This window comes from Benincasa hispida, chromosome 11, assembly GCF_027475165.1.
Source record: "Benincasa hispida cultivar pf3 chromosome 11, pf3_genome.v1.1, whole genome shotgun sequence".
In the NCBI taxonomy this organism is placed as follows: domain Eukaryota; kingdom Viridiplantae; phylum Streptophyta; class Magnoliopsida; order Cucurbitales; family Cucurbitaceae; genus Benincasa; species Benincasa hispida.
The window spans coordinates 33509255-33581343 of NC_143488.1; the positions used below are offsets into that span (position 1 = coordinate 33509255).

The following is a 72089-nucleotide window of genomic DNA, read 5'->3' on the forward strand; positions in this document are numbered from 1 at the left end:
GATGTTACAAGTGTTGTAAAGTACTATAGATGGTCTGATTCTGATCATTCATGTGGAGACATGTGAGTGGGGGTATCCTATACAAAGGAGTTTGTATAAGACTGAACCATGAAATTTTTAGTCTCGTTATATAACATCGTTCATGATAGAGACTTCCATTTCACTAGGATGACCATAGGTAACATGACCTTAATCCTGAGTGAGTTAGGAACTCCTGCCTATGAGGATGGTCCTTTGATTTGCATGAGTGCGAGTGGCCAGATTGCCGACTCAAACCTACCACTTTGGGGATTCATCTGATTGGGGAGCTGGGAACTCAGCTACACAAGATGGAATTCACTTCTTCCCCGAAGTAAGAGTAAGTAGATAGATTGCTCCCTTAAGGGCTGATTTCAGAGCTTGAAAAATGTGACGCCACACACCTTCTCATGGCCCAAGAAGTGTCCACTCATAGTAGGACTATTATGTATTGTTCATTAGAGGAATCAATGGTACTTAAGGAGTTAGATGTAACTACAGGGGCAAAACGGTAAATTGGTCCAACTATACTTACGAGTAATCTGTGAAGGATTATCATACTATTAATTGGTTAAATCTGATGGACACAGAAATATATCTGTGGTGAGAAGAGTGCAGCTATTGGTCTTTAGTGGAGTGTCCAGCAGTTAACGAATGGTGGATCTCGTGATTAAAGAGTTGTCAGTTATTCACGTACCATTGGAGCTTAAGCTACATATCCATAAGGTCCCCTTGGTAGCTCAATGGATTCAAGTTGAGAATCGGTTTTTGGGTTAGTTTGAAGTATTCAAATTAACAAGAGTGAGTTTGATTATATATGATATAATTAAACTGATTCAATTATATGTGATATAATTGATATGATGTATGAGATACATTAATTGGAGGATTTTGATATAAATATAATTTATATTAGGTAAAGAAGAAATGACTATGGCTTAAATGTTACATATGATGTGATATTAAAACTATAGGTTATAAATATAATATGATAAGTGTAGGATTGTATCAATAGAAGCACAAGGATCATCTAAGCATTCAAATTCACTAATTTTGGCAAAATATAAAGCATGCTTTTGCAGAAAAATGGGTTTCAAGACATATCTCTTATAGAACTTCTTCAAAGCTCCTTCTCCAGCTACAATCTTCTCCATATCTTGTTGTAGACCACCTCAAGATCTTCCTCACTATTCTTTTGGTGCTTTAGATTGAGTTGTGGGACTCAAAACAAGCCTGAATCAAGGGATGAAGGAGAATAGTTCACAGCAACCTTGTTGAAGAACCATTCTTCAAACTGAATTTTCTCTCAAAATTTTGTAGATTGCATGCTCGATTTTCACTCCAATCTTCTCATTATATTGCAGATCAACATGCAAAGAGAAGAGCCGCATGAGTTGCAGGTCATGCTTGGAGAAGACAAGGCAAATGGTTGCTATTGTGTGAGCTAGTTAAGTGATGGATAATGGAAAACCCCATTTTTCCATTTATGTTTTAGTTTTCTTTTCCTTTTTCAATTTTATCCAAAAAAAATCAATTTTTGATTTTATAAAATCTATATTGATTTTAAAAAATGAAAAATGTAATTAATTTCATAAATTAATTATTAAATAAAATTTAATTAATTTAATATCAAATATTAAATTAATTTTAACACATATCCATCTTTATATATTTAAATCATATTTAAATATATAAATTCCCCTATTCCGTTTAATTCTAAAATTAAACATAATTATATCTCATATAATTACTAATTCCCTTAATTCTAATTTAAACGTTTCAAATTAACTTATCACATTATTCTAGAGCTAATCCATTATGAGCTAGTAGGGAGACCTCGTGGACCTACAGATCATGGGCTCCAACAATCCGAGATTAATTGGTTAAACTCATTAGACCAAATTAATCCTCATTTATTAACTAATGGGTCATTCCACTAAAGCCCATAGTTGCACTCCCCTCACTGTAGATATATTATGTCCACATGATTTAACCATAATCAACACGTTAACCCTTCTCAGGTTGTTCGTAATAACGGCTGGGTCAAATATCTGTTTTACCCCCGAGATTACGTATTATTTCTCAAGTCCCTACTGATCCTCTAATAAACAACTGATTTGTGATCTAATCACCAAACCAAACTCTCTCGGCCCAGTGAGTGGGTAGGGCCCCTTGTTTAAGACCTGGATTCAGTACTTAAGAGAACAACCTTTCTCCTATCCCTAAATCGGGTAAGCATGAACTTCATCTTGCAAGGCTATGTCCCCAGCTATTCATCCAATCTTATCCCAAAAATGGTAAGCCTATTGAGTAGTGCTGTTGGACTACTCTCACCGTTTGCAGATCAAAGGATAATCCCGAACAAACAGGAATTCATAGCTAGCTCAAGATTAAGATCGAGTTAACTTATGTCATCTAGGTGAAATAGTCAGTCTTAAACAGTAAACAGCGTTATAAAGTAAGAGTGACTTATTTCTTAGTCCTCCACTCCTCATGTCATAATATGTATGAATTAGGATCACATCGTATGTAACACTTTACAACTCTTTGTAACAACTACAAAGTAGGTTGCATCCAATGGTGTTACCAGAATAAGGTACCCAACCTCATTCATGTACCATAGATCATTTTGACTATTTACTCGAACCCGATTCACTCTTATGTCTCCACATAAAGTTCAAGTACTCATACAATAGTCATTGGTCTTAGTTTATTGGATTTAGAATTTCATACAATTTATGAAATCAATAACAAGTATATTGATAATAGAAAATGTTTATCATTTTACAAACTGCAAGTTTTTAGGACATAACACTTTTATATAACACTTATACAACCAAGCAATGAACCAAGCACAGATGCTTCCATACACCCTTATACTATAACACTTATAATATAAAGATGATGCATGAATATGCTTACTGCATGTATAAATATAACTCTTATATTTCATGATGCATGCGCATGCTCTCTTGTAATTTCATCATGCCAAAAAGCTATATTATAACACTTATAATATATGATGCATGAATCAAATACATGACCTAAGGTGGGTTTTAAATCTATATGTCATACACTATGGCATATAAACAACATACATCTCATGTACATTAAATAAAATTTGATGAACCGGGATAATTAGCCTCAAATCCTCAAAAAACAAAGCTAACTATTACAAAGAGCAATGAGTCTCTAGTTCAAATAGGCGAACCAGGTCTTGAACCGTCCGGGCGAAGAAATGCATTTCCTTGATCGTGTACCAAATCCTTGTGATCGCCTACACAAGAGAGTAAACTCTTTACTCAATCGTTTACCAAGCTTCCTGAGTTTAAGCGATCGTTTAGCAACGATCGTGTACCATGACTATGCGATGAAGCATGAGGTACGTGATCGTGCATCGCGCATGTGCAATGCAAGCCTTAAACGATAATCTAAACGACTATGATGCGGTGAAGCATAATCGTCTAAACGATCGTTAAGCAAGCATGAGATATCGTATACCGGATGATCGTGTAGTTAGTGACTATGCGATGAGGCAAGCTAACTACACGACCATTTAGTGCACGTAGCTTTTATTAAACAATGAGCATTAAATGCTCTATGCGATCGTTTACCTCCAGCGTCCACACGATCGAGCAACCAACGCTACACGATAGAGTAAACACTTTACCCCATCATTTAGCATTAGTTAAACGATCGTTTAGTAAATACTACACGATCGCGTAGAACTTTTCTACACGATCGTTTAGCCAAACCTCAATGATCGTTTATCTGAGGCTACACGATACGACTAACTTTTGGTCTTCTTCCTCGATAAGAACCACATCTTCATGCTTTGAAACTTCATCACGAACGACTCAACAAACTCAAACACTTGGAATTACAGACTCGATTGCTTGTTAATTATGCCCAAAAATGCAGAGGTCCTTATAAATTAACACTTTGTAATCTTAAAAGAAGCTTTAAACAGAGGCAATTAACCCGTAAATATTCATCAACACATCCACAAACACATTTAACACCTAAACACAATGTAGAAACCTTAAAAACCCACCATGACTGTAAAAGAAGTTCAAAACAGAAGTGAAATTTGGAATATCAGTGGAAACTTAGACCTGGCTCTGATACCAATTAAAGGAAATCAAATATAAGGATTTCCATGAGCAGCGAAAGAGGTCATTCCAAATTCTATTCGAGTGAACAAAATCAATTACAGTCTAAGAACAAAAACTAACAGGTCATGCAAAACTATAAATTACAGCATGCTTATATGAGTATCAAGGGATAAAGTATGCATACCTTTGAAGAAACATTCTTCACAAATCCCTCGATCAATCTTTAAGTGTCCAAGAATAGCAATGCTCGAATACAACGACTGATACAACACAAGCAACATCACGAACATAATAAATGACCTCCACGAAACCAATCGAGTCACACTCGATTCACAAAGTGAGTAGACACCACCACAATGGTTATCTTGGTATTCTCAGTGTGAGAATCCAGGAGTTGTAGGCTCTATATAATCTTGGTTTGAGAAAGAGACTGAAGGACAATGATCCTGTAGACGGTCGAGCAAGTGGGAGATAACACAACCTATCATATAGACGATGTGCTCAATCAATTAGTAAATAGCAGCCTATCGTATAGACTTAGCCACACGATCGTTTAGCTACGATTAGCTAAATGAACTATCGTATAGTGAAAGCTCCATGATCGTTTAGTCTCTATCAGCTATCGCTTAGTGAAACACTTTTACTTGATAGTTAATCCGTGAGTTCTTTCCGAAAGTGGCAACTCTAATTTTAGGAAAACAATTTTCCTTTTATCTCACAATTACCATAAAACCACCAATAACCTCCCACTCAATCAGTTATTAGAGAAAAAGAAATTAATTATCATATAATTAATATATTATAAATAAATATGATAACCAACTTACCATATTATATTTATAACCTATAATTTTAATATTTCATCTCATGAAACATACAAACTATAGTTCTTTTTCTATTTTATAGCACTTAATGTAAATCATATTTACATTAATCCTCCACTTGATGTATCTCATACATCACACCAATTATATCATATATAATTGAATTTCCTCTTGTTGATTTGAACACTTCAAACTAACCCCAAGAAATGATTCATCCATTGAGCTACCAAGGGGACCTTATGGACCTATAGCCTGAAGCTCCAACGGTACGTGAATAGCTAAACTCTTCAGTCACGGGATCCACCATCCGTTAACTGTCGGACACTCCACTAAAGACCAACAACAATACTCTTCTCACTACAGATACATTTTTGTGTCCATATCAACCAATCAATAGTGCGATAACCCTTTACAGATCGCTCGTAAGTACAACTAGGCCAATTTATCGTTTTTCCCCTGTAGTTACATCTAACTCCTTAAGTACCACTGATTCCTCTAATGAACAATAAGTCATAGTCCTACTATGACTGGATCCTCTCTTTCAAAGAAAGGATGTGGCCACTATGTTCAAGACCTAGAATCAGCCCTTAAGGGAGAAATCTATTAACTTACCCCTGCTTCAGGGAAGGAGTGAATTCCGTATTGTGTAACTGAGTTCCCATCTCTCCAATCAGACAAAACCCTAAAAAGGTAGGCTTATTGAGTTGGCAATCTGGCCACGCTCACCCACACTAATCAAAGGACCGCCCTCAAAGGCAGAAGTTTCCAAAACACTCAGGATTAAAGTCATGTCACCTATAGTCATTTAAGTGAGATGTAAGTCTCAAGTATCAACATCGTTATATAAAGAGACTAATCATCTCGTGGTCCGGTCTTATAAAAACTCTTTGTATAGGACACCCCTGCTCACATGTCTCCACATGAATAATCAGGATTAGACCATCTGTAGTAGTTCACAGCACTTATAAACCTCTACAAAGCAGGTCGTATCGTAGTGTCACTAGGATAAGGTATCCCTTCTTTATCCTTATACTACAGACCTTTTAGGTTATTACTTAAGGCATGATCCACTTGTATATCTCATATACATGCTTAAGTTTACATACAATAACCACGTATCTTTGTTTATTGGATATAAGTAAATACAAATAAAATAACTCTTATTTTATGCATAACAATGTGTACAAAGTTTACAAACTACGAGACTCTGAGAGAATTAGGACACCAATCCCAACATATCTGAAATTGGAAAAACTTCAAGTAATCCAATTTTTGTAGTAGTGAAAATTGACCACTCTCACCCATACAGATCAAAGGACCGCCTTTATAGATAAGAGCTCACAACTCACTCAGGATTCAGGTTAAGTCACATATGGTCATTCTGGTGAAATGTAAGTCTCTTCTAACAACGGTGTTATAAAGAGAGACTATACATTTCGTAGTCTGATCTTATATAAACTCTTCGTTTAAGATACACCCACTCACATATCTCCATATGAATTATCAGGATCAGATCATTCGTAGCACTTTACAACAATTGTAACAACTACAAAGCGGGTCGCATCCGTAGTGTCATCAGGATAAAGTACCCAATCTTATCCATCTACTACAAACCGTTTAAGTTATCATTTTAAAAAAAATCTACCTGTATGTCTCCATATACATGTTTAAGTTACATTAGATAACCTTTGATCTTAGTTTATTAGTTTTTGAGTTAATGCAACTAAAATGTCGAATGAAATACCTCTTATTTTATTAAATAAATAAAATATTTGTACAAATAAAATTACAAACTACAAGGCCACGAGATTTAGCTATCAACCCGAACACTTCGATCATGGAAAATCTTGTTGACTGACCACAATAATAGACTAACTTAAAGTGCAAAAAGAATTTTAAAAAAAAAATTGCTATAAATTTGATAACACACATATTTTTTCCTCCCTTCGGTTGTTTAAAATTATGACTAACATTCTCAAAGTATCTTTCTATTTTTGCATTAAATCCAAACATATTAACTTACACTCAACTACTAACTTACAATTTTATTAAAACATTTGAATCATAAGGTCCCTCGGTGGTTTTATCATTCTCTTTTCTTCTTACTATAGCCTATATATCTTGATTGAACTTGTTAGTTTTAAAGATTTAGAGAATGGAAGGAGAGTAAGATAGGTATTGAAGAAGAGAAGAAAGAGAGAGAAAATTGTTAGATAATATATAATTAAATTTACCTTCACCAATTAGCTTAAGCTTCTAGATCGATCGGTGATTTAAGATGGTATCAGAGCAAGTGGTATTCAAGTCCTTGCAATGATGTTTCCTCCCCAATTAATTATCCATTTGTTTGGCTCTTCTTCATATTTCAACAAGTGAGGGCGAGTGTTAGATGATATATAATTAGATTTACCTTCTAGTCTAAAATAATACGCATGTTTGTGTATATGTATATGTGGCTCAAATAGGTGTTCAAATGTATTTTGAAATAGAACTACTTTTAGATAGTTTGCTTTTAAGTTAGCCAATAAAATGGTACACATCCCTAGAGATTTTGGGTTACCAATCTATAGCATGTATTAAGATCCATAGTGACAATAATAAAGTTGAAATATAGAGATTCGAACTTTTGACATTTCTTTACTAATAAATATGATTTATTATCTAGTTGAATATATTTAAATTGAGTGTTTCCCTCAACTATACTCGATACTAGTTAGTTCTAGCACGATTTAGCTATGAGATCCTAGTATAATGTTAAGCATTCCATATTGTTTACTGATTCTTATCATATATTTTCAAGCCATCTTTTCTTCTTCCTAACTATATACATTATTCTCTACTTCATTATGGTTAAAATAAAGTTAAATATGGAGTTTACTAAAGCTAAAATAACACTAAAATAATAATAAGAATAAAAGAATGTTAAAGTTTTTTTTCTCTAAAAAAGGGGACAATGTTTTATTGTTTTTGATTGTGGAGATCCTTCCACAAGATTCACTTCTCCCATTTGACAGAAAATTCCCTTCTGATGAACATAACGACGTGGGAATGCAGAGACCAAAATCATTTTTAATTTTTTTTTTAAAATTACTTTTCTTCATATAAAATAAAATATATTCATATTCAGATCAATAATAGACCAAAAAAATGATTTCCTTGATTTTGTCTTTATGTGATGTTTGATTTGGACATTTGATTCATTCCCATCTCTGTCCTAAACATCAAAAGCATTCCCTTCTTTTCAGGTTTAAATAATTTTTTTACACATTAAATAAATTAAATTTTTAAATTTTTAACTTTTTCACTTTTTCTTCTTGTGATTTTTAAATTTATTTATTCTAAATTTTATTAAAATTGTTCTTTTTCTAGACGATTTCAATGTTTTTACTTCAATCTTTGTGCTTAATACAGCTCTATGATTTAAAACATTTACTAATGTTGTGTTTGTTTAATCATGTAATTTAAAATTTTTCTAATAGTTTATACATTTGTAAGTTTTTTTTTTAAATATAGAAAAATAAATCAAAATATTTATAAAATATAGTAAAATTTCAAAATCTATCAATAATAAATACCGATAGACACTAATAATTTCATAATCTATCAATGATAGACACTGATAGACACTATTGTTGAAATCTATGGGTGTTTATCAATATCTATCATTAATAAATTCTGAAATTTTACTACATTTTTATAAATATTTTCAGAAATTTGGTCATTTAAAATAGTTTTTCTTCTATTTTCTAATAGGTTGTGCATTACACTTATGTCTATTTAACTATACGAAGAGTTAATATTAAAAGGTTGTTTAGTTGGACATGTAAACATTATACTAATGAAGTGAACGAATTATAAGAATTTATCAGACCATGACTATACAAATTTTCATCCCTGTATTTTCTTCTTAAAATTTAAAAAATTATTTAATAAGTCTCTTACCTTCTAATGTTGTGTTCAATATATTCAAAACTTCTAAATTTTCTATATTTTATATCTAATATATATAGGTCCTTAAATTTTTAATTGTATGCCTATAATATGTCCTTGAACTATTCCACGACTTTAAAACTCATAACTTTAGACACAAAATTTTAAATTTAACCTTTTCAGCACATTAAATTTATTTAAAATCCAATAAGTCAATTAGTTTTTAATGTTGAAGAGAGATAATAGATACAAAATTAAAAATTTATTAACTTAGAAAGACAGATTTAAATTTCAAACTTGTTAAAATCAAAATTGAAGTTGAGATCTATCATACTTGTTTTTAATCCAAAAGACTAATGGTAGGAATGTTCTCACAGATCGATTAAAATCATTTCTGTTATTTTTTAAATCACTCAAAAAAAATATTTGTAATCATTCAAAATCTATCTTATTGATATGAAAATGAGTTTAAAAGCGTGAAAATTAAACATTATATTGATTTTTGAGTGATTTAAAATGTGTTTGGAGATGTCTTTAAACATAACATTTAAATAATTTCAAAATTACTCTTACATATCACTGAATTTATAGAGTGCATCATGTGTTATACTTTTATAACTCTTCCTCTACCTCTATTGTCTAAACATAATTTTCAATAGGATTGGATGTGTATTCTAAATCTCTTCCATTTCAATGCAAATATAAATATGGTAATATTTAGTCACTTACACCAAAAAAAGAAATTAAAATATTTCAAAAACAAGGAAAAGACGAATTTGTAATATTTTTCTATAAATATGTGAAACAATTTGGCATTCCAACGCTAGAGAACAAGAAGCCTTCTTCTTCCTTCCTTCCTTGCTTCCATCCTTTTGCATCGCAATCGCAGAAACCCCAAAAATGGAGTTGGAGGATCACGAAGAAGACGACATGGAAATAGTAGAACCACCATCAAACTACATCGACAAAATCCACCCACTTTCCCGGTTCACCAAAAACCCATCTCCGGTCCACTCGAACCGCCCTCACCTTCCCTCCAACTCCAACCCCATCCTCTACAACTACAACTACAAAGAGTGCTTAAAAAACCACGCCGTCGCAGTCGGCGGCCACGCCCTCGACGGGTGCTGCGAGTTCATGCCCGCTGGACCCCATGGCTCTCTCGACGCCCTCAAATGCGCTGCGTGTAACTGCCACCGCAACTTCCACCGCAGAGACATCACCGACGACGGAGAATCGGGGCCGCAGTACATTTCGTACTGGCGTGGTCCGAGGATGCTGGCGCTGCCTTCGTCGTCGCCGGGACGGAAGCGGGTGAGGACAAAGTTCACGGAGGAGCAGAAGGAGAAGATGGTGGAGATGGCGGAGAAAATGGAGTGGCGGATTCAGAAGAAGGATGAAGCGGCGGTGATGGAATTCTGCAATGAAATCGGCGTGAAGCGGCGGGTGTTGAAGGTTTGGATGCATAACAACAAGAACACGTTTCGTAAGGAATCCAAACATAACTAATTTCCCTAACCAACTCACTTTTCATAACCTTTTTAATTTGTATCCTCATTTTCCATGATCATCCTGCTTTAAACTTTGGTTAATCAATTAACTAAGCCTAAATTGCAAAAAAATGCAAAATCGAAAAATATCTCTACTCTACTCTGTCAAAAGTTGCATTATTATCTTTCATCTTTCGTAAGTATTTCAAAATCATCTTAATTTTAAAAATTAAGACCGGATAGTGATTCAGAGTATTTGACTTTGTTCAAATCCTTGTTTTTATTTTATCATTCAATGTCAGGTCTCGATTTTCATTTAATGCTCTAAAGTATGTATGAGATAACAATGTATAGAGTAATTTTCGCTTGCGGTTAATTAATTTATCCCTTTCTTTTTAAGTTAGTAGTATCTCTTTGAGGTTTTGTTTTTGGGTTTTGGAGAGTGTGTTAGGTTCTATGGTCCCGATCATTGTGTAACATTTGAGATGGATAAATTAATCTTATGTTTAGTACGTATTTGGGTTTCATGTTAAAAGTTTTAATTATATCTGTGGTGTATATAAGATCCTTTGTTAGTTTGTTAGTTGTTGCAGAAAACCAAATTTATAAATCTCACACTTTTATATTCTATTTTAAAATTTTGGTTAAAAAACACTTCTAGTTACTATTGTTTGATAGTAAATTTGAAAACAATAGATTTAAGGAAAACAGTGTTGAATTTCATGTTTTTAAAAGTGTTTTGTAATAAATTTAGAAATTGAAGTTTAATTTAAGTATTTTTTTAAATATGTTTGATACTATATATTTATAAAAGTAGTAATTATCCACTAATATTTACTTGAGAATAAACTATTGTTTAGTTATTTATGAAGTGTTTTTTTCAAATATAGATAAATAAACAAAAATATTTACAAATATGTAAAATTTCACTCTATATATGCGATAGACTCCGATATACTACTATTTATGTAATAAAGACATATATAGTAGTTTATTGCGGTCTTTGACAAATATACGGTGATATTTTGTTATTATTTGTTAATATTTTCAGCAGTTTTGTCATTTAAAATAATTTTTTATTTATGAATATAATTTATGTTACAAAAAATAATATAATTATTATTTTGTAATATTATATAATTATATTACATTATATAATAGTGTACTATATTTTTAAAAGATAAATTGAATTTATAACCTGACATATTGTATTTGATGTTTTTTATCTTTATTTAATATAATTCTCAAATTTAAAATTTAAAAATCTAAATCAAAATACAGTAAAAATATAAAAATGTTGTTTCTAAAATTTTCACTATTTGGGTCACAGAATCTTGAGACAATTTTCATAAATTGAACTTGGGTTATCTGTCAAACTGCATATATTTCTGAACTCAGTGAATCTAAAAATATTAAATAAAATCCAAATTTTATACCAAACAGGCCTAAGGCTTTGGTAGGCACTAGACAATCCGGAAAAGAAATTTAAAAATAAATAATTCAGTTAAAATGTAGTTATATTCCATGATTTTAGATATGTATTTGGTAGCTACTCCAAATATTGAATTCTAATTTAAACAATAGTTTTAAATTTGCTTGATGTTATATTTATAAACCATAAAATTAGGTCTAGTTACCGCACTAAATATTAGGCTAACTATGAAGTATTATTAATTAATTATGAACATGTTTTAATTTTTTTTTTTTAAAAAAATTCTATAGTTATTATTTTGTAATATTATATAATTTATAAAACATTGTGCAACATATACTTTATTTTTAACCAAATAAATTATGTTTATTGTTGGATTGACATGTCAACCCTAGAAGGATCTAATTAATTTTTTTTCTAAGTCTGCTCAATTTAAACTAATTAGATACTTTTTAATATAAATTAATAAAAAACTCTAATTAATCTTGAATACAAATTGATAAAGGTATGGAATATTAAATTTAATCAATATTAATCTATCAAGAAAAATAATTTAAAGCATGCAACTTAAATTAAATGCAAAATTAATTACAAAAAAGTTAAAAAAGAAAACAGTGTAATTTTTATAGTGGTTTGATCAAACTCGACATACATCCACTTTTGCAAACGCCTCTTGAGATTTTGAATTAAAAATCTCCTTAGACTATTTCCACAAATTAAAGTTGAATTGCTACCTTATTCATTTGTTTGGTTCAAGAGCACTTTCGATCATTTTCAGAGGTTAGGATCAAAACGTTACAATGTTTGGAAGCTTTAATAACACATAATGAATTGTAAAAAGAGTGGACATGAAAGTTTGACATGATCACAAACTTTAATCCTTATAATACAATAAAAAAAATTTCTTTAAAATAAGATGAAAATAATGAAATTTGAAAGCTTAGAGAGAGCAATAATAGTGACCTTTTGCAAATTTTGAGGATCGTAAAATTCAAAAAAGTTAAAAAAAAAATTTGGAGAAGATGAAGTATAAAAAATAGGGAAGTTTGAAAAAAATCAGATTTGAACTTGGGCTATTAAACTGTGTAAAAAAGTAAAATGATATTCGGAGACTATAAGTAAAAAATAATAATTTAAAAAATAATATATATGTAAATATATAAGTACAGTTAGTAACTTTTAAAAATTTTAGCAAAGTGACTGTTGGATCAACTGTTTTTTTTTTTTTTGAACTAAACTCTGATTAGATTTTTTTTTAATTTAAAAGAAAGTTTAAATCCACTCATTAGAAATTTAAAAATTCAGATTGAATTGTGGGATTCAAAATGAGTTGAAATTTAGGAAATTTGAAGACGTCACAAATTTTCCACTCAAGTTGAAGAACACTTTTTCAACCAACTCTAAGCAAAAAAAATTTTGCAAGTCTCATCCTTGAGCTGAGTTTTATTCTCCTTCAGCATGCCATCAAACTTCACAGGAAGTTGACACCATATACTTGCAATTGGAAGTGGATTATTGAGTGGGAATTTGAGTGTCTTATGGGGGTAAACCCACTAAGTCCAATTTTTTCAATTTCTTTAATTTTAAAATCAATTTCTTAAAATTGAAATTTAATTTTCAATTAGTTTCAATTTAATTGATTTTAAACTAAAAAAATTAATTTGAAATCAAATTTTAAAAAAAAAATTGAAAAAAATCTGTAAAATTAATTTTAACCAAAATTTAATCTCAACAATTAACTTTTGATAAAATTAATTCCAAATAATCAATTAAACCATTTAATTAATTAGATTAATTTAATATCAAATATTAAATTAATTAAACACCAATTCTATAACCATGAATCTCTATTCATGTAATTAATATTTAAATCAAATATAAATATTATCTTATTCTTCAATTTCGTTTAATTCGTCAATTAAACGTGTAATTATATTATATATAATTACTTATTCCCTCAATTTGAATTTGAATGTTTCAAATTCTCTCATCACTCTATTCTAAGGTTTAGTCCGTTTGTGAGCTAGTAACAGAACCTAATGGACCTACAGATCATGAGGCTCCCGATCTGAGATTAATTGGCTAAACTCTTTAAACCAAACTAAGCAATATTTGTTAACTATCAGATCACTCCACTAAAACCCAGTAGTTGCACCCCTCTCACGATAGATATAATTGTGTCGACTCGATATAACAATAACTAGTAAGTTAACCCTTCATAGATTGTTTGTAATAACGGTTGGGTCATACTACAAGAAATCGCACTTTTCTCGACGTCCCAAATCGTCAGGAAATGGTGAAAAATTTGTCGAGAGATCCTTTCTCGACAACAGACAGATCGTCGGGAGTTTGATCGGGAAAAATCTGTTGGGAAAGGAACTCCCGATGCATAGAAGAGCGTGTTGGGAGTTCTAGGAACTCTCGACGCACTCTTCTATGCTTCGAGCGTTCTAGGAACAACTCCCGACGCCCTGTTTCATTCGTCGGGAGTTCTAGAACTCCCGATGACTTATTTTATTCGTCGGGAGTTAGGGGAACTCCCAATGCGCTAAAAGATGCGTAGGGAGTTCCTTCATTGGTTGAATATTGGCTTTTAAATTTTTTTAATTTGTAATTTGTAACTTTTTTAAAGGGTAATTGCAATTGGTAGCATTTTTAAAAATAATAATCAAATGTATAACATCATTTAAAAAAATTGTAAATATAGACAAATCTATTAGTGATAGACTTCTATTGTTGATAGACTCCCAAGTCTATCCACGATAGACTTCTAGCATTGATAGACTCTTACCAGTGATATAGTTTATCACTGATAGACTCCTACCAATAATATGTTCTATCACTGATAGACACCTACCAATAAACTATTTAAATTTTGTCATATTTGTAATTTTTTTACATTATGTTATATCTACTAATACTTTGGGTCTAATGTCTATATTTGCAACTATCCCATTTTTAAGTTTGATCTGAATAACCTGTAAAACATCATTAACCAATTCAAACAGATTCACATAATAAATAAAACAAACAAAACGAAATTTGTACTATAACAAATAAATGAAAAGTTATAAGATCCTACAATAAAACAAAGCCGATACTAAATAAAAGAAATTTTTTTTCAAAAATACATGGAAGAAATAATATAAATACATAAAAGAAAACAACGTCTGGAACACAACATCTTGAACAATCATCCAACCTCATCTCTGAATAGCATCCTACAATAAAATAAAAACATTCAAATGTCATAATCTTTTATAAACAAGAACACTTATAACCGAACGAACACACCTCTCGAACAGCATCCACAAAGTTATTAAACATGAACTTTGATTAATTTAATAAACAATTCCAAGTTTGTTCGGAGAATTTAAAATTTAAAATAATCTCTAATAGGTAATTTGACTTGTGTATACACAACATTCGTGGAGTAAAATTTATATTAAAAAATAATAATGAGCATTTAGGAATATGATAGTATGTTTTCACTTTTCAGAAGCATATTTCTTCCATATTTCTTATCATGATTTGCATTTTTCTTAAGTATAATAGTTATTAGACGGGACTTAAATTTTTCAATTTTGAATTTCTGTGATGTACTAGTTGTAAAGGACTAAAGACTAACTAAGTTAAAAATTAAGTAATAAGTAAAAGGGGTCACTTTTCTTGCCCCTAATGTTATTGATTTGGTTTGAAAACCAAATTGCTCGTAGGGATATAGAGTTGAATTTTCCTTCGTTAAGTTAGTTGAATAAACAAGTCTTTCACGAGTACTGCCTTGAATAGTTGATTCAAGTTAATCAGGCTGAACTGCTTTATACAATTATTAGAATCAAGAAAATTTTAGGCTTCAGTAAGAGAACTCAAGAAAATCATCAACTTCTAAAACCAATTTCCTATCCATGCTCATCATTAGAGACCATGAGATAACTTTTAAAAAGAGTGATGATTAAATTTTCATAGAATTTTCAATAGAAGTTTTAGTCATATACACAAACATCATGGTAAATTTGAATATATTTTTAATTAGTTTTAGTCAAGCAAGTCACTAAATCCCTAACCTTAAGAATTAAAAGGAAAAAAAAAAAAAAACTCAATCTACCAAATTGCAAAAATTGAAACATCCACAATCCACAATTCACAATAACATCAACAATCCACCAAATTGCAGAAATTGAAATGTAATGAAAGGGGTCAATCTCAATCAGGACAACAAGGAAGGAAAAAAAAACCTTATGCTATAAACATTAGATGGGAAATGAAAGGCATGTGGGTGAACCTGTTGAAAGCTTGTGAAGGACACCAGAGCGGCGAATAGATCGAAGCGAACGACGAACGACGATCTGAACGACGAATGTAGATATGAACTGTAAGGTGATCGGAAGGACACCAGAGATCTTAACCGAATGGCAAACGACGAAGGAAATGGGAGCTTGTGAAGGCACGCGAACAGCGGACGGTACACGAATGGCAGGCGAGCGACGACGAAAACGTAAGGCAGTAACGAACGGATCGAGAAGGAACGAATGATGGCAGCCTAGGGTTTTGCAAGTTGAGGTTACTTAGGAAGAAGAAGGGCTGTCTGATCTGGGTATATACTAGATCTGATCTCCCGATGGCTATCGACGAATAACTTACCGCATCAGGAGATAGGTCCTATCTCCCGACGATCCCTTATGACGTTGGGAGAGACCTATCTCCCGACGGCAGATTTAGGCATCGGGGGAGCTTCTTTTTCTTGTAGTGTCAATAGTTGTTTACCTCCAAGATTACATCTTGTTCCTTAAGTTCCATTAATCCTCTAATGAACAAATAGTTTGTGATGTGATCACCAATCTGAGTCCCTCTCGGTCCAATGGCTCGGAGTCAGTACTTAAGGAAACAAACCCTAAAAGTGAGGAGTGAATTCCATTTTGCACCCTATGTCCCCAGCCATCTACCCAGTTTTATCCCTGAAATGGGAGTCAGTTCTTAAGAGATTTGTTTACGAAGTAGGTACATATGTTTATAATTTTTTAATTATTACGGTCTCGTTTGGTAACTATTTAATTTTTTTTTTGTTTTTTAAAATTAAGTCTATTTTATTTATATTTTTTACAATGACTTGCATCATTCTTAAGTACAATGATTGAATTCTTGGCCATTTTTTTTTTTAAAAAAAATTGAAATACTTTTGTTTAGTTCTCAAATTTTTGGCTTGATTTTTTAAACAATTGGTGAAAAGTAATAACAAATGAAGAAATCTAGAAGTGAAAGTAGTATCGATAGACTTAATTTTAAAAAAACAAAAACAAAAAACAAAATGATTATAAGCCTACGTGAGTGATTTGATGTTTTGTTTCCAAAATATCAAACGTTCCAATTCTTTAGATGTGAACACAAAAGAAAGAAAGAAAGAAATTGAGTGATTTGATATTAAAATATTTTTTGATTCTAAATGATTTTTAGATTTTAAAGTTATAAAGAAAGGACATAGCTGTTTCTATTGAAGGGAAATTTTGAATGGATGCCCTAAAAATCAAGAGTCCAATTGAAGTTTGGCCTCTTTTTAAAATTTTAATGATATAATATCTTATTGCCATAAGTGGCATGTGAATTTACCATATTGCCTATAGAAAAGATATCGATATGCCCCTCACATCTTCCACTCGTTTCTCGCTCTCGATCCACATCGGTCAAATATTTTGACCTTTTATACGTTCCTCACTCTCACTTCTCATATCCCTTCTTGGCTCGCCCTCTCATTGCTCGCCAGCATGTTTTTTGGTAACTAATGTGCATTGCAAGTCAATCAATCTGACAATTCATTCATTCCTTTCAAGTCAATTTGAGTAAATTGAGTAAATTGTTATCAAGTTTCCAAATCAAACACCAAACAAAGCAAACCAAAGAGAACCTCACAAACCTCATATCTCAATTTTGTGAAAACCCCATAAGATTTTGTATCGAGGCACAAGAAACAAGAGTTTGTAGTGATGAGCGAGGAGCGAGTGTGTATCGAGAAGCGAGAAACGAGAGTGTGTATCGAGATTTTAACAAAATTTTCAAATTTTTAATTGTCTTTTTTTGTTTACTATTTTAAAGGATGGATGAGAAGCAATTGTTCATTCGACATGGTGTGACATGGGTTGACAACAAACAGTGTTATGGTGAAGGTGTGTCGAAGGACATCCTAGTGCCAAGTACATTGAGGTACCAAGAACTGAAAGACCACATATACAAAGTAGTAAGGGTCGATTCATCATAATTCAACGTTGTAATGAGGGTTCAGTATAAGCTGAATTTGTATGGATTTGTGGTATGCCTAAACGACAACGATGACATTAGATTTCTGTAGGCTTAGTTAGATTGCAATAGACCTCAAATTTTTGTCATTGTAGAGGAACCATAAAGACAAAACGTAGATGAATTCCAGACAGAACAACAGATAGAACAACTGACGAAAAAGCAAATAGAACAACAGATAAAACAACACACTATTTGTGAGTAGACACAACAACAGACAAAACAACATACTATTTGTGAGTCAAACCTTTTCCCTTCCGTGGTCTATATGGGAAATGATGATACTAATTCATGGGCTTCAGGTATTACACAACAGTATACTAGCAGAATGAGAGTTCGTAATTCTAAAGTTAATGCACCCACAGATAGTGATCTTAATGGTAATGGTGGAGGTGATGGGGAGGAGACTATTATCGAGGATGTTGGGTGCGGTCCTTCTATAAATGATACTACGCATTCTACGAGATCCACTACTACAAATTTGACCTTTGGTGCTGGATAAAAATGTCAAAAAAATATCCACTTTGATGACCAAAAAAGTCAAGAAAGCCAACATAAAGAAAGCATCAAGAAAGTCTAACCATCAAGAAAATCAGTTTTCTTGACAGCAAAAAAACGTCACCAGAAACCCTTTCTTGATCTTTGTGGTCATCAAGAAAGGGTACTTGGATGTTTTTTGCCCATCTACATGAAAAAGGCAGCCAAGAAAAACCCTTTTGTTGATACTTTTCGGACGTCAAAGTTAGGTAATATTTGATATTTTTTGTCCCTCAACTATTTTTTAAGAACATTAAAAAAAAAAAAATTATATTTTTTTATGTCAAAACTATTTTATTGTCTGTTAAAAAAATGTTTTTTTATTGATGGTTTCTAAGCATCATCTATACACTTTTGTTGACGTTTTTTACCCATCAATTATACTAATTTGAAAAAAAATAAAAAAGTTAGGATCATCAGGACCGTCATATGCAACTTGTAATCCACCCCAGACAAGCTTTAGTTTTAACCTGAAATTTGCATTATCACAACTAGATATAATTAATAGTTTCCAACCTATATTTTATTGGGCTAACAAAGAAGTGTTTAACAAACTAAAACTTAGGCACACAAATGAACATATGCACAAATGAAGTAAGTAAAATTTCATTAACTCATAAATAAAACTCGACCACAAAGAAAATAACCTAAAATCGTAGATCAAATCTAACAAGATGTCTAAAAACAATTAACAAAAAGAAAATGAAAAGAAAAACATAATAAAAGATAACCTTACAACTAGTATAGACATTGGATTAAAAAATTAAACACTAACCATCTCTTTCTTGTGTCTAAATCATTCGGCGAGTTAACATGAAGAATAATAGTCAAAACATAACTATCCTTGGGTTGTAAAATAAACCTGGAGTGCAACATGTACAATGAATAATAGTCACAATTTGAAAATAACATACTTGTAATTAAGAAGCGCAATCCTTTTCAAATCAACAAGTATGTAAAGGGAATAGGAGAGCAAAACTTTTCATTTTTCATTTGAATAAACTTGAAATCTGAATCAGGCTCATGCAAACAACAAAGTCTTATATATTGCATCTTGAACTTGAAAAAAAAAAGTGAACTCTTTATGCATAATTAGTAAGTGAAGAAGAGATAGAATTTTCAAAATTACAAAAAGAAGGCTTACTGGACCTCTTGTGCCTTTAGCTTTGTTCGGAATAAGCTCAAAGAAGCTATGTTGCTGCACAATACAAGAAATATTCAGCATAGTCACCAATTAGCAAAGACAAAAATAATATCCCAAAAACTAATCAAACTTAGCTAACCTATCATTTCTCAAAATCTTCAAATCTCATAGCTTAAATCGAATATACGACTTGAAAGCATAACAATAAATATCAAGAATATATCAAAGAAAGTGATAGGCCTCCAATTATACTGCAATATCAAAGAAGGAAGAATAGGGGCAATATGGGAAAATTGGCAGTTGAGTCGGTTAAGGAGGTTGGAGACTACAACTAAACTACTTTCAATTCTATTGGGAGAAGTTCGGATTTAAAAGAAGAAAGAAACGGAAAGAGAGGGCATTGAAGACTGCATATCTTGAGTGAGGGAAGTGAGCTCTCGAGGGTGGGAGTTCGGGTTAGTCCGTCGTGTAGAAACAGCCGAGGAGTGCCATTCATCGCCTACTTCATCTACTAAGCGATCGTGTAGAAGAGCCTCAGCGATCGTGTAAATGCAGTAAGCGATCGTATAGTGTGTGTAAGCGATCGCGCAGTGTTAGTAAGTGATCGTGTAGAATTAAGCGTTCGGGTAGAGATTGTAAGCGATCGTGTAGTGAATGTAAACGATCGTTTAGTGTTTGTAAGCGATCGCATAGCAAGAGTAAACGATCGTGTAGTTGTTGATTGACATTCATCATTTAGTAAAGTACAAGTCCATCGTTTAACTGTTATGTTATACGATCGTGTCATCACACTTAATCAATAAATATACTTTAAAAGATTAGTTTCCTATCAGAAAGCTCTAAATTAAAACTTACCTAGCTACACAAATAGACTGAACAAAACTTTACACATATAGCCTATCAGCTGAGAAGAAAGTCTTTCCCTAGTTAAAGTTGAAAAAAAAAGAGGTAATCAAAATGCCTCTAAAATGGGTGATGGTGTATACTAATGAGATAATTCGCAAATATAAACGTACCTTAAACCAAAATCAAAACATCCAAGTGATTAACATAATTATAGGATAGTCATTACACCCCTTACATTATCAACATAATACACTTATCCCAACCCCAGTATATAAAAACATATATAAATAAATTCCAACGGTAGAATTTACGAGGTTGAAATAGAGTACATAACAACTTATTAATTTTCTTTGGACATACAACTTATTAGCAATATGGAAAAAAAGGATTCCATGTAAGCATTTGAGATATACTAATCATCAAAGGACTTTAATGTATTAAATCATAAAACAGCTTGTCAATGATCATATAAAGTATGCAAAAAAAGAAATAGATTCATAGGGTTTGATAATAATACCAAAAGTGTAAAATCTATAGATGAAGACGACGCAAACGCGAGATCTAGGGCTGGAGCTGTCGAATCGGCTCGACGGAAAGGGCAACGCCGACAGGGCTCAACGGCGGCAGCTACGTTAAGGCTTTCAGTACCAACAATGTAAATCGACAGCGGTGATACTCGATTGTGGCAGCAAGGGCACCTGAAACCCAAAATTGAGATAAACTGCACCATAGAGAGGGAGAGAGAGAGAGAGCAACCAAAATCATAATCCACCTTACCGGCAACAACACCGAGAACGACGTGCGATGGAGTCTGGCAATTGAGCAACGACGAGCGAACGTGGGTGGCACGGCTGCTGGTAGACGGCAGAACTCGCGACAGCATGAGGGCTCGCTAGAGAGAGAGGAACCAAAAATTACCGGCGGGAGGCAGTGAACAGAGACGTCGCGCACGATCGGTGATGAATCGGGACAGTGGTGAGTGCCGATGACTGGACGGAGATGTGACATGGGACCTGCATGCGTGAAGGAAAGGAAGCATGAAGAGAGAAAAAAAATCTGTAATTCCAAATCGGAAGAGGGCTCTCGTGCGTACGGTTGAAGGATCCGCAACCTTTAAATTCTTTTAAAAAATATATATATATATATATTTAAACCTATATTTGATTTTCTTCCCTCTTACTTCTTTAATTCCAAATACCTAAAATTCCAAAATCTCTCGTCAATTTAAATCCAAAATCAAATCCCTTGACAAAAATAATTCAAATTAATTATGTTATCATTTATCCCAAATATGACTCCAAACACCAAAATCAAAGACAAATTAATTTAAGATAATTAACTTAGAAACAAACTACAATCAATATCAGAAAATTGACCAAATTCATCCAAACAAACTCATACTCAATGGGTGGCAGTAAACATATTAATTAAAACTCACTTATGGACCAAAGAAGTGGTTCTCAACCGGGTTTATAGTCAATATATGTATTTTAAAATCAGTAACAAATTTTTAAGCTCTAAATTAAGGTTTTGTTGACGGTCTTATATCACGAGCATCAAGAAAATAAAAAATATATGCATAAAAAAAGGTCAAATTTGTCGGAGTGGAAAAAATGTGGTTGCGATAGGGAGGACTTATGACTGATCTTGAAAACTGAAAAGGAAAGTAAAAATAAAAGCACAAAATGAAGTCTAAAAATGACGCAGTTTTGACTCAACCAAAATGACACCATCTTAATCCATTCTTGATGGTCAAAGTTAGTCAAGAAAAGAAGTTTTTTTTATGGACATTGCCCATCAAGAAAGCCCACATCAGCACGCCAAAAATTTAAATCGAATTAAATATTTTTTTTACCATCAACGAATCTAAAAATTGGGAATTCACCATTTTAACAAAAATATGTATTTTTGTGTCAATAAATATATTTTTCTTGACGTGCATGCACGTCAAGTTAAATATCAAAGTTTATTGTGTCAAGAAAGGTTATTATTTATGGTCTTTTGTCATGACTATCAAGAAAACAAAATTTTATACATCAAGAAAAGCCAAATTTATAATAGTGGTCTGATATACATCCGACACCGAGTTTTCCTTCTTTTTTCTTTGTGCAAATGGAAACTCCATTTCTGGACAATGATTTTGGTCATTCAATTGGAAATGTGGCTAGGAGGGTTGATACACCAGTTGGGTGTGGTACTTCAAGAGTTAGACCATCTGTTAGTGTTGTTGTTCGAGCGGGAGAGACCATATCATGTAGCCTCATTTCTTATTTAGTATGAGTGTGAGGTAGGACACATATTCTTCTCAAATGATGACGTGAAGATGAGGTTGTCCTTGCTAGCCATCTAGGAAAATTTTGAGACATGAGTTCGGAAGTCAAATAAAACATTGTATAGTGTGGGGTTTATCTATGAGACATGTAAGTGGGCAGTCCATGTGGTGAAAATAGAAGGATGTGATATATTCGCAACAAAGTATACGACTATTCACACATGCTTCGTTAAGTTTTAAACCATGATCATCGCCAAACAAGTACATTTATAGTTGGCCAACTAATAAAGGACAGGTTTGGTGTTGGTCATACCAAAAAACCTCGTAACATAATTGCGATATACGACAAAAATATGGAGTTAATATAAGCTTGATAAGGCATGATGTGCGAGAGAACTTGCATTCCGGCTTGCAAGGGGACTCCCGAGGAACCATATGCTTTATTGAATGCCTACAGAGAAGCCTTAAAGATAGAAAACCCTAGTACATATTTCGAGGTTAAGCTTGAGGGTGGCTAGTACTTCAAGTATTTGTTCACATCTTTGGGGCCTTGCCTTTGAAGGTTTAAGAGCTGTCATGTGGTTATTATTGTAGACATACCATGGACGATTATAATAATTTATACTCATTAGCATATGCTATTGTAGACACTGGAACTAATGCATCATGGACATGGTTCATGGTGAACCTGAAAGGGCAATTGGAGACTGTCTTGACTTGTGCTTTGTTTCAGATCATCACCAGACCATCATTGTGACATTCCAAATTTTTAGGTAATTTAAATTTAGTTATCTTGAAATATTTGGGGATTATTTTGAATTTTGAGGTTAAATTGAATTATTGTGCAAGGATAATTTGATTTTAAAGTTTGCTTTGATGAAGGATTTGGGAATTCAAATTTGATTCAATGAGAGTTTGGATTTATTTCAAATTTTAACTAAATTTGGAAATTTAGAAATGGTCTATATTTGGATAATATAATTAATTTAAATCAATTTTATAGGACAATTGATTTAAATTTATTTTCTAAAAGGATTTGGGAGTTTGAAACATATCCAAAAAGTGTGTTTTCTGGACTTAGAATTTAGTTAGTTTTATGCTTAATTTGAGATGTTTGATGCTTTTATTGTTTGATTGTAAGAAATCGAGCAATTGGATGAGAACAAGCAATTTTGGAAGATTAATGCCCAAAATATCCCCAAGAAGGTCAAAGTTTGACCTAGGGCATTGATCAATTGAGAAAATGAAAGAAAATTCGGAAATTGGAGGCAGGATAGCGTTGAACAAGTGTTACAACAATGCCCCGTGACGTTGCAAGACAGAGAGCTCATAAAAATAGGGCAACGCCGCAATGCTTGCAGCGTTGCGACGCTACGATTAGTAATGTTGAAATTAGCGCCAGCGTTGCAACGCTACATTGGAGCATTGCAACGCTACAACTATTGTATATATAAGTAGTTTTTGGCCGATTTGATTCGGGGAGGCATTTTTAGGGTTATTTTGAGAGTGTAAAGCAATATTTTGGTGAGGTTTCCTTGGGGAATGTAATTCTAGACAGAGGCGGCATCTCGGAGCTTCAAAGGATCAAAGATTTGAAGGGATCATTGAGTTGCGATTCCGGATTCGAGGACGAGAGTCAAGAACACAGCTTGCAATTTCTTCCATCTTTTATTTTCTATCCTTTGTGTTTGAAAACCTCATGAATGGTCTATGTTTGTATTATAACCATGAGTGACTTGTGTTTCTAGGGTGTTGATCTAGTTTTATGGATTGTGAAAATTGAATTAGTTTGGATTGAATTTATGCTTTTAGTATGCTTGTTCTTAAAGCTTTTGATTAACTGATCACTAATTTAATGTTCTTTACTTAAAGTCTGTCTCGAGAGAGAATGTGTTGAGTTGGATCTAGCATGTTAAACTGTTAATCGAGTATGCACTAGAGTGATAGGAGATTAATAGAGATTGTTCACGGAGGAACTTAATGCTTTGACGAATCAAGCGATAGAAGATATTCGGGTTGATGGTTAGTCATTAGAAATGGTTGAGCTTGAGAGAGGATACTTGGATAAGAGACTCTTAGATCTATAATTTGCATGAATCAATCTAAGGTCAAAATAATTAATTTGGTTAATCCGTTTAATGAAATCCTACCTTAGAACGTGTCTTTGTCCAGTTTCACCCCAGTTTTATCTTTTCTTGCATTTTAAGGTTGCATTAATTAGGTTTTTAGCACAGTCTAGTCCCCTAAATAAAGAAGAATATTAGAATAACTAAAAGAGTCAAACCAATTCCTTAGAGGACGATACTCGATCTCTTAACCGTTTTACTATATTATAATTTGACGTGTGCGCTTGTGCTACCATCAGAGTTTAATTCCAAAAATAAATTAGTTTGGAGTTAAGGTTAAAAAAAAATAAATTACAGAAAAAAAAAAAAGAAAGAAGTCTCTCTCTTCCCTTTTCACACATGTGAGACCCCCCTCCCCCGGTTTTCCATTCCACGTTTCAGCCTTAGCCAACACCACACCAGGTTTTCTTTTCTTCATTCCGCTGACCGTCGAATAGCCTTGCCGTCCATCCAAGTTCGACGGTCTGGCAGCTCTTCTCAGTACATTGTTTACCATAAACGTCGGATCGAAGCTGTCAGCGATTTCGGTCGTGTGTTTTTAGTCGTTCCTCCTCATGGCTAGTTCATGTAACCCCACCACCATCTTCTGCATCTAGCCGCACCGTCCTCCTCTCAATCATCTGCTCGCACCACTGGAGATCGCCTCTACCGCCCTATTCCAACTTCGAGCCTAGTCGCCATCCCGACACCTCTTCAGTCAAGCCGCTGATGGAGAGGTACCAACACGTAACAGAAGTGAACAGGATCCATAAGCACTCTAATTCATTAATTTTGGCAGAAAAGAAAACATGCTTAAATAGAGTTTAATGGGTTTCAAGAACATACCTTTGAAGAACCGTTGAAATGTTGATTTCCAGCTACAAATTCCTCCAAACGTTTGTGTAGACAACCATAAGATCTTCCCTACTATTCTCTTGGTGCTCTAGATTGAGTTGTGAGATCAAAATAAGCTGGAATTAAAGGGAATTTGGAGAAAGCTCACTACAATGGCCCAAAATGAAGAACACCTTCTTCATCCGAATTTTTCAGAAAAAAATCATTCGGTTGCCTTGCTTCAACTTCATTTCAATCTCTTCAATATATTGCAGACTATCATGCAAATAGATTTGTTGCATGGGATGTAACTCATGCTTGATACTGAGGCCAGTGTCTCCTCCAGTGCCCTTCTTCGTTGTAGTGGAAACATTTCCTTTATCTACAGCATCATCATTGCCTTACTTTCCAGCAGGTTTCTTCTTCTCTTTCCCTTTGCTTTTCTTCACAGGAATACTCTTATTCTTTGAAGAGGAGGCAACATCAGGCTTGGAAGACATTCCTCTCTTCTTGGTAGTAGTAACATTTACTTCTGACACTGGACCCTTTGTTCTCAACATTGTCTGATAAGCTTGTAGCTCATTTAGTAGAATAGTCAAGCTGTATTCAATTTTATTCATCAATGCATTCATACAGAATTGCAGAAAACTCTTCGAAAGAGATTCTAGAATAAAACCAACTTGACTTTTCTTATCCATGACAACACCATTTACTTCTGCCACATTTAAAGTGCACCATCATGTCCAGGACATGTTCTCGAACATTGGTCCCCTCTTTCATGCAACTGTTGTAAATGTACTAGATGGCATCATGCCTTAGGGTGAAGGACGGTTGTCCAAATATCCCTTGTAGAGATTCTATAATCTCTTTGGCAGTACTCATATCCTTGTGGTTTTCACTAAAACATCAGACAAGTTGGCGAGTATATAAGCATGGGCTTTATCATTAGCCCTAACCCATTTGTCATATACATCCCGGGTTTGTATTAGAGCTAGGAATGGGAAGACAATCCTCAGTTAAGATAAACCGCAAATCGTCTATCACAAGTATCATGTTCAAATTTGATTTCCAATTTATGTAATTATCCCCAATGAGTTTATCTGATGCCAACACTTGTATTATTAAACTCGTTATTCTAAAATTATAAATCCAATCAAGTTTTAGCAATTTTAATAATGTACCCAAGATTATTCTTTTGCAACGATACTACATCATGACATTCTTGACTAAATACTATCTCCAGAATAACTCATATTCCGATAGTCATTTAGGTACCACTTTTGGTCAGACATTATTAACATTTAATAATTCTGTAAGTGTAGACCCGTCGTTTTCAGACGTCAAAGATCACTAAGTCCTAAGAAATCCTATTCATTTCTGGAGCATGAGTTGTTCCGAATCCTATGTTACAACCCTCCGAGGAGATAGCTGTCGTTAAACGACTAGCAAAGGGTCGCTTAAAGCTAACCAACAGGCGCAACATAGGAATCTCACGGTCCAAACTAACAGAAGAGACTGCAGGATATGTTGACACATTTCCTTCACCCACTTACTATGAACTACTTCCTCTGTTCACATTGATATTGACTCATACAAAACACTTTCCGAAGGGAGGTCACTTCTAAGGTGACACGAAGCGTCATATGAATCTCACGGTGTAAATTATGTGGAGACGTGATAGTTGAAATCGCAAACTTGATTTCTGTTCGAACAACTTCCCCTTATTCACCCGAGTCTAAATTTAAGCTAAAAATACTTTCCGAATGGAGGACACTTCCAAGGTGACACGAAGTACTGCTTAAATCCAAACTGTGAACTCTTAGGGACGTGAGAGCTAAGAATAACATATCGTGTATGTTATTAATCTCCCGCTGAAATTTTCTAATAACTCTATCGTATAGAAGTTATTGACTACCACTGAAGTGTTCTAATTTTTTTTAGGTAAAATTATACTAAGGTTCTTTTCCGGCTAATAAAAAACAACCCTAAGTCTATGTGGTTTATCCAAGTATAACACTTATAAATGGACTTAAACCTACGATGTCTAGGTGATAAACCCTTTTATTACCTCACTCGCTCACGAATACTCATAAAACTGGTTACCAATGCTCAATTATTCAGCCATAATCCCTAGGTAGGAGGTGTTCCGTAGACCTCAACTTAAATACCTCCAGCCTTCGACAGGATTATATATCGATTGAGTTTGTAACCCAATTTTTACAAGTTTAGCGACACATTTTAACTATTTAAAACAAATGGTTAACCTACGTGAGCATGAAACTGTTCTTTGTTATGGATTTTAAATGTCTAACCTAATTTTATAACAACTTATAAAACTTTAGACATACTAAATATCCACAACATACAGGCATTCAATATTTAATATAACACTTATATTAAATACAGGAAACCCTAACATGGATACTATATATTATAACAAATTATAACATATTTTCAATGCATATTGCATGCTTCCTATGGTGGGATTTTAAATCAAAATGACATACTATATGTACATACAAGATTTATTTAATTATAACATACATCCAATGCATAAATAATTAAACACGGACTGATAGGGTTTTAGTTTTGGCAAAAACAAGCAAACAAAAGCCTAACTATTACAAAAACAGCTTTAATGCCACTCAAACCGCTCCAAATCGCTTGAACCGGACATGAATCGTCTAAACCGGACCAGCAGAGTCTGAACCGGACCAGCCACAAATCATTTGAAGCTGAACTAGACCAGACCTCAAGAGAACCGGTCGAACAGACTGCTTCTTCTCTCGCCCAACATCTCGCTAAGTCTCATCGTTTAGCAATGACGACCATCGTCATGCGTTTTGCCTGAGTGTTTAGTGTTTGCATGATCGTTCGCTTAGCTCCTGAGCTAGACGATCATCTAGCACACAACACCTAAACGATCAATGCCCGAAGCTACACAATCGTTTAGCTTTTTCTTCACATCGTCTAATGCATGAAACTAAATGATCGTTTAGCTACTGAAGCTCAACGACAATATGAACAGAGGCTGATTTTCTGGAATCTGCAACTCAGTCTCTTCGCTTGTTTCTTCGAATTACAATTTAATTTCAACTCTAATGACTCCAAATAAATTACAGACTCATGGGAAGACATATAAGCTCATCAAGCAAAAGCCAATTACAAATTTAAACGAGAAATTAAAAAGAAATTAAAGGCCAAAACTCAGAAAACCATATCAGTATAACTATTTTCATATAAAACACCCACCAAACCAAAATTAAACCGAATTGAATGCTTATATGTTGCTCTGATACCAATTTTTGAATAGGTATCAACACGTAGCAGAAGACATCAGGATCCATAAGCACTCCAATTGATTAATTTTAGCATAAACAGAAACATGCTTAAACAAAGTATCTTTAAAGAACCGTTGAAATCTCTATTTCCAACTGCAAATTCCTCTAAATCTTTGTGCAGACCACTACAAGATCTTCCCTACTATTCTCTTGGTGCTCTAGATTGAGTTGTGAGACTCAAAATAAGCTAGAATCAAAGGGAATTTGGAGAAAGCTCATTGCAACAATCCATATGAAGAACACATTCTTCTCAAGAATTTTCAGAAAAATTCATTCGGTTGCATCACTTCATCTTCACTCAAATCTCTTCAATATATTGGTAGGTTTCATTGTGAGCAAAATGAAGATGAAGATGAAAAATCAGATTTTTCACTATGTGTAATTTTCTATTTCTAAAATCTAAAATTGATTTTAAAATCAAATTTTATTTCTAAAATCAAAATTTATTAATTTTAAAAATTAATTTTCTAATAAAATCAATAAATAATTATTTAAACAATTTAACTAATTCTAATTAATTCAATATCCAATATTAAATTAATTTTTACACAAATTCATCTTCATATATTTAAATCATATTTAAATATATATTCTCCAATTTCGTTTGATTCTAATTTGAACGTTTCAAATTAACTTATCACGCTACTCTAGAGCTAATCCATTTACGAGCTAGTAAGGGACCTTGTGGACCTACAGATCAGGGGCTCCAACGATCCGAGATTAATCGGCTAAACTCATTAGACCGATCTAACCCTCATTCGTTAACTGATGGGTCACTCCACTAAAGCCCATAGTTGAACTCCCTAGATATATTATGTTCATTCGATATAACCATGATTAGTAAGTCAATCCTTCACAGGTTTTTCATAATAACGGCTGGGTCAAATCTTTGTTTTACGCCCGAAATTACCTTTTGTTCCTTAAGTCCCCACTAATCTTCTAATAAACAATTGTTTTGTAATCCAATCAACAAAACTGAGTCTCTCTCAGTCCAATGAGAGGGCGGGATCCCTTGTTCAAGACCCAGAATCAGCACTTAAGGGAACAACTTTACAAATGAATAAATTTTGATTTTAGAAATAAAATATGATTTTAAAATCATTTTATAGATTTTGGAAATAAAATTACACAAAAAAAGCAAAATGGTTTTTCATCTTCATCTTCAAAGTTGCTCACAATGAAACCCACTTCTTCAACCTTCAATTACTCCAAGCATGAGTTGCATCCCATGTAGCAAATCTCTTTGCACGACAGTCTGCAATATATTGAAGAGATTGGAGTGCAGTTGAAGCAAGGCAACCGAATGAATTTTTTCTGAAAAATTCAGATGAAGAAAGTGTTCTTCATTTTAGGTTGTTGTAGTGAGTTTTCTCCAAATTTTCTTTGATTCTAGATTATTTTGAGTTCCACAACTCAATCTAGAGCACCAAGAGAATAGTAGGAAAGATCTTGTGGTAGTCTGCGCAAAGGTTTGGAGGAATTTGCAGCTGAAAATCAATATTTCAACAGTTCTTCAAAGATATGTTCTTGAAATCCATTAAACTCTGTTTAAACATGTTTTTTTTTTCTGCCAAAATTAATGAATTAGAGTGCTTATGGATCATGTTCGCTTCTGTTGCATGTTGATACCTCTCCAACAGCCGTACCATCCAGCGTACCAAGACTGTTTTTGGGAGGTATGAGGTGTTGTTCAATAAGTATTGTGGCCAATTGGCAAAGTATCAATAAGTTTTTCCATGAGTTCTTGTATAAGTTTGATTATCCATAATATTTGGGTCTTAAATTTGAGTTTTGAAATTTTGGTGTGTTGTTTAGTGGGAGTTGGATTTCACTTTTGGAGAACCTTGGTTCAAATAGTTGAGGAACATTTGGAATCGATCTTGGAACCATCTATGTTTTGGGGTTCGTTCCAGACCTTTTTACTCAGGATAAAAAGAATTTATGGTTTTCTTATCACATTTGGGCTTTTTCTTGAGGTAAGTAATATTACTACTGGAACTGCATTCATGTCGGGCAATATAATTAGGATAATTTTGATGGTCCTAAGACTGTGTAAATCATGATATTGATTAGAGAGGATATATGAGCATATAATAAATATGTTTGAAGCTCGTCCGTAGCGCGATAAGCTTGTCCTCTCTAATCAGCAATGCATACTCTCTAGCGCGATAAGCTCGTCTGTAGCTTATATTCACCCCATAATCTCGCTGGACATCTTCAACTATATCCTTTGGGCGATATGATTGACCCGCTTGATCGTATTTAGACTTGATTAAGTGTCAACAACCCAACTTTTAGCTTGTCAATGATCACCTATTCTTATTTCAAGTGCGCATGTATAGACACTTGGATACTTCGTCACTTTGAATGATTCACTTCCTTCCAATATTTTTACACGAACTCGCCACATACATTCATCCAGTAAACACCGTACAGTTAACAAGCTCTTAGTTGACTTCTTTACACGTTTGTCAAAGTTCTTTCTTATTGCAAGTATAGACAATTTAACTGATAAATCATGCTTGGAAAAGAGAATTTGACCAACCTTTATATCCTTGTCATTTAGATAATCCTATAATATTGTGATAAGATCATCATATGATGGTCCGTTAGATGGTCTAGATACATCTACAAATGATTTGGTTTGAATACTTGACTGGATGGCAACTTATGGAATTGCCATTGGTGGGATGGGAGTAGGTGGGATTGAAACATGAATGGAAGGTGTTGGGATTATCTATAGTCGTAAAGGTTTTTTCTATACATGTTCAACATCAAACTGTAGAGTACATCTCGATTAGACGTTGTGAACAATCCAAGTTTCATTTCTATCATCCCCTAAGTTACATGGCTCAATATTCTCATCTAATAAAGACATGGTGGGAATACTATGTGTTGGAATGATTGAAACCCAAAGTTTTGACTAGCCGGGATGGTTGGAATCGTCAGATTGGACTGGCAATACATATTCTCTATGTCTATGCCATGACTTTCACGAGGTGTCACTGATGCAAACAATGGCATTCAAGATGCATCACTGCCTTCTAGAAAAAAGCTAAAGTCTTCATTATCGACTATACCAATTGGAGGAATTGTGAACAATAGATTTTAATAACATTTGATGTGTATATCAAACTCATCTAGATTGATATTCAGTCGTGAATACCCACTAATTCACTACAAATTATATCCATTCTAACCTTTATACCTTTTATATGACCTCTAACATAATTACTTCCGAACTGGACCTATTCCCCACCAAACTGTACAAACCACAAATATGCGAAGTAGTATCATTGATCTGCAATCAGAAAATAGACAATTGGATTCAAATTGCTATTATGGTTATTAAAGTTGCCAACATGTCACAAGCGATCGCCCAGCATGTCATAGACGATTGCCCAACATGTCATAGTAGATCGCTCATACTAATGTATGCGATCGTTTAGTTGTATATAAGTGATTATTTATATGATTATAAGAAATCGTGTATATAATACTAAATGATCACTTACATCAGTATGGGCGATCTCATATCATTATGAAAATGATCTTCAAAGAAAAAGACTTAGTTAACAATTACATTCCCTCCGTTTCTAATTTTAACGAACTATCTTGCTTTATACCTATGACAAAATGAACTAAATAAAGGTAAAAGGGATCAACAATGAGAATGTTGGCCTAAACCTGAGAGAACAATGGGAAAAGAAGTTGGGGAGTCCAGTTGAAAGTGAATAATTGAAAGTGACCTTCTATTACTTGTCCCATGCTTGATATCAATAACATTTAAGGCTGGTGTTAGAATGTTAATTGAGAATAAATGTTTTGATAGAATGTTGGTATTGCATTGAATATATTTGTTATCAATGGCTGAAGAACCGAATCGTTGAAGAAGGAAGTAAATATTAGAATGAGATGATGTTTTAAACTTGGGGGTATAACTGGTTTTTGTAATTGGTTTTTGACATGGCAAAAAAGCCAGTTATAAAAAAACTTTTTAAAAAGAGGTCAACATAGAAAAGTTTTTCGATTTTGGGTTGTTTTGTGAAATTTTTCATATTTTTAGTACTATAAAACATAAAAACAAAAAGATAGAAAGAAATGATGGATGGAGTATAAACACATCGCCGGTAGCAATCTCTTGCTTCTTGTCAAGTTGGATTTGTTCCTGCCACTTACGCTATGCTATAAATGTGGGGAAAGGTTGTAGGGAGGAGGAGAACTCTCTCGAGCTCTGGTTCCCGATGGCCTATGAAGCAGAGACACAAATACAGAGATGAGATACAGATATGATAAGATATAACAATACGCCAATTTCTAAAAGAAAACTAGGATACTAATATGCTGAAGATACATTTTCTTTTTCTTAAGAAAAATATAAGATATAGATAAATTTAGCATACAAGTTAATAACAATAGTACAAAATACTATACAACTGCTAAAATACAATACAAAAACAACATTTAAGATGTTGAAGTAAAATAGTCAATAAAATGCAATAAAAAAGTGACTCGTATTGATCAAAGAGGAATAAGAAGATTAGAGGGAGAAGTACGAAGAGAAACGAAGAACTTCTTCATTGAATTGTTGAAAATATTCAAGTGGGTTATATTTTGAAGGATTTTGTGGAGACTCAAATGTGAAGATGAATAATAGATGATATTCTAGGGTTTGATCTTTTATTATTTTTTTCCCTTTTAGTTTTGGGCTCGAATAGTGAGTTTTTAAATAGGCTGCCTAGTTGTAGTTTGAGAAAGATTAGATGAGTTGTTTATCTTTTTTCTTTAAAAAAGGTAAGCTTAAAAATAGATACGTCAAATCACATGCCAGATACATATCTGGGAAGTATCTGGAAGTATCAGTATCCGATACGTATCTGATACGGAAGTATCTAGACGTATCGATATCTGATACATGTCTGATACAGATTCTTTGCCTCACATGAAGTATCTGTGCTTCATAGCTGACGTTGATGGAGAATGACCATTCTTGAGGAAAATTCTCTCGAGAAATGGAAGGGAGGATGATTTATTTCTTCACCAACTCTCTTCTAGTTCTCTGTATTTTTTTCCTCTTCTAGGGCCACTCTTTATGTAGCTAGATGCAAAGAAACATTCTCTATCATTCAAGACCACAACATGCGCGTCAAATAGTTTTTCACCTCGATTGTTGTAGTTTTCAGTGGTCCCTTCCTATGCATTTGACGTACTTTTGTTGCATATATGTCTTCTCTTTTCAACGCACAACTCGTTCTTCTTTGATTTTATCTTCTTTCCTGCACATTCACTAGATTAGTGATAGAATTTATATACATGTTAGTTTTGAACTCAATAAATGCATGGAATGTAATTTTGTCCTATTTTCTCATGATTTGAATGTTTTTTTCTCGTCAACAACCTCTAATTATTCTAATTCTAAGAGATAATAACTTTTATAAGTACAAGTTATCACCCTCCCTCTATTGTACTAAAAGACCTTCCGATGTTTTCATGTTCATCTAAAATATCACATTGTGAAATAAAAGAACCAACTAATTAATCTTATAAAATACTTTTTAAAACAAAACGATCAGTTTTGGGCAGAATTCCATTGAAAATAGCACACGAGAGGGGAAATCAAGATTGAGAATGCACTGCTCTGCATTTCTTCCCTCCAACACATGGAGTAACTTATTGCGCATCTAAGTACTGCATCTAGAATTTTCCCAAATATCAATCCACTAGAATGAAGCAAGAAAATCGACGATGAAATTGATGGGTTTTTTCTCCTTTTTATTTAAAAAAATGTTAAATTGAGAAAAGTTGTGATATAATACACCATAACAAATATCACATATGATAGCATTAAAAAAATACTATCATAGATTTTCTATAGCGTTTTTGCAACACTATCATAGTCCCTGAATTTCGTGGAGTTTCCCTTGAAATGTGAATAAACTCCACCTAAAAAGAAACACTCCCAAATAATTTGTTTCACATTCTAACTCTACAATCAAGTGTCTAATCACACACATCTCATTAATTAATTCAGAAATCCATGACCACATCATAGTCATAAATCAACGATGGAAAAGCATTAACATTTCAGTCTATTAACCATCTATATCCATTTGTAAATTAATGTAAACATGAACAATTTAAAACTTGAGATAATAACATAGAGAAGTTTTATAATATTAGTTTCTGAAAACGTAAATATAACAAATCTCTAGCATAGAGAAATCTCTATAAGTACGCCAAAACAATTAATCTCTAGTCATACTATGTATTCTATAAGTACAAAGCAAAGCAATCTCTAGTCATAAGTGCATGTAGAGCGGCCACCAAAGGGCAAAAAACCTCAATACACGGGTAAAAGTTTATGTGTGCCGAAGTGAATCCCAAAGACCTCATATACATCATATTTAGACTAGGGAAACACATTCTCATTAGTGTATTTGGTTGATCACCATGAGTACAAAATCTAGTGATTTGAAAGCAATTCTGACATAGTAATCAAGTCACACTAAGACCATAAACATTTCAAGAGTCAATGTTACAACTCAAGGCTATAATTCAATAACAATTGCTCTAAGTGCATCATCATAATTCCCATTTTAGGTTACATACATCCAAAACTTGTGATACAGATATAGAAGCATTGCTAATGTGAAACCCGGATTTCCATTTTCCTTACTTAAGCAGGTGATTAAGAAAATTAACTAAGTGGAAGTTAAATCCTATGTTGAAGTGTAGGAAATTTGTAAGTGTTGAATAGATTTTCCTTGAGTAGTTTTGAGTTAAGCATTAATGGATGAAATATTGGCTAAGTGTAAGGTCAAAAAGAACTCATGCATGAAGGGACATTAACGCATAAGTTGAAGGCAACCATGCGTTTGTAAGGTTGGGCGCATGATTGGCCGAAGTATTGGCAAGAGGCATTGCCAAGAGTTATCATGCGTTGGAAGCCAAGGAGAAAAATGTCTAAGTGTTGGACAATGCGTTGGTGTGGTGCCATGCATTGACCATGAAGTATTGAGAGGTTACTTGGGCATGGAGAGAGGCTGAAGTATGGCCAAGGACAACGCATATGGCAACCACTGTCTTGAGAAATTGGAACAACGCATGCGGTGCGATGGATGCGATGGACACGATGGTATGCGTGTATGTGGCCAAAGGCAAGTGACCGAAGGAAACGCATTGGTAGTATGCGGTGATGCGAGGGCATGTGAGGGAATGCGACGACAGGAGAATGCGGCGATGGAGGCATGCGACGATGGACGCGGCAGTGCTATGCGATGGTATGCAGCGGTGGATGCGATGGCATGCAGCGATGGATGCGATGGATACGATGGATGCGGCGGCCTTGCTAAGATATAAGCTATGCGATGTAACGAGCTAAGGTGGACGCATAGTGACTTGCCCTTGCGTTGTTAAGGCTTGTAGTAACAAGGTTCATGAGGTTAGTTGCGTTGGTCATAAGGGATGCGAACTATGCCTTGAGGTGTTGAGTTGAGAACCAAGTCGACCCAAAGGTTGCTATGTGTTGGACATCTGAGGGCATGTGGGCATATTTGTGGTTGGATGAACGCATATGAAGGATGGGCGCATTCAAGGATATCATCCGGACATGTGGCTTGTTAGGAAGAAGTCTTAGGCCTTAAGTAAATGAGGTAAATGCACAAGAAGACATGCAAAATTGAGAGCTATGCGTTGGTAAAAGGGGAGCAAGACACCTTGGATTGCGCTGATGCAAGATTGCGATAATAGTGTAAGGAAGAGACACTTGGACATGTGGCCAAGTAGGAGGTGTCGACCTTAGAGAAGTCTTGGATGTCTATAAATAGGGCCAAGGACTTCATATGAGAACTCAAAATCTCTTCAAAGGACATAAAGAAGAGTGTATTGGGAGGAGACTATGCGTTGGTAGTAACACCATGCGTTGATCAAGAGGTTCCAAGAGGGGAAGATACTATCGGACAGAAAGGACAGGAAGTAGCATCAACTTGGGACGAGAAGTTCTTCCAGAATACTCTTGCGTTTGATGTGATTCCAAAGCCATCTGAAAGCTAAAAGAGTCTAGTTTTTAGGGTAGGGATGCCAGAGAGAAGCTCCAAGGAATCGGGCTGGAGAATGAGGACAAGACAGAGGGGTCGAACTGTCGGGTAAGCTGAGCCAGTCTTGATGTTTTGATGTTTCCAGCCAAATCACGAGGATTTATGAGCTAAGATTTTGAGGTAAGCTTCCTGAGACATTTTAGAGCATATTTGTAGAAGGAAGTATCTTGAGATAAATCCTAGAACTATGAGTAATCTGAGCTTTAAGTTGAATATGGATCGTAGGGTTCAAAAAGGGAGCCCGAGGTGACCAATGAACTTATAAATGAGAAAGGTTCCTAAACGATCAAGGTGAGTGACTAAAATATTTGACTAAATATTTACAATATTTTAAGAAACCATGTACTAAAAAAAGATCTTTCAGATAAAGCATGTTTTCTATGTTTTATTAAAGAAATTCATTGTATGACTAGTCTTACTTGAAACTCGATACCGAAGGATAGTTGAGAAGGTATCCGAGCAGCTCAATACTGAAGGACACAATTTTGAGAAGGTATCTGAGCAAAAGTTTCCAAGTATGGGGTACTTCTTTTGATAAGAGTCAATTTTCTGGTCACTCACTGGGCTAGCAAGCTCATCCTGTTTTCAAATGTTTTTCTTCCCAGATAGCGAAAGGTGAGGAGTTTCAGGGTGCTGCTAAGGTCAAGGTCTGCCACAAGCCACAGTTACACTTCCGGAGGGTTTTACAGTTGTTGTAAACTTTGTAGTTAAGTCTTGGAGATGTATAAACGTTACATTATTGTAATAAAATGAGCCTACTTAATCAGTTGTTATTTGCCTCATTGACTTAATCAGTTGGTTGTCGAATTTGTTCATTGGTATCAGAGTTATTTCGCAGGAGTTATTAGGCCGTAAGTGTCAACAAAAGAGTTGATAACTGTTGTAGTCATGTCCTTTCATAGGCTCAGAGAGTAGTCTGGGGCGGGGTGTGACAGCTAAAGCCCACAAATACTAGAAACTTGTTTGAAATATTGTAAACTTTTATCGATAAATCAATTCAAGAGATTTCTGTATGAATTGACTAGAGAAAAAAAAATTTCCAACAAAGTCATTTTTTTAAAAACTCTATAACTATTTAAGATATACTCTCAAAATGTTTCAAACGCTATTTTGAGTAGTTGTCAAACACTTCAATTTTTTCTAAACTGACTTACTTTTTAAAACAAAACACTAGAAGTTAAACCTAAAAACTATTGTAGCTAAAAAGCCTAAAAATCATCCATACACATAAATTCCTTGAAATTTCATAATACTAAATCTTAAAGTAAATCGAACAACTCCAAAATACTTTTTGCACAACAAAAGAAATTCATCGCTTCCAATATTGAAGCAATTTATAAATTATTCACAGGTGCCTTGAAATCTCCCTAATTCTCAAAACCGAATCATAAATTCAAGGTTATAGACAAATCAAAATTGACTTCAAACTAGACAAATTTCATAAAAAATTAAGATATATAGTAGAAATACTTGTAAAATATCCACTCATAGTACTGTTGAAACGAGATTTTCAAGTCACAAGTCATCTCGATCTCCAATTGTCCTGAAATAATAATTAAACTAAAGTGTATGAACTTTAAATAACCAATTACATAATAGCATCACTTATTTAGCACCAAATGTTAAATTCCATTTATTAGGAATAATTAACCATGATTTCCTATGTTGTCAAGTTGATTGAAGGGTTATTTTAGGAATTGTCAAGTTATTTTCCTATTTATTTGATCTTCGGGTTTATGTTTTTAAGTGAGGGTTCATCTTTAGTTCTCATATCATATGTTTTGGCTGTAGCTTTTTTCTTTTTTTTTTTTTTTTTAATAGAAACAACGGTTTTCATTGAGAAAAAATAAAAAAATACAAGGACATATAAAAAAACTAAACCCACAGAAAAAGAAAAATAAGAAAAAAAATCCATTAGAAAAAAGATTTCCAACTAACATATTGCCTCGTGAATAATTACAAAAAGTCATCGAAATCGAAGTCCAAAGCGAAACATATAACCCCACCAAAGACCAAACTCACAAAAGTCCCTATCCATATCTTGAAACATTCTATTCTCCTCTTCCCAAAGATCAAACCTCATAAGTTTGAATTTGTTACACACTTAATACTTCAGTTTCAAGATTTCTCCAACAACAATAGTCTTCATTAGTTGGTATCAAAGCACCCTAGTGGAAGGGACTGATGGCTGGCTGAGCAAACCAAATGATCCTCAACACCTGGATGCACAAGCATCTTCTTCTACATCCCCACGCTCCCTCAATCGACGATTAGTTTCGGTTGAAACCTCTCCAGGCAAACTGAGTAACAATGTTGCTGGAATTAATGGAGCTAGAATCCAAACTTCTAAGACTAAGATGCAAAAAATGATAAATCAATTAAAAAGGGAGATGCAAGGCTACCTAATATTCAAGGTCAGGAGCAAGAGAACACCAACAGACAGAAAGAAGCTCAAGATAACGGAAGGCAGACTATACAACCGCAAAGAAGGCAAGAAATTCATCACCATTTTGATGCAAGAAACCAAGAACCTGCAAGAAACTTTTCTAGGAATCAGAACCAAGGCTTTCAACATGAATTACGAACTATTTTCAAAATCCAGTATTACCAACCCCCAGGCAGAACGGTTCCTTATGACTTCAGTGGTTACGAGTCTTGACTCTTCAGATGGCAAAGAATTCCCCCCTCGTTTTCAGAATCATCCCCATAGATATCAACATCCTAATTTCAGACATGAAGATAATCAATTACCTTTTCAAAAACCCTATCAAGAATTGGGAAATTTCAGGCCGAATACCCAAGAACAATTCCAAGATTGGAATTACTTTTTCTTATCAGAAAAAGAGATTGGAATTACTTTCAACACCAGCAAGGAGGGCAACGTTGGAGACGAGAATCAAATTATAAGATGAAGATACTTACCAACTTACAATGGCCGGTGAATATTGATGCATTCGTTGATTGGGTAAAGAACGTAGAAAGTTTTGTCAACTACATGAATACTCTGGAAGATAGAAAAGTAAAATTGGTTTCTGAAACTTAAAAGCGGAGCATCCATTTGGTGGGATCAATTACAAACTAATAAAAGGATGTTGAGAAAGAGACGCAAAGTTGGCCCTAGATGTTGCACTTAATACAGAAGCGTTTCTTGCGTATTAACCACAAACGCCTTCTTTATAACCAATTTCAGCATTGTAAACAAGGAACTAGAAGCATGGAGAATTATACAGAAGAATTCTACCACTTAAGTGCGCCAAGAGCAAAAATCAACACATTGCAAGGTATATTGATGGGCTACAACAGGATATTAAGAAAAAATACAGCTTCATCTAACGACATGTGTAGCTGATGCTGTATCCATTGCCACAACAATTGAAGATGATGAGATTCAAAAGCAAAAGAAATGGACTGGGACAAGAATTCTTTGGGATAAAACATCTAGCCAAATAGAAGGCAAATTCAAGATACTTCCAAAGGGCAGAATGTGGCTTCCTCATCCAATACTAAAGGAAAAGAAGTTCATGGCAACAAATCAAAATTGATCCAAAGGGAAGTTCTAATTCTTTACCCCAAAAGAAATGTAACCTTTATAATAGACCTAATATTGGTAAGTGTTTTAGGTGTGGACAAACAGCACATTATCCAATGAATGTCCTCAAAGAAGAAACCTTACCATCCAAGAGGAGCAAGAAGAGTTCAACAAGGAAAAGAAAATGACACCGATGACACTGAATATGATAATCCAAATGAAGGAGAGTAGCTGTCTTGTGTCCTTCAACGTGTTCTTCTCACACCAATAATGAAAAGAAGCCTCAGAGACATGCTCTGTTTGAAACATGCTGTACCATCAATGACAAAATTTGCAATGTAATAGTTGTTAGTGGTAGCAGTGAAAATATGGTTTCCAAAAACCTTGTCCAAACTCTTAAATTGAAAGTTGATTCCCATCCAAGTCATTACAAGGCGGGTTGGATTAAGAAAGGTGGGTTGAAAATATGGTTTGCAAAAAGCCTTGCTTTCAACCACTGTAGACAGCAGGGTTGCTACATTACCTCAGTTACCACACTATAAAATGAGCCCCAAACAGTATGAAGCTCTTCATGGTATTATCCAAGATTTGCTTAAGCAGCCGCAAATACAACCTAGCCTAAGCCCATGTGTCATGCCTGTCCTGCTTGCTGGGAAAAATACGGTTCTTGTTGTTTGTGTATAGACAATCGAGCCATCCGTAATTTTACCATCCAATATAAATTTCCGATACCTAGACTTTCTAACTTATTAGATCAATTGGTTGGAGCTCAAGTCTTCCAAGATTGACATTCATAGTGGCTATCACCAAATTCGAATTCATCCAGGTGACAAATGGAAAACTGCTTTTAAAACAAAAGAAGGGTTGTTCGAGTGGCTAGTTATGACATTTGGTCTATCAAATGCTCCCTAGTACTTTCATGAGATTGATGAACCAAATTTAACCAAATGCAATGAGCAAAAGCTTCAGAAGCAGAAATTTGAATTTAATACCAAAAGGCAAACAAGAAAACCTGAAAATGGAGATATTAATGATTGCTTCAACCGGTAACCCTCATTCACTGCAAGACATTAATAATCAACAAGATGTCATGACTACCTCCCTCTCTTGGCACAGATTTGCACATAATCAATATGGCAAAAATTGATCTGCAGCAATAATAGACACCTAATTTAGATAAACTAACAGAAAAAACATCATACATTTTTCAAAGAAAAAAAATACTATAATCGAGACGGCAACAAAAATTACAGCAGAAATTAGAGAGAGATAAATCTAAAAAAAAAAAAAATCTATATTACCACCTTGTTTGGCCAACCTGAGATTTCCATTGAATATAGTCGGAAATGTTGAGATTGATTGATATCAAGTTGTGCATTGGTGGACATTCTGTTTGGTGAGGGCTACACCTTGTTTGGCCATGAGACCTGCTGAGAGGTGATGATTGAGATGCTAGTAGAACCGAGTTTCAACTTAAACTTTCGTACAAATTGTGCTTGCGTACCATGAACAACTTTGTACGAAAATAAGAAATAGACCTTAGAGTTATGATTTTTTTTCAATTATCCCAAAATATTACAAAGTGGTGGAGACAAGTTGGAGAGGATTTCTTTAATAAAATAAAATCTTACTTTCTCATTAATCAATGACCAGCTTATATACTTGGTCTTGAAAACATCCTAAACAGCAAAGAAGTTACCTTTCAAAAACTTAAAACTAACCAACACGGTAATAACTAAAAAACAGGGGCAAAACAGGGGCCTGAAAACAACTAACTCCCAGCCATGCTAACAAAATTAACTAGATCACATCACAAAGTGTCTACATATACAAAGTGTCTATTTATATACACTATATACAAACGTTCTGTATACTTAAAAGCATAGAGATATTCCTTGAATCAATGCACCTTTAATACTTAAACATTTGATTGCTCCCAGTAAATTTGACCCATCCAAGCCCTGTACCTTCCGCTACTATAAACTTAACTAGAAATCACGTCAAAGTTTGAACTACGAAGAGTTTTTATTGTTCAGGTATTGATAGAAGAAATTATAGAATAGATATAGTTTCTGACAAAAGTAAAAAAAATAAGAACAAAGTCTATATGATCTTACTATTCAATTTGTTCTACTAACAGTCTCCTTAAGATTCATGCACCTTTTTGTTGTGAATTTCAGCACCACATCATAAAGGAATTTTTGCACTATTATGACCAAAAAAAAAAAAAAAAAATACATGCCATTGACATTTGTTGCAATTGAATCTTCAGAATCTGAATGGCTTCATTATTATTGCCTTGAGGGTGTTGTATCAACTTTGCCCAATCCAATCATACGTGATGGATCCAACTTCAGCTCCAGCTCATAATATGAGATTATAAACTAGAACTAAAATATCGTCTGACAACTTATAGCAGAAAGTTATTGTCCAAATTTAAATCAACAATCTAATATCATATTGCATCTAACTTGAAAGAGAAGATGTAGATTCTCTCATTGTCAAGAACCCTTGAGGCAAAATGGTGTATACGTTGATAGCAAGGATCAGCTGTGTGTGAATGTATGTTTCCAACCAAACAGCTGTTCTTCCTTGTTTCCCAACAGAGTTGAGGGGGGTTACATTCATTACAATTCAAAACAACGAAGGTTCCTATTTCCTAATGTAATGTAAATAAAAGAAACGAATCAAAGTATCACCTTTAACTTTGATAAGAAAGTGGCTTACTTAAGTTTGATTGAATTTGAAGAATTCAAGCGAGTTAACTTAGAATGCGTTCTTTGTTAGCAAGAAGAAGCACCAACATTTATACTAGCCGCGTAGTAGCAGTAACATCTTAGCACTAACCTAAAACCAAGCTTATAGCAAGACATCAGGTTTACAGAACAGGAGAGAAAACCAAAAAGTTAAGGATATTACAGTAGATACACAATAGCTAGAGGTACAGTGGAAAACGTTCTCAGTCCTCAAACTTTCAAAAGCTGCATTTTCTTAGAAAATGCTAAAGCAATCCAATCAGGTTGGGCGGCGGACCACTGCAACTGGTTAATTTCGTGTGTTGCAGAATACATGGACATTGGATCAATGCCATTGGGACCTGCAACCATAGGCAGCTCCCAAATGAGCGCCTGCTTGTCATCCCCTGCGGAACAAATATGCCTGCAGCTCCGAGGAGCCCACGCAATAGCATTGACACTGGAATGATGCCTCTCAAGTTCAGCAACAGGCACACTTGGTGAGCGAATGTCCAAAATAACAACTTTGTTGCTGTCCATCAGAATTGTGGCCATGTACCGCAGGTCCTGCTTGTTCCAAGCCAGTCTAAGCAAAGGGGTATCAGGTTGGGGGCTTTCGTATATAATGGTAGAGTGCTCCTTATCTCTCATGTCGAAAATCCTAACCGACCCATCAGCGGAAACAGAGGCAAAAACCCGGGCTTCCCCCCAAGCAATGTCATAAACCTCTTTGTCATGAGCTATGAACTGGGTTTCCACCACACTCTTCTCAATGTCCCAAATAGTACAAGTGGTATCAATGCTGGACGTTCCAATTCTCTTGGGCTCAACTTCATTCCAGTCGAAAGAAGTTAATGGGGCGCAGAATTCACTGGTTTTGCTGTTGTTGAGGAGAGAGAGGGGTTCGATGGAAGAATCTCCAACTTTCCAGAGGCGGAGATAGTCGCCGGAGGAGGCCAAGAGAGAGGAGAGGGGACTGGGATTGAACATGAGCTTGGTGGGTGGGTAGGGGTGCTCAAAGGAGAGGGAAGGATGGGCTTTAATGGAGAGGGAATCTGGATCAAAAGACACAATGTCAACGCGGTTGGTGTACTCTTCGATGAAGCTGCCAAGCGCTATGCGATTGGGGAAATTAAGAGAGTGTGAATGGGGGGAAGAGATGGCCATGGCGTAGAGAGGATGGGGAGAATCATAGGTCACCAAGAATTCGGATCTGGAGTCTGCGTTTTGCATGATTCTGAAAGCGAACGGAAAGTGAAAGATGAACGGAAGAGGGTTCGGGTTGGGTCGAGAATAGAGAGAGACTGGGGCTAGTGAACCGAGGGCAAGACCGATTTGGAAAAGAGAGACGAGGGTGAACGCCGGCGAGATGGTGAACGTTAGCAGTGGCAGAGAGTCGAGATCGATGGACCGAGACTGACAGGGACGAGAGGACGATGGAACAGGCAGAGAGAGTGGTCAGAGAGAGACGGTGAACGATGGATTGATGATCGGTTCAGTGGACGCCGGCGAGATGGTGACTGCCGAACGACTGCTTTGATTAAAATGGCAGAAAGAAGAAAATGAAAGGGAAAAATTGTCGAACTACTGCAACAAGGTGAACTATATAGTGAAAGATATTGTAATTAAAGTATAGGATGAGGAATCGAACCTCAAACCACGATAACACTATATCAGTTGAACTACGTTCTTGTTGGCACCATTGATTGATACATCAATGGTTGATAATATCCCTTCGAACCATTGAAGTATCATTACAATCCAAATAAGCTATTACAATAAATAAAGCAAAAAGGAATCAATAAGCTTTCAGACTACATCTTCAAATACTAACTAATGCATGAGAAGACATAAAAAATTTAGCCCAAATTTACCTATAATATTAGTTCAATAAGTTAAAAAGAGAACAGAATGGAGATGACACAAAAAAAGTTGTATAGTTTGGAAGATGACACGGTGGACAAAAAATTGTGTGGAAATTGTGAATGAGTTGTTGTCAAGTGAATTCATTGTGTCAAACTTTGTCGAACGTGCATATCAAGTTTACCTAAAGGAGTTATTCAAGATTATTTGGGACATTTTTATGTTTTCAGTTTACATTTTGATTTATTAATTAGTATACAACTAAGTTTCAAGTTCCTAGGTCTTATTTTCTACAATGTACATTTGTTTATGTTGGAACGACTTGTAATACTCTTTAAAATTCATATTAATGATACTAAAATCTTGTATTTATTCAACCTCTTTGGTGTCATCTTTTTTTTTTTTTTTGAGATCCTACTTAGATTTGATGATGTTATAGAAAGACTTGAAATCAAGAAAGAACAGTGCAGCTGGCAGTTGAACGGTTGTCGACTTCTTTTTGTTAAATGTTGTAACCACCAAAGCTCATCATCGTTAATCGAATTGCCTGCACATATATAAACGAAATCAAACGAGTGATTAATGTAAGAGTGAATAGAAATCGAGAGAGCAAGACATTTCGTTCTATAATACTTTGAAGAGTAATAAAAGAGAACCTCCCAATTTGCACAGTGGACGTAGGCTTTTGGCCGAACTACTTAAACTCCTGCTTCTTTTCTTCTTCCTCTACAATCGTTTAGATTTTACTAAAGTATTGTTTATACGATCGTGTAGTTCCTATCGCATCGTGTACACGATCATTTAGCTTCGCGCTCAATCGTCTATATGATCGTTTAGCTCCTCAGCTATCGTCTATACAATCATTTAGCTTCAGTCAACTGTCGTCTACACGATCGTTTAACACTTCCTCCTATCGTTTACTTAATTGGCCTATCGTTTAGTTATTGGTGCATCGTGTACATGATCGTGCAGACTTTTGGTAAATGACAGAAGGATTTTTCAAGCATCTACATTCTATCTCCCTTGACTCTTGAATTGTTATCAACAGTTATAACTGAGTGTATTGTGATTATTAACGTGAAGATCTAGTCATTTGGGACAACAAGTAGTATCAGAGCTCAATGAACAGTTCAAGACAGCTCCAAGATTTGAATTCTTGATTCAGAATAATCAATCTTGAAGACCAAGAATGTCAACTACCAGATATGAGATTGAGAAATTCGACGGTAAGACAGACTTTGAACAGTGGAAAGCAAAGATTAAAGCAGTTCTGGGGCAGTAGAAGGTACTCTTAGCCATTACAAACCCTACAAAGTACCCTAAAACACTCTCTGAGGCAGACAAAGAGACTATTGAATCAAATGCATATGGAACCATCGTTCTCAATGTCACAGATACTGTTTTGAGGTAAATTATGGATCAGCCTACTACCTATGCCCTGTGGAATAAGTTGAATGAGATATATCTCAACAAAGATCTGCCCAACAAAGCTTTCTTGAGGGAAAGATTCTTCACTTATAAGATGGATTCGGCAAAGTCCCTCACGAATAATCTTAATGAGTTCAAGAGGCTATCTTCTGAGTTCAGATCGATTGAAGATAATGTTGGAGAAGAGAATGAAGCATTCATATTATTGAATTCTCTACCAGAAACTATCAAAGATGTGAAGATTGCATTGAAGTACGGTATAGAAAGAATCACCACAGATGCTATTATGTCAGCTATAAGAGTCAGAGAGCTTGAATTACAAATGATCAAGATGGATCAACCAGGAGGTGAAGGCTTATTCTCAAAAGGGAAGAACAAGAATAATGGGAAGGAAAAACAGAACAATGGTGACAAGTCCAAAATAAAGTGCCATTTTTGTCACAAGATAGGGCACATGTAAAAGGACTGTTATGCCTTGAAGAGAAAATTGAACCAGCAGAACAAGGGGGTAAATAGACCTAGGCTGCTGTAGGTGAGAATTCCCTAGTCTATTCAGATGCTTTAGCTACTAATGAAGAAGGTGGAGACCAGAATACTATGAAGACTCAAGATTGGGTGTTACATTCTGGTTATTCAGTCTACATGACACCATCTAATGATGGTTTTGCACTTATAAGAAGTGGGATGGTGGACTGATCTATATGGGAAACAATAATACATGCAGAGATGTGGGAATAGGGTCTGTCCTTGAAGATGCAGGATGATTCAGTCACATTGATAAGGAACGTGAGGCATGTTCCAACCTTGAAGAGGAATCTCCTTTCATTGGGGATGTTTAATGTCATAGGTTGTGAATATATAGGTTGTGAATATAGGGGTGTGGGAGGCACCTTTGAAATTATTAAGGATTCCAAAGTGGTCTTGGTGGCAACTAAGGTAAATGATCTATATGTCATCAAGGATGTGCAAATGGAACACTCGACTTTGTTAGCAACGGATGAATAACCGACTGAAGATGAGTTGTGGCACAAAAGACTCTCTCATATCAATGTGAGGGGGCTATAAGTGCTATCTAAACAGGGTATACTACCAAGGGGTTTTCGAGATAACCTTAAATTTTGTGAACATTGTATATTGGGCAAGACAACTAGACAACAATTTCCTAAAGAACAACACACTTCAAAGGAAATCCTTGAATATGTGCACTCAGACTTATGGTGGCTAGCTCACTCTCCATCTCTTAGTGGAGCAAGGTACTTTCTTTCATTTGTAGATGACTATTCAAGAAAGAGTTGGGTTTATTTATTAAAATCCAAAGATGAAATATTTAGTAGATTTAAGAATGGAAGACTTTGATTGAGAAGCTTACCTCTAAACAAATTAAACATTTGAGAATTGATAACGGTTTAGAGTTTTGTGGAGAGGAGTTTAATTTGTATTGCAGGGAGCAAGGCATAGTAAGGCATAGAACTGTGAGGTACACACCTCAACAAAATGGAGTAGCTGAAAGATTAAATAGAACAATGCTGGAAAGAGTAAGATGTCAGCTGTCCATGCCTTGTTACCTGAAAAATATTGGGTTGAAGTTGTCTCCTACAACATATATACATTTAATAGATGCTCTCATCAATCTATAGAGCTGAAGACTCTTAAAGAAAGGTGGACAGGGCAACTACCTAAGCTGGAACACCTAAAAGTGTTTGGTTGTGTAGGCTACGTGCACCAAAGCCAAGGGAAATTGAAACCAAGGGCTGTAAAGTGCATGTTCTTAGGCTTTACACCGAGAATAAAAGGCTTTAGGTTGTGGCATCTAGTTGAAAAGAGGTGTGTGAACAGCAGAGATGTGATCTTTAGAGAAAATGAAATGTTCATGACATAGAACAACCATCATCAACAGTAACCAAGACTAGTAGCATTAGATTTAAGGTAGAGCCTTAAAATGATAATGGAGCTTCTACTTCCTCTCAAAATCAAGGTTTAGAAGGTGATGATGTAGCTGAATCTAATGATCATGTGTCAAGTGATCAAGTTGAGACACATGGGGACTTGCACAACTATTCATTGGCAAGATACGAACCGAGAAGAACTATAGTACCATCAACAAAGTACCAAGAGTTTGACTTTGCAAGTGTAGCATTGAGTGTAGCCATTTCTTTGAGTAATAATTAACCTTCCAGCTTTGAAGAAGCAACAAATAGCCAGGATGCTAAGCAATGGATTGAGGCTATGAATTATGAGATGAAGTCCCTTAATCAAAAAAACACTTGGAGATTAGTACCTTTGCCTAAATGGTACAAACCTATCTCATGCATTGGATTTACAAATTTAAAGAAGAGATTCCAGGTGTACAAAAGTCTAGGTTCAAGGCTAGGCTTGTTGCTAAGGGGTTCACTCAAAAGGAAAGCATTGACTATAATTGAAGGAACTCTTATACAAGAGTACCTATGAACGAAAGCGGATTTTTCCGATTTCATTATGATAGAATTACCACACATACATTCCAACATACATATATGCATTGAAACACTAATTACTGGCATGCTTTTAAAAGAAATACAAAAGATCGAGAGAACGTACCAGTTGAAGACCGTCTTCACAAAAATTCGATCCAAAGAGAACGAACTCCTCTTGTTCCTACTTATTCAGCAAGTAGTCACCTAGAAGCACCACGGTCGTCTACAAGATTAGCAGTGCACGAATAACAAGTAATCAGGGACGACACCACCACTCAAAGCCCTTAGTATTCTCGGAGTGAGAATCTAAAAGGTGAACTTTGATGGAATTGGTAGAGGGAAGGAGGAAAAGTGATCGTGTACTACGAACAAGCAAGTGAGACAAAAGGGAAGACTATCGTATAGTCAGGTGCTTGGTCGTTTAGGTCGAGGTACACGATCATGTAGGTAAACGCTAAGAAATCGTCTATCAAAAGGTAAGCGATCGTTTAGTTATGCTAGGCACGTTAAGCGATCGTCTAGTTCTGCTCGGCGCGCTAAGTGATCGTCTAGTAAACGTGAGTGATCGTTTAGATAATCATGAGCGATCGTTTAGGCAATGCGAGTGTACGATCGTTTAGAAAGGCGGGCGCTATCGTATAGGCTCTCAACACTAAGCGATCAAATACTTTTACACTATGAGCGAATTTTCGGAACTTCCCACTTTCGCACGAATTCGAAGAAAAACTCGACCAATTATCTCATAACCGCCTAATTAATTAATTAATGAATATAATCATATTATATTCTTAACGTATAGTTTAATATCATATATCAACTATAGTGTTTTCTCCTCTACTTGATATAAATCATATTTATATCCAATTTCCTCTAAAATAATGTATCTCATACATTTAGTCAATTATATCATATATAATTAACCAGTACAATTATATCATATATAATCGAACTCCCTCTTGTCTTTTTGAACATTTCAAACTAACTCAAAAACTAATTCTCAACTTTTATCCAAGCTACTAAGGGGACCTTATGGACCTATGGCTCGAAACTCCAATGGTACGTGAATAGCTGACTAAACTCTTTAGCCACGAGATCCACCATCCATTGACTGCCAGGCATTCTACTAAAGAACAACAGCTAAATTCTTCTTCCCATAGATATATTTCTGTGTCCATCGGATATAACCAATCATGAGTACGATGACTCTTCACAGATGCTCGTAAGTACAACTGGGCCAATTTACCATTTTTCTCCTTGTAGTTACATCTCACTTCTTAAGTACCACTGATCCCTCTAATGAACAATACAACATAGTCCAACTATGTGTGAACACCTCTCGGGACAAGAAAAGGTGTGTGGTGCCACATCGTTCAAACCCTGGAATCAGCCCTTAAGGGACATATCTATCTACTTACCCCTACTTTGGGGAAAGAATGAATTCCATCTTGTGTAGCTGAGTTCCCAGCTCCCAAATCAGATGAATCCCCAAAGTGATAGGTTTGAGTCGATGGCCTGACCACTCACACCCATGCAAATCAAAGAAGCGCCCTCAATGGCAGGAGTTCCCAACTTACTCAGGATTAAGGTCATGTTACCTATGGTCATCCTAGTGAAGTGAAGTCTCTGTCATGAATGGTATTATATAACGAGACGTTAACACTTCGTGGTCAGGTCTTACACAAACTCTTTGTATAGGGCGCCCCGCTCGTATGTCCCCTACACAAATGATCAGGATCAGACCATCTGTGACAAGTTACAACATTTACAACTATTCCACAAAGCAAGTTGCATCCGTAGCGTTACCAAGATAAGGTTTTCCTCCTATATCCATATCCTATAGACCATTTTGGTTATCACTTAAGATATGATCCACTTGTATGTCACCACATATATGCTAAGTTACATAAAGACAACCATCAGTTTATTGGTTTGTTGTAAAGCAAACAAAACATTCAGATTAGCAAAATCAAGAAGTGAAGTAAAATATCATATATTATACATCACAAGCATTCGTTAAACTATTTACAAACTACAGGACACGAGACTTTAGGGTATCAACCCCAACAATAATGAGGTGTTCTCTCCAATTGTGAAGCATACTTTCATTCGAATCTTCCTTTCTCTACTTGTGAAAAAAGATTTGGAGCTTGACTAGCTGGATGTAAAGAAACCTTCTTATATGGGCTGTTAAATGAAACAATTTATATGAGATAACCTCACGACTATGTTAAAAGTAGAGAAAAAGACCTTGTGTGTTTGTTATACAAGTCCATCTATGGCCTAAAACAGTCACCGAGATACTAGTATAAGAGGTTTGATGAGGTGATCTTCAAGATGGGGTTCAAAATGAGCTCATTTGATTGGTGTGTTTATACAAATACTAGTAGTTTCAAGGGACTGGTCTATCTACTACTCAATCTAGATGACATGCTACTGGTCGGGAGATCTAAAGAGGAATTGAAGCAAGTGAAAATTCTTCTTAAGAGAGAATTTGACATGAAAGGCCTAGGGGAGTCAAGGAAGATCCTAAGCATTGAAATAGAAAGAGAAAGAAAACAGGGAAGATTGCTTGTTAGCCAATCTGAATATTGTTTAAAGATTTCACTAGGATGACCACTCCTCTTGCCCCTCACTTCAAACTTTCAGCTGCTAATAGTCCAAAGAGCACTGATGAAGAGCATCTGAACCATATGAAGGTTGTCCCTCCCAAGCAGTGGGATCTCTTATATATCTTATGACTTCTACATGACCAGACATGTCCTATGCAATAAGTATGGTTAGTAGGTACATGGCAAATCCTGGTAGAAGACATTGGGGGCAGTCAAGTGGATACTAAGGTATCATGTTCATCCAAGGAGGAAAAAGTCTTATATAGACAGAATGAGTCATCCAATGCCGAGGTTTATGGTTATGTAGATGCAGACTATGCAGGGGACTTGGACAAAAGACGTCCCTTATCAAGTTATGTTTTCCTATGGGGGAACAATTTGATCAGTTGGAAAGCTACATTGCAGCCTGTTGTGGTCCTTTTCATAACAGAGGCTGAGTTCATCGCATTGTCTGAGGCTGTAAAGGAATGTTTGTGGCTGAAAGGTTTACTAAATGATTTCAAAATAACACAAATTAAAGTTAGAATCTATTGTGATAATCAGAGCACAATATACCTATCTAAGAATTAGCAGTTTCACAGCAAAACCAAGCACATCGATATCAAATATCATTTCATCAGACAAGAGATTGAGAAAGGGGAAGCCGAGGTAGTGAAGATTCATACCTCGGATAATACAGCTGATATGCTAACCAAAACTATTCCATTGAACAAGCTTGACAAATTCTTGGACCTTCTCGGGTTCAAGTTACCTAAACTAGGTTAGCTCAAGTTAGCTCAGTGAATCAAAGAGTGAAGAAACTCTAGATGCTTACAAAGGTGGAGATTGTTACAGAAAGACTCGAAATCAAGAAAGAATAGTGTAGCTGGCAATTGAACGGTTATCGACTTCTTTCTATTAAATGTTATCATCGTTGATCGAATTTCCTGCACATATATAAACGAAATCAAACGAGAGATTAATGTAAAAGTGAATAGAAATCGAGAGAGCAAGGCATTTCGTTCTATAATACTTTGAAGAGTAATAAAAGGGAACCTCCTAATTTGCATAGTGGACGTAGGCCTTTAGCCGAACCACTTAAACTCCTGTGTCTTTTCTTCTTCCTCTACGATTGTTTAGATTTTTCTAAAGTATCGTTTACACGATCATGTAGTTCCTATCGCATCGTGTACATGATCGTTTAACTCCGCATTCAATCGTTTATATGATTGTTAAGCTCCTCAGTTGTCGTCTATACGATCATCTAGCTTCAGTCAACTGTTGTCTACACGATCATTTAACGCTTCCTCCTATTATTTACTTAATTGGCCTATCATTTAGTTATTGGTGCATCGTCTACATGATCATGTAGACTTTTGGTAAACGACAAAAGGATTTTTCAAGCATCTACATTCTTTCTCCCCTGACAATTGTTATCAACCGTTATAACTGAGTGTATTGTGATTATTAACATGAAGATCTAGTCATCTAGGACAACAGATGATTTAAATTTATTCATTGGATTAGTTTTGATCAAGCTAATTTGGAGTAAATTATCTTAGTATCTAAGAGTGGTCATCATAGATTCTAAGTTTGATTTAAGAGTTATTCATCCTTCTAACTAAGCTCTTGGTTGGAATCTTTCAATAAGTTAGCTTTATGTGTGAGTGTTTGTAAGAATCCTAGGACCTCGCTTTACATTAATGAAGCACTGCAGGCACTTATCATTTGGTATCAAAGCATTTGGTCAACATCCTCGACCAGCTCTAGAGGTGAAATATCTTTATTTTGCGTTAATTCATTTTTGTTTCTCATTTTTTTTCAAGTGTTTGCTTCATCATGTAATAGAAGACATATTACAACTTGTCTTGAAATCTTCTTCAAATTTTTTCTTAGATTAAAAAAATCTTTACCAAAAGAAACAAAGGAAAAAAAGACAATAGTACAAGCAGAAAAAAAAAGAAAAAGGAAAAGTACATTTTTAATCCATGAGTTTTGAAGAATAGGGACATTTGGTCCCTCAAATTTCAATTTAGTCATTTTAGTCCCTTAGTTTTGTAAAGTAGGTTTAAAAGGTCTTTATCCTTAATTTATTAATTAATTATGATATGAAATTTGTGAATTAAAAAATAAAAAATATATTTCCCCACTCCTCTCTCTCCTACTCATTCTTCTTTTACACTCTTCTCTATATTGTCACCTCCTTCCAAATTTAAAGTAGCCCTCTTACCACCATCCCATATGCGGAAACGTCATCAAAGGAGGTTTTATGTTCCCTTGACTCTTTTGTTTTATTGGGCTTAGATTGAAAATATATTGGGGACAATGTATTATTTTAAGTTGGAGGTGAGGTATGTGGTGATTGTTAGGGTCCTTGAATGTTGTGCTCGGATGATGTTTGTGTGCTAAATTTGCTCGCTTGCTCCCTTGCTTGGTTTGTTATGATGAGTAGTTGATAATACACCCTTTTTGTGATTAGGTTTGCATGGAACTATGTTTAAAGAGCATGATCATGATTTTTAGCTCGTTTTAAAAAAAAAATTCTTATCTCTCATTCATTTTTAAGTCCTTTGTCCAACGAAATTAGGACTTGCATGCATAGAGTCGTATTATTGAGCTTATATTTTTGTTGTCACCACGAAAAGCCTAGTGTTAAGTGACTAAAAGCTCAACCTAGTAATGCATGCCTAAGTTTTTGCCAAACTCTTGTATGTATTGTAAAAGCCAAGTGTAAAGTATGTAAAAAGCAAGTGTGTAAAAGGCATAGTGTGTTGTAAAGTAAAAGCAAGTTTATATGTTATTTTTTAAGGGGATTACTCCTCTTTCTTAGGTTATGATTAATTTGGGGTAGCTATGACACCCGTAGTTTTCCTCTGAGCTAAAGTAACCCGAGGAATGAGTAAGCTTCAGCACCTTGTTTGGAGACATTACTCATAGTTGGATGACTCGCATGACACCCTATGGGCAAGCCAAGACAAAGGTGACATGTCTTGATAAGGTTTCCTCTTTTGTGTAAAGTAAAAATAAATAAATATATTGATTGATTGTAATCAGATTTCATTTTTTATTGCAAATCTCATCCTTATAGACTGTTGAGACTAGAGTAACGACCCTTGTGATTGAGCAAGCGTAATATTTTTTCTGTGTGAATGTGTGATTCTACCTTGCTCGAGGACAATCAAGAATTAAGTTGGGGGTATTCGATAGCACCAAAAATGTGCTATTTTCCTCTTCTTAATTCGAGGTTGTTATTATGTTTAACGTGTTTATTTGATGGTTTTGTAGGTATTGAGCATCTTAGAGGTAGAATCAGCCGTTACGAGCTATTTGGGGTTAATTTGGAGCAATTAGAAGCTAATTTGAGCAACAAACTTCAAAGGAACGTGAACAAACGAAAACACCCCTGGATGGAGCGTTGCAACGCTCAAACAAGCATTGCGCAACGCTATAAGACAGCAACTACCTATTTTGTGTAAAGCAAGTCAGCGTTGCAACGCTACGAATTGAAGACGAAAGCGCGTTGCAAGGTAGAGTAGCGTTGTAACGCTAATCTATGCAGTGTTTGCGACACTGCCCTATATATAGCAGTCTTCATTTTAAGTCAGAAGAATTCGACCACCTTTGGCCTCCAGCCGTATTTCCCCCCTCTTTTCTCTTCCACTTTGATTTTGGGCATTTCTTTAGTAGTTAATCGAGTAGATGCCGGATTGTAGTTTCTCATCCTCCATGGGAAGGTAAGGTTTTGGTTTCTTAGCTTAGGGATTTAGAGGAACTCGATGTAATTTCTTGAGATTTTGATTTATTGATGTATAAACTTGTCTATAGGTTTTAATCCGAATTTACATTTATGAATTTCATGATTTTAGTTATTGATTGACGCCCAATAATTTTGTTTTGTGATTCTAATGCTTTGTGATTAAATTGTAATATTTGACACATATTTATAAGTTAATCCCATTGGAAGTAATAGGTTCATTAGGCAAAAAGGACTGCTCCTATCAATCTAAAGAAAACCATATTGATTGTTTAATTAGACGTTGGAAGTTAAATACTCATCTTAGTGTAATCCCTAGAACTTAATGCGATTTGTTAATTTGTATGGAGCAGATTTGTTTTCTGTATATTTTGATTAATTAGATAATTCAGACCCTTGGTTGGGACTCTAATCAATTGGGCTAAGCATAAACATGAACTAATCTTCTGCGCTTCCCTAAAGTTCGACCCTAGACTTGCCGCTTGTACTACTAGTTAGTATAAATAGTTTATTCGGTGATTTATAAATATTATTTGCATAGGGACGGGTTTACGAGCGACGATAAACTCGACCCTACCAGAATGCTATGTGTTGAGTTGGTTTCTCATTAGCACTAAGACTAAGTGTGTTAATTTGGTTCCACCTTAGTAAATGAAGGCGTGAGTATGGTTCCACCTCATTTCTTGGGAGTATGGAGTTGGTCTACCCCAGGGAAGCTTGGGTACGGTTTTGATGTATGATTTATTAAGCATTCGGTAAGTTTATTGAAATGCTTTTCTATGTAGATTTGCATAGTTTTAATTAAAAAGTTTGTTTATAGAATGTCCCTCACTGGCCTTCCCAACTCATGTTTTCCAAAATGTTTTCCCCCCATGTAGTGAAAGATAGGAGTTCCAGGATGCAGCTAAGGTTAAGGTCTGTCACACTACAGCCATACTTTCAGACTTAACTTTGTTATTATGAGTTTCTGTAATTAAGAGTCTGGAGTTGTATGAACATCATATTGTCTGTAATAAAGTTAAGCCTTGTTGTTATATTTCCTTGGCTGTGATTTTAATGAGCAAAACAGATAAGAGTGGGCAGTAGGTATTGCAAAAGGGTGGTATTTTCCATCCTCATGCCTCCTTCCTAGTTTAGAGGTGAGCTCGGAAGGGGGTGTGAAATTCGAGGTTATCTTTGGTAGCTTAAGCATGTATGTAGAGACATGCAAGTGGATCACGTTTAAGTGATAACCTAAATGGTTTGTAGTAGATAGATAAGGATGGGTACCTTATTCTAATGACACTACGAATATGACCCGCTTTGTAGTTGTTACAATTGTCGTAAAGTACTACAAATAATTTGATCCTTATCATTCATGTAGAGACATATGAGCGGAGGTGTTCTATACAAAGGGGTTTGCATAAGACCAGACCACAAAATGATTAATATCATTATATAACACCATTAATAGTAGAGACTTACATTTCACTAGGATAACCATAGGTGACATGACCTGAATCCTGAGTGAGTTGTGAACTTCTGGCTATGAAGTCGATCCTTTGATTGTATGGATGAGAGTGGTCAGATCGCCGTCTCAATAAGTCTATCATTTTGGGGATTCTTCTCATTGGGAATTTGGGAATACAACTACACAAGACAGAATTCATTCATTCCTTAATGTCGGGGTAAAATTGCTACTTTAAAGGCTGATTATGGGGCTTGAACAATGTGGCGCCACATCCTCTTTTGACTCGAGAGGAGTTTTGATCATAGTTGGACTATGACTTATTGTTCATTAGAGGGATCAGTGGTACTTAAGGAGTTAGATGTAAATACAAGGGAGAAACGGTACCTATTTGTATTTACGAGCAATTTGTGAAGGGTCATCATACTGTTGACTTGTTATATCCAATGAATACAAAAATATATCTGTAGTGCGAAAAGTGTAGCTGTTGGTCTTTAGTGGAGTGACCGACAGTTAATGGATGTTGAGTAATTTAATTAAAAGAGTTTAATTAATTATTTAAGTACCATTGGAACTTCAATCTACAGGTCCATAAGGTTCTCTCTATAACTCAACTGGGATTATTGAGAATTAATTTTGGATTAATTTGAATTGTTCATATTAATTGAGGAAATTAATTATATATGATATAATTAATTTAAATTAATTATATGTTATATAATTAATATAATTTATTTGATACATTATAATATAAAGTTTATTTGAGAGGAAATAAATATTTGAATATGATTCAAATATTAATTATGTGAATTAGATTCATATAATTAAATATAATATTAATTTGATTTATATTAAATACCATGAATTATTGAGAAAATTCAAACTATAGGTTATATTATATTTGATGTAGTGTAAACTATAGATTATATGTTATATTAGATATCACATATAGTATAATATTTATGTTATACATTAAGGTGGTTATATATATTAAATAAATTAAAATTAGTTTTAATTTATATTTAAATTTTTTGAAATTTCAATGGGAGGGAGTTAACTCCCCCTCTTTTCTCTCTAAGGAGGTGGAAGTTGAAGATAAAGATATCATCTTCTTCGTTCCATGGATTATGGTGGTAGATGACATAACAATATTCTAGAAAAACTTCCTCTCTCAGATTTCCTCTCAAGAAAACTATCCCTTTCTAAAAAACCAACAGAGCCACACCTTTGTTTGATTCTCTTCCCAAAGGAGAATACAGAAGGTTCAACTTGGGATGATGTTCTTTTTACTTATTCTTATTGGGATTGGTGTCCTAATTCTCTCGGTGGTCTCGCAATTTGTAAACATTTTGTACACATTATTATTAATAAAATAAATGTTATTTTATAAGCATTTACTCAAATCCAATAAACTAAGATCCATGGTTATTTCATGTAACTTAAGCATGTATGTGAGACATACAAGTGGATCATGCCTTAAGTAATAACCTAAATGGTCTGTAGTATAAGGATAAAGAAGGGATACCTTATCCTGGTAACACTACGGACATGATCCGCGTTGTAGATGTTACAATTGTTGTAAAGTGCTACAAATTGTCTGATCCTGACCATTCATGTGGAGACATGCGAGTGGGGTGTCCTATATAAAGAGTTTGTATAACCGAATCACGAGATGATTAGTCTCTTTATACAATGCCGTTGGTAATTGAGACTTACATTTCACTAAAATGACCATAGGTGACATAACCTTAATCCTGAGTGAGTTGGAAACTCCTATCTATGAGGGCAGTCCTCTGATTAGTATGGGTGAGAGTGGCCAGATTGCCAACTTAACAAGCCTACCATTTTGGGGATTCGTCTGATTGGGGAGCTGGGAACTCAACTACACAAGACGGAATTCACTCTTTCCCTGAAGCAGGGGTAAGTAGATAAATTGCTCCCTTAAGGTTTGATTCCGAGTCTTAAACATAGTGGCCACACCCTCTCTTTGGAAGAGAGGACTTAGTCATAATAGAACTATGACTTATTATTCATTAGAGGAATCAGTGGTACTTAAGGAGTTAGATGTAACTATAGGGGAAAAATGGTAAACTGGCCTAGCTGTACTTATGAGCGATTTGTGAAGGATTATCGCACTGTTGATTGGTCATATGGACACAAAAATATATCTGCAGTGCGAAGAGTGCAGCTGTCAGTCTTTAGTGGAGTGACCAACAGTTAACAGATGGTGGATCTCGTGACTAAAGAGTTTAGTTAGTTATTCACGTACCGTTGGAGCTTCAAGCTACAGGTCCACGAGGTCCCCTTGGTAGTTCAATGGGTTCAAGTTGAGAATCAGATTTTGGGTTGATTTGAAGTATTCAAATTCACAAGAGGAAATTCAATTATATGTGATATAATTGATTTGATGTATTAGATACATTATTTGGAAGAATTAATATAAATATGATTTATATTAAATACCATAAAATAGAAAAAGAACTATGGTTTATATGTTTCATATGATGAAATATTAGAATTATAGGTTATAAATATAATATGATCAGTTGGTTATCATATTTATTTATAATATATTAATTATATGATAATTAATTCTTTTTCTCTAATAACTGAATTGAGTGGGAGGTTATTGAAAGTTTTATGGTAACCGTGAGATAAAAAGAAAATTATTTTTCAAAATTAGAAGTTGACTCATTCGGAAAATCTCACGAAAAATACTATCAAGTAAAAAGTGGTTTTACTAAGTGATAGCGTTGAGAGCATACACGATCGAGCTATGAGTTGACTATACGATAGTTACTCGTTGATCGTTGCTACATGATCGAGTAGCAAAGTCTATACAATAGGCTTCATCTTTTAAATGATCAAGTACATCATCTATACGATAGACAGTCTTCATCTCCCACTTACTCGATCGTCTACCTCTTGTCTTCCTCAATCCAAGATCATATAGAGCTCACAACTTCTGGATTCTCACACTAAGAATATCAAGGTAACACTTGTGGTGGTGTTATAACTCAGTTCGAGGATCGAGTTGGACTCAATTGGGTTCGAGGTGCATCTAGTGGTTTGTGCTATTGGTTGTTTCATTCGTTGCATCGAGTGCTTTGTTGGATGCATTGGAAATTGATCGAGGGATACTTGAAGAATCGTTGGACGTATTCCCTATGCCTTAGTTGTGGACAGCTTAAGTATGTTATACTTTGGACTAGAGCAAACATTTGTTATGCAGTGGGAATAGTTAGTAGGTACCAGTCAAATCCAGGGTTAAACCACTAGACTGTAGTTAAAAATATCTTCAAGTATCTTAAGAGAACAAGGGATCACAAGCTTGTGTATAGGTCTAAGGATTTGATCCTTACGGGATACACCGACTTTGATTTCCAAACTGACAATTATTCGAGAAAATCCACTTCAGGATCAATGTTTTCCCTAAATGGGGAGTCGTAGTATGGCGTAGCATCAAGCAAGGATGCATTACAGACTCCACCATGAAGGCTGAATATGTAGCTGCTTATAAAGCAACAAATGAAGCAATTTGGCTAAAGAAATTCTCAAGTGATTTAAAAGTGGTTCCAAACATAGACTCACCTATCACCTTATACTATGACAACAGTAGTAGCCAACTCTAAAGAACCTCGTAGTCACAAACGAGGAAAACATATTGAAAGAAAGTATCATCTGATACGGGAGATTGTGCAACAAGGAGATGTGATTGTCACAAAGATCGCTTCAGAGCACAACATTGTTGATCCATTTACGAAGCCTCTCTCAGCTAAAATGTTTGAAAGTCATCTAGAGAATCTAAGTCGAGACGTATACATTGTATAATCTAGGGCAAGTGGGAGATGTGTAATGAGTATATAGATGCCTAGTTTATTGTATTTATTTACCATATTCCCACTATTTTCGATTTTGATATTATGTATAGCCCACTGACTAGAGTTTTAGTTAAAATGGGAGTTTGTTGAGTTTTGTACCCTAAAACTTGTAGATAATAGATGTAATTAATTTATCATCATCAATAAAGAGTTATCGATGTTATTTAAATAAATTTTATTGATTTTTTTGTATTCTATTTTGTCTTAATAACCCTAAATCCAATAAACTAACATCCTAGACTGTCTTATGAGTCTTGAGCTATATGTGGAGACATACAGGGATCAATGTTCAAGATATAGCCTAAAAGGTCTATAGTATAAGGATAAGGTTGGGTACTTTATCTTGGTGACACTATGGATACGACTCACTGTGTATTTGATACTAACGTAATGATCCAACCCGTTCATGTAGGTGACATGTGATTGTGAGTATCCTATGCAATGAGTTTGCATAAGACCAGACCACAGAATAGTAACCACTAGATGTAACATCGTTGACTAGTTAGGTTTCTATTTCAATAGTATGACCTAGGAAACTTAGTCTTAATCCTGAGTGTATTATAAACTTTTGTTCATGAGAGATTGTCCTTTGATTTTTATGGGTGAAAGTAGCCTGTTTGCCGACTCAATAAGCCTACCATTTTGGAGAAGATCGAGATGAGAGCTGGGAACATAATAATTCAAGATGGAATTCACTCATTCCCGACTTTAGGATAAGTAGATAAGTGTTTCCTTAAGTGGTATCTCTGGGACATGAACAAAGAGGCCTACCCTCTCACTAGCCCGAAAGGGTTTTTGTTTAATGGTTGGACCATAAACAAGTTGTTAATTAGTGGAGCACTGGTACTTAATGATATAGAGGTAACCCAAGGGTAGAATGATAATTTGACCCAGTTGGTATTACAAACACTCATGAAGGACTAACTTGGTGTTATTAGTCTATATCCGTGGGCACAGAAATATATCTACAGTAAGAAGAGTGCAGGTGTGGATCTATATTGGAGTGTATCCATAGTTAACGAATCTTGATTAATTTGATTAATGAGTTTAGCCAATTAATCTCAAATCACTGAAGTTTCTAATATGTAGGTCCACCAGGTCCTCTTGTTAGCTCATTAAAGGATATTAATGTGGAATATTTAAATTGTTCAAATCAATTGAGAAAATTGTATATTAATGTGATTAATATATAGTTAATTATAGATGTGATCTATAATTTAAATTGTGTTAGAGCGAAATATATGAATGAGATTCAAATATTTAATTCATGTGAATTAGATTCATGAAGAATTAATTACTTATAATGTTAGAGAGGTGGAAGCATATAAACATGTGATGTTTATATATTAATTTATTTATTTATTTAATTAATGTGTCGATTAATTAAATAAAGGGCTATTTAATTAATTAGCATCAAGGGTGAAAAAGAAAATATTTGGAGAAGGGGTAGACTCTTCTCCATATAAATTCATCCTATTAGCCCATTTAGGGCAAGAATTCATTTTGTGCAAAAATACATCATAGCCTCCAAAATATTTCCTCTCTACACTCTCTATACAATCTCTCTACCTTTTCCTCTTCCAAGTGTTGGAGACCACTCATTCAACTCTTAGAATCCTAGAGAATAATAATGTTATTCTTGTGGTGGTGTCAGTGATCGTTGAGAAAACATTCTTGTGAAGAATGGGAGGAATTGCGAGAAGTTTGGGAATATGAAAGTAAGAATCGTTCATCCCTTGTGTTTCTCCTTTCTAATGCATGTTTATTATGATGTTTATCCTATTCTATTATGTTTTAATTTTCTGTATTTTGTTTCTTTAAAATGGAAAAACTAAATGCAAGGCGTTCTCACACTTCCGCTCGAGATTCTATCACTTCATGTGAGACATGTGTTGCATGAAAATTGTGAAAATTGTGAAATATTGAGATTGTGGGGAATGATGGAAATGATAATGAAGACTTTTTAGTTTAAAATATTTGTTGGAAATTATAAAGGAAATAAACAATGAAGATAATTGTGATTGAAGTTAAATGATGGAAATCAAAAATCAATAAAATTTTATTTGAAAAGCTTGAAGACAATAAAGGTAAGTCAAAGTGGAAGAATTTAGGAGAAAAAAAAAAAAAACCTTTTATTGAAATATTACAAGTACAAAACTCTCTATTTCTTAAGAGAAAAACTCAAAACAACTTCCAAACAACTCGTACCTCACAACTTGCAAAGTTAGCTCCCTATGTAGAAAATAGAGGCTTAGCCTAGGCAACACTTAGCTTACAAACCATGAGACATACTAAACAAGGCAACACGTGTTACATGACAAACAAAAATTTGTAACCATGTTTTATAGCCTCAGTTTTAAAATTGCTAAAAATAATTCTACTTTAGGTAGAGAAACTACTAGACCATTTTGTTTAATTATATGGTGAAATTTGAAATGTTGTTCAATGAATTGTGAAAAATTAAGACATCATCAATATAAATCATTGTGAAGTCTTGATATGGATTGAAAATATCATTCATAGTATTTTGAAATTTAGAAGGGGCATCCATTTGTATTTGTCCAAATGAAACATCGAATATTGTATTATATTTATCTAATTTGTATTTGCCATAATCCAAATTTCATGTCAAATATTGAGAAAATTGAGGCATTTTGTATTTGATTGATCAAGTCTTTTTAATTTAGAATGGGGTAACAAATCCATTCTAAAATAGAGTTCAAGGGTTTATAATCGATTACAAGACGAGACACTCCTCGTTCAATTCCTGTCTGATTATTAACGTAGAATGTTGTACAAGTCCAAGGTGATTCACTTTGTCATATGTGTTCTTTTGCCTAGAAATTCTCGAATTTCTTTATGGTAGTGTTTTAGTAATTTTGCATTCATTTTTATACTGGCTTTGGTTGGAATTTTTCATTCAAGAAAACTTTTAATACATGGTAGGCTAACAGTATGTTGTTTTCTTTGCCATAAGGCATTATGAATAGAGATACATATTTCATTTTTAATTATTTCCTTAAATGGATTCATTTGATTTTGAATATGTGAATCATTTAGCTTTTTTTCAATTCTTTTGTGATTTATCTCTTCTTTTAAAAATTGTATTTGTTGTATTTTTCTTTTAATAGAACTAATAGTTTTAAAAATTGAACAGTTTTGAATGTAGTGTGTTGTTATAGTAGAAATAGATTTATAAACTTAAGGGTAATGTTCTGATCTAAAATTTTTTAGACTATCCCTTTCTCATTTACTAAGAATGGATAAAGTGGAGATAGGAATGGAGTTCCTAGAACTATTTCTTCAATGTAAAAGCATGTGGAAAAACTACTTTTTTAGTCCTTGAGTTTTTAGGAATATGTGCATTTGGTACTTGAAGTTTTAATTTAGCCAATTTAGTCTCTGAGTTTTGAAAAATAGATTTAAAATGGGGGAATTCTTATAAATAAGAAAAAAAACAATAATATTTATACTTTATAGCAAAAACAAACTCTAGTTTTCCTTTTTTTTAAATTACCAAAAAATACCCTTCTCTCTCGCCGATTTTCCTTTTTTTGAAGTTTCATTTGTCGCGTTTGCTCGTTGAACTCTACTTCCTCGTCGATGCCGTAATTTTCCTCCTCGCCATTCTCAAATTACAAACATCGTATTGATGTTCTTATCTGCTTATTCTTCTTATCGACACCATGATTTTCCTTCTTGTCGATTTTCCTTTTCTTCAAATTTGATTTGTTGCGGTTGCTGAACTCTGTTCTTCTTTCTTTCTCGTCGAACGCATTGATCTTCTTCCTTGCTAAACGTTGTTTTTCCTTCTTCCTTATCGAATGTTGTGATCTTCTTCCTCGTCAATCTTCTTCATTGAAATTCTTCCTCGGCCATGGTACAATTTTTTTCTTCTATTTTTTGTGTTTGTAAGTGTATGTTTCTTCATCAAATTCATTTACAGTATTGGTGGGGTTTTTTTATCTGCATTGCGCTTATGTGATAAATATTTGTGGATGAACTATTGATGGATGTTTCGGGATAGAATTCTCATTTTAAGGCTTTCTTTAAATTTTATAAAGTTAAACAATCGGATAGCTTTTGTTATGTGATCATGTAGAGTTTACAACATGATCGTATAGCTAATGCTACGCCATCATGTAGAATTTTTTACATGATCGTGTGGCATTGGCTGCATGATCGCATAGGCACTCTCTTGCTAGACGATCACGTGGTATTGGATACTCGACGCATCCTTGCATGCTAAACGATCGTGTAGTACCGTCCATCTTTGGCTTTTTTCCCACAGATAGATAATTTTTGGTGTGAATATGTATGGATGTGAACATTTCTCTACCACTGATAGACAATGATACACATATAACACTGTCTATAAGTTATATACACTTTCTATCAGTGATAGACAGTGATATAGTTCTATCACTGTCTATCACTAATAGAAAGTGATAGAACTCTATCACTCTCTATAATAGTGATTGAGCTCTATCACTAGTGATATACTGTGATTGAGCTCTATCACTGTCTATCACTGATAGACAGTGATAGCTATATACATATTAACATTTTTCTTATACAATCTATTTTTCCTTTTATTGCAGTAAATTGATATCATGGTTAATATTCCTATAGTCGTTTTTTATGGTGGATAGTGGACTCATTACAATTCTTATGAGAATTATAGTGTTACTGGAGTTTTTGTTGATGATATGATAGACTTCAATGTTTTAGTTAGTTTGATATTGGGTGAAATTCAGTTGGATGTTTCAATAGATTTATCAGTATTGTTGGATTTTAGTCAAACTAGTGTTCAATCTGTATTTCAAATAAAACAAGATAAGGATGTCAGTTGGTATGTCTTTGATTCAGGGGACTAGGTATCCTTTAGTTGCTCATGTTAGTCATCATTCTGTAGAAGGATCTTGTAGTAGTATTAGTGGTGGAGTTGGTGATAGATTGCTATGTTTAGGTTCTTCTTCTAGTTCTTCAAATGACCAAGTTATACGAAATGTTGGTTTTAATGGTGATTTGAAGGAAAAAGATGTATTTGAAAGTAAAGAAATACTGTGTAAGTGTTTTTATGTAATAACAGTGAATAAGAATTTTCAATTTAGGACTACACAGTCAAATTCAAAGTCGTTTGAGTTGAAATGTTTGCAAGATGGCTGTCAATGGTATGTTTGGGCATCTCAGTACAAGAAGAGTGAGTTGTGGATGCTTAGAAAGTATATTTCTGACCATAATTGTTCAATGAATACAACTAAAAGTTGTCACAGGCAAGCTTCTTCATCTGTAATTGGGGACTGCTTGAAAGAGGATTTTAGGTTTATCTCTATTGATCATTCCCTTCCTAAAGATATTGTTCATAAGGCTCGTACTAAGCTTGGTGTTAATATTAGTTATCAAAAAGCTTGGAGAGCAAAAGAACATTTATTAAGATCATTAAATGGTGATGCAGCTGAATCATATAGCTTGATTCCACAGTTTTTTTGAAAGGTTGAAAGAAATGAATCCAGGTATTATTTCAAATGAAGTATTCTTCTTATAAATTTTATATCACTGTGTATTGTAGATGGACTGTGATAGTCATCTATCACTGTCTATCAATGATAGTTGTGCATCATTGTCTATCATTGATTGACTGTGATAGCCATCTATTACTGTCTATCTACCAATGATAGACAATGATTGATTTGTTACTATTGTGACTAATATAATTGTTTTCATTTATTTTTTCAGGAATGTACACTGCTTTAAAGATTGATGAAAATGAACATTTTAAATTTTTTTTCATGGCTATTGGTGCATCTATTGAGGGGTGGAGGTATTGTAGACCTACCATATTTGTTGATGGCACGTTTTTGAAGTCTAAGTTTGGTGGTACTCTACTATCAACTTCCACACTAGATGGTAAGAATAATATTTTTTCCTTGTGTTTGCTATTGTAGATTTTGAGAATGATGTATCATGGAAATGGTTTTTTGAACATATACAAACTAGTTTAAGGGATAGAGAACATTTAGTCATTGTCTCTTATCGACATTTGAGCATTCCAAAGGTTGTCTTAAGTATGTTTATCAATGTTGAGTACTATGTGTGCATTCAATATGTTCTGCGAAATTTGAAGAAGTTGTTCAAGGATCCTTTGATTGACTAGTTTTACTTTAGTTGTGCTAAATCTTATACTATTGATGACTTCGAGTTTAATATGAAATCTATGGAGCCAATTTCTCCAAATATTCGAAGTTACCTTATTAATGTAGGATTTGAGAAGTGGTCTCGTGCATATTCTTGAAGAAAAAATGAAATGATGACAAAAAACCCTTCTGAGTGTGTAAATTCTGTTTTGAAAGAGAATAGGAACGTCCTAGTTGCAAGTTTACTCAATGCAATTAAAGATTTACTGCAAAAATGGTTTCATGAACGAAGGAAAGCTAGTTTGTCAATGACAACAATTGACTCCTTGGAATAAAAATATATTATGCAACCAACATGAACAATCAAGAAGTTTCATGGTAAGTGTTCTTTATAAAATTGATAGGAGAATGGTATTCAGTGTGATAGACAGTGACAGATTTGTATCACTGTCTATCAGTGATAGACAATGATACTGTCTATCACTGATAGACTTTGATAGAAGTCTATCACTTCTATCATTGATAGACCATGATAGAAGTCTATCACCCTAACCTTGATATATTTCTACAACTTTTTATTTATTTGTATATTTGGTATGTTTGGTATGTTTGAAATGTGTTGATTTCTTTTCCCATTTTTATTTATTAGGTTCATCCTATTGACAATGTTGAATACTTAGTAATGGATGGTGATAAACAATTCCTAGTAAAGCTTAATTTTGGATCTTGTAGCTATCGAGTATGGGATTTTGAAGAAATTCCATGCACACATGCGCTTGCTGTTTTTCGGCTACTTAACATGGATATTTATTCCTATGTATCTAAATATTATTACTCAAGCGTGTTGTCATGGACATATATGGGTTGTGTTCGACCTGTTGGAGTCCATTCAGATTGGAGGGTTTTAGATGATGGTATTAGAGCATTACCTCCTATTTTTAAACATTCAACAACAAGACCTAAAAAACAAAGGATTCCATCTATAGGTGAAACTAAAAGTAGTTCATTAAGATATAGTCGTTGTCATTCTAAATATCACAATTCTAAGACTTACAAACTTTGCCTAATTAGTCAATGATGTAATCATTATAGTTCATTTTTTCCCTTGTATTGCCAAATAGATTGATATTAAAACTTATGAAAGTTATTTTTGCCCTTTGTTGATTCTATTATTGAGTTTGTAAGTGAATGAAACACTATCTTTATATGAATAAAATTCTTGAATTTCTTTGTTTATATTCCTTTTATAGATTGAAACATGTGATGTACCCATTTTATACAAATATTGATATATTCTGATTATCCATATATTTCTTTTCTAGATTGAAACATTTGCAATATTAAGATTATCCATTGTTGATTCATTTTTTGGCATCAAAACTAGAAGCATTATAGCATTATAGTAATTAAGTTGAGAAATGATAGACACTGATTGAAGTCTATCAATGTCTATCAATAAACTATGGAATTGATAAACTTCAAAAGTATATAATATATATTTAAACATTGGTAGACACTACGATCGTTTAGAATTTACTAAAGTATCATTCACATGATCGTGTAGTTCCTACCACATCGTATACTCGATCGTTTAGCTCCGCGTCCAATCGTCTATATGATCGTTTAGCTCCGCGTCCAATCATCTATATGATCGTTTAGCTCATCAGCTATCATCTACACGATTGTATAGCTCAAGTCAACTATCATCTATACGATCGTCTAGTGCTTCATCCAACCGTTTACATAATTGAACTATTGTTTAGTTCTTGGAGCTTCGTCTACACGATCGAGCTGCCATTTGGTAAATGACAGAAGAATTTCAAGCCTCAACATACTACCTTCTATGACTCTTGAATTGTTAATGACCGTTAAATTTGAGTGTTTTGTGATTGTGAACGTGAAGATCATAGTCGTATGGGACAACAAGTGGTATCAGAGCTAAGTGATCAATTCTTTCCCTAAGTGAGATGGAGTTTACAATCATGTTCTTTTTTAATAGACCATCACTAATAGACATTTATAGACTTCTATCATTGTCTATCAATGATAGAATTCATGATGTACCAATACAATTACATTGGACATATATTTGATAGTGGTTTATTCATCAGGTACCTGATAGAATTTTGTCCAACACACATACAAAAGTTTATAAAATTGATACAATCACAGCAAATAACATCATTAGTATAAACTAGAATTCTTATAGATGTAGTTCTACCATCAATGTTCATTGTCACTTGTAACATTCACAAAATAACATAGTTCATTGTTAGTAGTATTGTAGTATTTTTCAATAACATTCTAAAACCAAGTTCTAACATTAAGTTTGAGAAGGTTGAGATTCAAATTAAGAAGGTTGAGATAGAGTTTGAGAGTTTAATTGAGAGATCTTTAAGCTGAAGCTTGGAGCACTGTCCATCAATGAAGTCGTTTTAGTCTTTTTCTTCTTTTTAGGAGATGTTTTTTTTTTTCATTTCCTTTGCCTTTGCTGTTTATTTCCTTTCTCTCTTGGGCCTCTAATTGACAATTTTCTTGTCATCATCTAATACTTTTGGTCTAAACTTTGTACCTTTTTTTTTTCCTGCAACTTCAACAACCTAAAATAATAATAACAAGAACTTAAATGTTAGAATTTGAAAACTACATATCATGATTGACAACAACAACTCTCGGTTACCTTCTTTTCTGTTGGTTGTTTTCTTTTATTTTCAAGTCATTTTTTCTTTTCATTCTCGTTTTTTTCTTCACTTTCTTCCTCATCAACTTGTTCTTCAACATGCCTTTCTTGTTTAACAACATTTTTTCCTTTATCAACAGGCTGTAACAAATAAAGTAATAGTATAGTGTGAGACATTGATAGTATTTTATAAATATCGTCAACCTTAATTAATCATATTTACATTTTTCTCATTTTTTTAGTTTTGATCTTTTCTCATTTTTTTGTTTTTCTTCTTTGTCAAATAGATCAAATTCTTCTTCTTCTTCAAGCTCAACATCCTGCAATAGATTCAAAATTCTATAATACTTAAGAAGACAACCTATTGCTTTATTTTCTTTCATAGTGTCTATATATTTACCTTATCATTTTGCTGAACATGATCAGTTTTCTCCATATGTTCATCATCTTCAAATTCTTTTTCCTGCAAACATGAGAATTAAGGAAGTTACAGAAGTATACTATACATTGATAGAATTTCATCAGTTCAGTTGTTGACCTCATTTACTTTTATCACGAATGTCTATCACTGATGGGCAATGATAGACCTAGTGATAGATCTAATTGACTTTCATGAAAATATGTAGCTTAATAGAGAAAACACATAGCTTAAGAGACGAAGCAAACCTTTTCATTTCCATCCTCTTCCTCGAATACTTTTGTTAATTCTTGTGTCTTTGGGGTTTCAAAGGTAGAGGTTTTATATCGTCAAAATGATCTTGTGTTTGAATCTCTTGTGTTTTTGTATAAGATTCCTAAAACAAAAAACATAAGAAAATTCAAAGATAATGAAAAGAATGAGATTCCTATAATAAAAGACACAAAACAAATGGAAGAAAAATGCGTTGATAGGCAGTGATATGTCACTGTCTATCAGTACAAAAACTTGTATACAAACCTTTCCTTCATTCCCAATTTTAATCTACAAGAAAAAACAATTTTAGTTTAGTTAGTAAATGTATGTTTACATTTAAAAATAAAATAACACATTGCAAAAGACTTACCTGAGCTACATAATTCGCAGCATAATTCACCATTTTGTCAATTTCATAATTTCTTTCAAGAATTTATAAGCTACAAGAAGGAGCTTTGTTTTTCTCTATGGTCTCTTCAACCTCTTTTTCTTGTTCTTCTTGTGAAAACTTTTCAATTGGAAGTCTTTCTATGATGGTTTCTAACATTCTGATGATCTCTTCTTGGCCTTGTTTCAAACTTTTCTGCTCTTTTTCTATCCTTTGTTGGCCATTTTTCAGTTCTTCTATTTCCTCCATTATATTTTTCCCATGCTCCCTTTTTCCTTCAATTCAATCTCTTCCTTCATTTATTTCTTCTTCTTTTTTTTCTTTCTCTTTCTATCTTTTCCTTCTCCTTTTCTTCCAAATCTATCAAATATTTGATAATGGTTGATTGTGATTCTTCTTCTGTTGAAACTAGTGGAATTACACAAAATTACAAGTTTAAACACATGTTCAATCATTAAACCAAAAACAGGAAAACACTAACAAGTTTTTTTATGATATATGTCTATCACTGTTTTTGCTGATAGACAATGATAGAAGTCTATCACTGTCTATCAGTGATAGACTATTATCTATTTTTTTGTTTGAAACCATTGCAAGTAATAAAACAAAGCTATGAAATTATAGAAAATACTTACATAATTTATTTGAAAGATATTCTCTTCAAGATTTCTCTAATGATCAGGCTGCAAGCACTTCCATGATATTATTCTTAGACTTTGGTTGCAAAATTTTCTTCCAAATCCAATATCTATTGTTGAAAGTTTTGGTATTATTTCGAATGCCCAATAAACTAGTACCAAAGAAAAACCTTGAAGGCATACAAAATCCTTTTCAGTAGAAGAAGCCTTTTTGAAAAATTGATATGTCAAATTATATGACAATCTTCCCCAATGATAGGTTTTAAATTCTTCTTCATTGTCCAATATGTCAACATGTTTCCAATTAACAACATTGTGACCTTGCCTTGGGATTGAAAAGGACTTTAAGAGAAGGAAGTTTGCCAACTTAACCTTGACACTATCACTTTCAGAATCATGTAGAAACTTAAAGCTTCTCTCGATGTCTTTTCTATCAATCAAATCATCATTCTTAAAGACTATTTTTCTAAGTTCAGAAATTTGCTCTTTTTCTTCTAAATCTATTGATGGTAGTTGAGTACCACTTAAACCCGTGATTAAACAAAACTCTTTCAATCTAAACTCTTCTATATGCCCATTAAAGTTAAAAACCAAGACATTTGGCTTATTTATGATGCATTGTC

General features: G+C 34.3%; 1 protein-coding gene, 2 long non-coding RNA genes and 1 pseudogene across 12 annotated transcripts; 1 reads left to right on the forward strand and 3 right to left on the reverse strand.

Annotated features, from left to right (window-relative positions):
- Positions 1-9698: 9698 nt before the first annotated feature.
- LOC120091889 (zinc-finger homeodomain protein 2 pseudogene) lies at positions 9699-10542 on the forward strand (annotated as a pseudogene).
- A 4285-nt stretch (positions 10543-14827) lies between these two features.
- LOC120090248 (uncharacterized) lies at positions 14828-22329 on the reverse strand. 8 transcript variants are annotated; one of them, XR_016524220.1, is made up of 5 exons: positions 21402-22329; positions 21142-21322; positions 19784-19832; positions 19410-19496; positions 14828-15030 (listed from the first exon to the last, which is right to left on the reverse strand). It is a non-coding gene; the product is annotated as an uncharacterized LOC120090248 (long non-coding RNA). The 8 variants fall into 8 exon arrangements; XR_005485481.2 differs by lacking the exon at positions 14828-15030 and adding an exon at positions 18908-19104; XR_005485484.2 differs by lacking the exon at positions 14828-15030 and adding an exon at positions 18908-19104 and having other exon boundaries at positions 19779-19832.
- Positions 22330-39186: 16857 nt separating this feature from the next.
- LOC120091983 (uncharacterized) lies at positions 39187-40750 on the reverse strand. Of its 3 annotated transcripts, none has more exons than XR_016524885.1 (4): positions 40195-40750; positions 39881-39993; positions 39675-39813; positions 39187-39572 (listed from the first exon to the last, which is right to left on the reverse strand). It is a non-coding gene; the product is annotated as an uncharacterized LOC120091983 (long non-coding RNA). The 3 variants fall into 3 exon arrangements; XR_005485877.2 differs by having other exon boundaries at positions 39675-39803; positions 39885-39993; positions 40195-40744; XR_016524884.1 differs by having other exon boundaries at positions 39675-39803; positions 40195-40744.
- A 2812-nt stretch (positions 40751-43562) lies between these two features.
- Positions 43563-45450, reverse strand: TTG1 (Transducin/WD40 repeat-like superfamily protein). Its single transcript, XM_039050165.2, has one exon. It carries the CDS (start codon positions 44767-44769, stop codon positions 43768-43770), a length of 1002 nt encoding a protein of 333 aa, XP_038906093.1. The 5' UTR covers positions 44770-45450; the 3' UTR covers positions 43563-43767.
- Positions 45451-72089: the final 26639 nt, after the last annotated feature.

Bases quoted from the DNA above. Each gene is read 5' to 3' on its own strand.
- TTG1 (XM_039050165.2), bottom strand. From the start codon at position 44,769: ATGCAAAACGCAGACTCCAGATCCGAATTCTTGGTGACCTATGATTCT.